Below are 72,089 nucleotides of genomic sequence, written 5' to 3' on the forward strand. Positions count from 1 at the left end.
TTGGTGATCGAATGTTTCGTTTACTGATAGGGAGGTGATGCTCGCTTTATGTTGTTTCACCTATGGATGGTTTCTTGTTTTTCTGTAGATTCGGTTCTGGCTCCTCATAAGTATATCCTCGGCATGACAGAGTATTTGCCCACCTTCATACGGTTAGCTTGCAGACGAGACGGCGGCGTCAATCGGTCGCGTCTATATCTTTTCCCACGAACTCTCTTTGTAAGGGTGTGCAACGCACGTCGAAGTTGTATCTTTCTTTTTAAAGGTGCGAGTACGCGTTCGCTTGCTTGCACTTTCGATAGTGCCTAACCGCACGTGCGCCCACCTAATGACACATGCTTTCGCGGAACCACGTCGCCGATCTTCGTCAATCCCAGTTTCGGTTCGCGATCGCATCGCTTTTATACACTCCGATCCGGCATCACTTATCTTCACTTCCGGTCGCCTCACTTCATCCATACGATGCATCACTAAACACCGTTAAAGGAGCAGCGTAAGGGTATTCGTCTGGAATGTTTCTCGTATTACGAAGCCTCACGGGCACAAAACTCCGTTCACCCGCTAAGCTGCAGAGGCTGCAGTGGAAGCTATTCGCGTCTCCAGCTCGACGCTCGCCCTCCCGCGGCGGAAACGGGAAGCGCTCTGGTGAGGGTCCCCCGATTCTTCTGCTCAGCGGGCACGGCGGAACTGCTCGCGATCATGGCTCGCGAAATGTCATTTCCGAATGCAAACAACGCTCTTCACTGTCCCGATGTAGTGCTGCAGCCAGGATCAGATTGTACAGTGCGCTGCAATATGAAAGACCCACTGGCAGCGCGTGGCCGAGGGGGGGCCTAGGCGGTGGCTGGCGGGGGCTGGCGGGGGCGCTGCGAGCGCTCCGGGCAAATCCATTCTGCTTCGAGGGAAGGACGCTCACTAGGGGCTGAGCACCAAGGTTACTCAGCCCAAACTGATAAGTGCGTTGCGCATTAGCTGAGCCCCGAATGAGCGTCCTCCCCTCGAAGCAGAATGGAATTGCCCGGAGCGGCTCGCAGCGCACCCCGCCAGCCATCGCCTCGGCCACGCGCTCTTATTGGGTCTTTCATACTGCAGCGCACTGTACCTTACTGGAGAGTTTTAGTATTGCGCATAGAAGCAAACGCAAGCGGTGTTTGTTTCCGTTAGAGTTGCGTGCCCCACGTTGTGCGTGGGCCTCATCGCCATGCGCCATCCAAGACCGCGATTTCGGGCTCCGCGCACGCGCAGTGTGGAACACGCAAAGCTTACGCAAACGCACAGCGCTTGCGTTCGCTCGTATACGCAATACTAGAACTCACTACTGTTTCACCGGCTTCCAACGCCAACGAAACGTGCTGCAGTGAGCAGACGTGCAAGCAGGTAAACTTTTCTTCCAACTGGAAAGGCTGAGATTGGCAAAACGACGCAGCGTAAAAATGAAAGTAACTAAATGTTATAGAAAGATTAATAATTAAAAAAATGAAAGCCGCTTACAACTCCCTGTAACGCCGAATTAGAGCGCAGCTCTTGAGGAGGAGGAGGGAAGGGCACGCGGGGGTTCAACTAACCAGGGGGGTCACGTGACCTTGGGGGTCACGTGACCCCCAAATACCGATGATGTCATCACTGACGTCACTGATGACGTCATCAGTGACGATGACGATGCGGATACCGATGACGTCATTAGTGACGTCACTGATGACTTCACCAGTGATGATGACGATGCGAATGTCGGCAACGTCATCAGTGACGTCACTGATGACGTAATCAGTGACGATGCGGATGCCGGTGACGACATCAGTGACGTCACTGATGACGTCATCAGTGATGATGTCGATGACGATTCGGATGTCGGTAACGTCATCAGTGATGATTACGATGACGATGCGGATGCCCGTGACGTCATCAGTGATGATGATGACGATGTGGATGCCGGTGACGACATCAGCGATGATGACGATGACGATGCGGATGCCAGTGACGTCATCAGTGATGATGACGATGCGGATGCCGGTGACGTCATCAGTGATGATGACGATGTGAATGCCGGTGACGTCATCAGTGATGACGATGACGATGCGGCTGCCGGTGACGTCATCAGTGATGATGACGATGTGGATGCCGGTGACGTCCTCAGTGATGACGATGCGGATGCCGGTGACGTCATCAGTGATGATGACGATTACGATGTGGATGCCGGTGACGTCATCAGTGATGATGACGGTGACGATGCGGATGCCGGTGACGTCATCAGTGATGATGACGATGACGATGCGGATGCCCGTGACGACATCAGTGACGTCACTGATGACGTCATCAGTGATGATGACGATGACGATGCGGATGTCGGTAACGTCATCAGTGATGATGACGATGACAATGCGGATGCCGGTGGCGTCATCAGTGATGATGACGATGTGGATGCCGGTGACGTCATCAGTGACGATGACGATGCGGATGCCGGTGACGTCATCAGTGATGATGACGATGACGATGCGGATGCCGGTGACGACATCAGTGACGTCACTGATGACGTCATCAGTGATGATGGCGATGACGATGCGGATGTCGGTAACGTCATCAGTGATGATGACGATGTGGATGCCGGTGACGTCATCAGTGATGATGACGATGTGGATGCCGGTGACGTCATCAGTGACGATGACGTCATCGGGGGTCACGCGACATCGGCGGGGGTCACGTGACCCCCTCCCCGAGGTCACGTGACCTCGAGGAGGGGGTCACGTGACCTCGGGGGGGATCACGTGTCCCCCACGAGGTCACGTGACCCCGGTGGGGGGCTCGCGCGGTGCATTATGGGAGATGTCCCATGATGCACCGCGCGGTTACGCCGACGGCGACGCCGACGCCGCTCAAGCCGGAAACGGGCCCCTAAGAGCTGCGCTCTAAAAAAAGAAAGTGCTTTTTTCTTTTTTTTTTTTTGGGGGGGGGGGCATTTGGTCTAGAGGGATATTGGCGGCGATTTTGGACGTTTTGCCGATTGTCAAAAGTCGCGACTTTGATAGCAAAATATACTTTACCCAAAATTAATCTGTTTTTACGTGGATTTCTCTTATAGCTAGAATGTTTTAATTGATTTTAGACTATTTTTATTTTATTACTTAATAATAAAAAAGGCTGCAATTGGCAGCAGTGATGATAATTAACACACTTTTGATTGTCATATTTGTTCGCGCGCTTGAAATTAGATCATAGGCAACAAATTATATTAGAGCTTGAAAAATTACGTATTAAAATATCTGAATTTTAATATTATTATTGATACAAATCGCGGCAATGCATGCCCCCAATTAACGCCAAGATCACGAAATTACGTAATTTTACCATAATAGTCTTTCCAGAAAAGTATAAATAAATAATAATAAATAAATTGTTTTATTTTTCTCTTGCCCACAAACAACCTCTCAGTTTACAGTGTGTTGCACTAAACATACATGGAGTGAAACCTAAAAATACAGGAAACAAGAAAGTTGTATCAATAAAAGTCATGCAACATTATCGTAATGCAAAAAATGTTCCTTTTAGCGTATGAAAAACTCTGGCATCGTTAGCAAGATAGACAAACAGTGAAACACTGTATGTAATCTTAAGACCTATGCGTCACGCGTTGCCATAAACACACACACACACTTCAGCTGTCTGACTCGGATTCTGTCTTTGTGTTATTGCAGTGAGAAGAGCGTTTATTAATTCATACGTTTTGTGGACATATTGTAAAAATTGGAATTCTCTTATCCTTGTGCTGGGAATAATGTTAAACCAGTTAATCATCTAAACACCCCTCTAAAGGCCCGCAGTTCATTATTTCCCATAAGAATTGTCTGAGCGAGAAAAGGCAGCGAGAACGCACAAATATCAGCACTGATTTTTTCAACAACTACAACAACTACAACAACTACAAATATCAACCTGGATCGAACATCTGTGTCACAAAATAAAGTTTCCGCGAACCACTTTTCTAAGTAAATAATTACGACGTGACACACATCTTGAGGTATGAAAGAATCCGAAATGAAGACCTATATCGAGAAATTAGATCCAAACTAGTGGTTAGTTTCGGTTTCGCTCCAGACTTAAAACGTGCCTCCTGGAGTAAGTATTACGCTAAACACCGTTTTGTTTTCAGGATAAAGAGCTGACCTGCGCTCATAACACCCTAGCTTCCTCGTATTGCCAGAAATAGTTTGTGTCGCTCTGTGAAGCCAGCACACTAGACAGGCTCAGCAGCCGGCACGCATCTCCGACCCTCACTATAACTGCCATTTTGGAAAATGAGTGGCGCCGCCTATAGTTAGTTGGAGTCGCGAATACGTCAGTGGTCTCCAACTCATTTGAGTGTAGGGGCCACATAGCCCACGCTGTTTGTTTCAAATACCCTGCTTAGGGGGCTATTTTTACAGCCCGACATTTGGCTATTCTTGGGCTATATCTGGCAAATATTTGGCGGGTTAATCTGCGAGCACCTGGCCACGCCAACTACGATCAGACAAAAAAAAAATCGGTGGGAACGATGACTATGACGTTTTACTTGCCCACTGTCACTGCGCACGATGCTTTATTTTTTTTTTTCAGGCGTACTTACATTTTTTTAGACGTTAGCATATTTTGAGCTTGATCATTCGCTGGGATTCTTCAGGATTGAATGTCTCCGTACTCTGCAGGGAAAAGGAACTCGCGGTCGTTTTGTAGAGTGGGAGTCGCCTTGGCCTATACACTTTGTCGCTATATGGCGCCTCACTTTCCTCCGCATATGAAGCGCAGCCTCCACTCGGCAGTCTCCCGAGTTGGTCGTTGTGACCCCTCACTGCGAAGCGAACGTAAGTGACGCAAAGACCTTCACTATGGTGTCGCTCCACTTCATCCCCGACTTCGGTATAAAACGACCGGAGGTCAAGCGACCTTCACCTTTTGGCCATTCTCACTCTATCGTTACGATTACACGGGGGGTTCTTAATTGTCCTCGTAGCCCGTGCCCTCGGTATTACTAATCCGGGACTTGTGTGCCATGGCTTCGTCACCACGAAGTCGTGGTCGCGCAGCTCGTGCGTCATACGAAGAGACACGGTGTCCCCCGCGGACCTTTATGACAAATTTATCCGCGGAGACGTGTCAAGCAGTTTTGAAGCACGCTTGCTTCGTACAGTGTGTATACTTCAATTCAATTCATTCCTTTTATTTTTCGAACACGTCTGCAGACAGTGTTTGTTTGGTCAATGTGACAGTAACGCCATACAAGGAAAGAAACAGTCCTCACACATTTTATGTAGACTAACTTTTGTGTGATACATTGTGGCCGGGGCTTTTGTTTGCTGCCTGACTTGGCACGTCGGCGCGCGGCCTATGTGAAGGTCAGTGATGGCGCGGCTTCAATTTGGCGTGGCGGTTTCGCGCCCAAAGGTTTTCTACGTGACTCGCTCGCGTGACGTCATTTGACAGTGCTGCTGATGGCATATAGCTGCTTGCCTCCGACGACGACTTCCGGGGTACAGAATTTACGCACCGGCGTTAGGACGGGGCACAAACCGAATGGTAAAGAAACCGTTAAGCTCACAATGGGCGTGTTAGTAACGATATTCACCACGAGGAAGGTATAACGCAAAGATGGGGTCGGACAACAATGGCTTGGTTGTTGTCCATCCCTTTTCTCTGCGTTACTTTGCTCGTGGTGTCTTCACACGGCGGAGATTTTTTCCCCGGAGAGGAGCCAACGTCATCGCTCTTCGAGGTCACGTGCGCCACGTCACGGAGGCTTGCTATACACCTTTCCATAAAATCGTATGGGGGCGCGTTCATTGCTGCGTTTCTGTTCGTCCGTATGGCGCGTGATTTGTTCGCTTTTCAAAGCGACGAACATGCTCGTGCTGGGCTGAGGGGATCGCGTGCTGGGCTGAGGAGGTCGCACGCTGGGCTGAGGAGTTCGCACGCTAGGCTGAGGAGATTGCACGCTGGGCTGAGGAGATCGCACGCTGGGCTGAGGAGATTGCACGCTGGGCTGAGGGGATCGCGTGCTGGGCTGAGGAGATCGCACGCCGGGCTGAGGAGGTTGCACGCTGGGCTGAGGACTTCTACATATTGGAATGGTGTGTAAGCAATCATTCGTGACGTGGCGCACGTGACCTCGAAGCGCGATGACGCTTGCTCCTCCCTGTGGAAGAAATGTTCGTCGTGTGAATGCACCATACGTGTGGGTCAATAAATCCTTGCGCTCTTTCTTTATATTTTATCTTGTCTTATCTTAAACTGGAGCTACGAGAACTCTTGAGGAGTGCCAAATAATCATCCTTCATTCCAGTCTTGTACACGTTACTAAAAAAAAGTAATCGATTACAATTACTATTACTCGGCTAAAAAGTATTCGATTAGATTACTTGATTACTCGACAGCAAAAGCAATTGGACATTACTTCAAGAAGTAACCGTTACTTTTCCGATTACTTTATTGTGTGAAGACTTACATCTTTATGAATAAAACTTAGAGTGCCTCTTGGAATCTCTGGTTCCAAATAAAAGGTATTTTATTTTCTTGCTTTATACATTTTCTTGTACTGGCAACCAAGAGGCCCTTACTCTCTTTCGCACACACAAGCGCTTCTCCAGCTATTCACATGTGGATGAACTCGCATGTTATACAAAAGAGGAGCCAGCAGCTCCAGGGTTTGAAACGGCCGGATCATCTGTAGCATCCATTTGTTTCGACCACTTCTCAACTCAAAACCTTGCTTATCACAAAGACCATGTTGGGGAAATAGGGAAATATTTGAACTGGCTTTGTTATATTTTGCATCCGCTTTAGGTATTCTTCGGTTCTGGTTCTCCTACGGGCTGCGAGTAGGTACAATAAGCAGGATTGTTTTTGTTTATTTCTGTGTGTGTGTGCGTGAGGGGGCTAGTTTGAACGAAGAACTTACAAAGTTACATTCTGTTCTCTCAAACTTCGCCCTGAATGGCCTTTGTGACGCACTGGGGCTTCCCTGGTCCTTCCCACACCCAGTTCAAGCTCGAAAAAAAGAAAAAAAGACGGACATTCCACAGAAACTGTACATACAAAGGGGTTGACCTCGTTTCCTACAGCTCCGCAAGAATCTTGCTTCTTCCGTTCGAAAAAAGTATCAAATTTAATCTTTGACATTTCATAAAAAAAGTGGGTGCGTGGGGAGGGGGGGGGGGGGGGCGTGGAAGAATAGTAACGGTTAGAAGTAATTTTTATTACTTCAGAAAGTAATCAAATTACTCCTGTGATTACTGCCTAATAAAAGTAATCAACTGATTACAAAATTACTCTAAAAAGTAATTGATTACCAGTAATTTGATTACTTGTAACGCGTGCGGTACAAGTCTGCTTCATACACAGTCTGCTCCCGTTGTCAGGCGGCGGTGTCGCGAAATATCCTTTTCTGGTTCGCTGTCACTGCATGCCGGACAAGGAAAGGAGGCTCGAACTCGTAGAGACGTACGCGAGTTCCTTTTAGGACAGCAACACTGAGGGAACCCTTGGCTGTGTGCTGTTGAATGAATAAATGCGTAAATTAATATCTGTCACATAAAAAAATTGAGTTCTTTTTTTTTTTTTTTTTACTGCAAAAATTCACTAGGCATCGCCGGACGCTCATTCTCCGCCCGAAGGTAGCTCTACAGGTCACAACCAGATGCCAAAGTTTCAGCCCGATCCGATTTATCTTAATCAAAAGTTACAAGTTATTTTTTAAAAATTTCAATGCGAAAATGGAGCGCATTTTTGCCCGTTTTCGGTTTCTGGTGCCATAGAGCCCCATGTATTTGAAAACTCCGTCGGCCGCTATTTTTCCATTGAAATTTTAAAGAAAATCACGCATAACTTTTGAATAAGGTATCGGATCGGGCTGAAACTTTGGCATCTGGTTGTGACCTCTAGCGCTACCTCTCGGCGGAGAATGAGCGTTCGGCGACGCCTAGCGTAATTTTGCGGTAGAAAAAAACAAACCAAAAAAAACTTGTAAATTTTCTTTTGTAAAAACCTGTGTACATAAAAGATGTTGAGACGAACAAGAAAAGTTACAGACAGGAACGCTTCTTTACACGAAACGAGAGGCAAATTCAAATATTAACGATAAAGTGTATTCATAAAAAAAAAAACAGTAGGTTTAATGCTAAAAAAAAAACAAAAAAACAGAACAATACAAGATCGACCGAATAGGCGGTTGCGATGCCGGGTGCGAGATTTCGACCTGGAATTTTCAATTTCGAAAACGTCCTCTTTTTTTTTTTTCTCTCTCAGGGCGACTTTCTTTGCTTACATTTCTCTTTCCAAAGCCTTCCCCCTTTCCCCGAAAGAGATGCGGTATAATAAATAAAAATAAAACTATGCAAAAATGGGAATTTTATTATGATTTTGTTCTCAAGCAAGAAAAAAAATAGGAAGTATGAAATTTTTTTCCATTGATGGGGCAGTGGCCCGCGGCACAATGGGTGGAATGGAAAAACGTAACCTTTCTTTTGCCGTTTTTTTTCCTCCCATTTTTCCTCATTTCCCATACATTCGCAGAACTGCGCGAGCTCTGCTTGTTATTATTGAACTTTGTCGTTTTTATTTATTTAGCTGTATTGTTATGCCTGAGGTGGGGTGGGAGAAACGGGACGAATCGGCGAAAAGATGGCGGGTGAGGGTGAAGAGAAAATGGCAGACTTGGATGGCAAGACGCTACTGGATTTTCCTTTTCACTTGCACATATATTCTGCAACGCCCAAATTTATATTGAAAAAAAAAAATCGGAAAGAAGGTGGGTGTTGCGCGGGTGAACCGCAGGAGTTGAAACTCCGGCTCTGCGAGAGAGTTTCGCGTGTGCCCATTCGTCAGGGTTAGGGACGCCGCGATCCCACCGTAGTTCCGGTTCGGCCAAGTTCGACTTTTTGGCGAACTTTTAACTAAAAAGTTTGACCAAAAAGGTCGGCGATAGTTGGTCTGTCACGCGCATGCGTGTAATCTACGAAAAGAGCTGGGACCGCCTGGGCGGACGAGGGGTGCAGCATTTTAATAAACTTAATTATTAAAAAAAAAAAAAAACTATGGTTTTTGTGTTGTTTTCTATCGCGAGATATTGTTGATTATTTTCTAAAATTTAAAACGGGCCATTTGATACTTTTTTTTTCTCTGTTTTTGCCTGAACTTTTGTATGTTAAGTCACGTTTTCAGACGCCGAACTTCGGCGAATTTCGTCGAAACCTCGGGAAGGTTTGCTGCACCGATCCAATATCAGGTTCGACCAAAGGGCGCGACATCCCGGACATGCAGGGTGGTAGAAATTACGAGGCCGCCCGTTCAATGTGCCGCGAAATTCGGCATCTGCATGTACCCAGCTCAAAGTTGTCTGAATGTTCTATAGTTTCGTAGTGGATGTCGCCTCGGCGAAGTTTCAAGGCGCGGCTCGGTTCTTACGAAAAAAATGAGGACGACATCTTTGAAGATTTGTAACGACGTACAACGACGCAGCCGACCACGAGTCGCGTCGCGAGTGTCGCGTTTGACCTCGTCAAGAGCCACATGCCGCAATCGGGAAGCGCCAGGACGACGGTAGTCGACCGGATTAAAACTAATCTTTGTGTCATCAAATATCTGTCAAAGTATTCCTATAAGCTTTATTAGACAGCAGCCAGACTAAGTTTGAAGGAGCGCGATAAGCTAGAAAGATGCAATTAAGGGATCCTCTCGGGTAATTAATTTAAAGCGAAAAATTAAGCTTCTAGTCCGCTCTTAAGTAACCCTAATGGACGAAAAGGGAACACGTCAAGATTCTTATTAGGGGTAAAAAGAAATGAAGTAGCCCACGGAGACGAAAGTTGTACGAGGCGTTTAAGCACTGCGGGTAGTGGGAATGATATAAATAAAGCGAACAAAGATTAGAAAAAAAAACTTTTATATAATATTAAGAATAACGATGAGAGCTAAGTACGCGGGGTGGTCTTGTTTTTCCGACCGCAAATTATATGTAGTTTTTCTAGTGTTTTTGTTTTTTTTTTGGAGGGGGGGGGGGTTTGTGGGCGTGACCATGTTTTGTGCCCCCTGATCGCTAATTGTAGCGTCTGTTGCCAGACGCCGTGGAAGTGGCCGTTGTTGTATTTCCTTTCTAGGGCACCCCATATGCAACATATATATATATATATGCATGCATACATCGGCCCTTCTGCGCATGCGTCGAGACGGTAATGATGACGTAATAATGGGTGCTGCTTCCATGCCCGCCTTAAGTGGTGCGCCGGCCGCTAATATTTTTTTATTAATTGTGCACGACGCTCGTCTTAGTTTGTTTCGTTATTTATTATTTGTATTGTTTGGTGCATCAGTTGTTTCGGTAAGTGCGCAATGAAACGCTTTAAAGGGTGTGACCCGGACTATTGCGGCCGAAATAATGGGTGTAATTCGTCCGCGCCATCTGTCCGCTCCAAACATCACCTAGCATTCCATTTCTCCTTTAAGTAGCACAACCTTTTTTTTTTTTTTTTTTTTTTTTCGTTATAGTTTTAGCTTTGTATGTTTTTTGTGTCTAAAATTGTAGCGATATTTTTTTTAAAGCTTGGGTTGCTTTTGAATGGGACCATCCAATCCTACAAATTTTGTCTGTCCGGCACATTTCCCCGCTAATTTTAGCGGGAAAATTGACGTCACGTTACTTTATGATATCGCGCGATACCGCGACGTCACATTCCGTGATCATGTAGAGTGACGTCGATTTCTCCCCTGAATTTAGCGAGGAAACTTTCGCGAAGGGATTGACGTGTCGCCACTTGATGACGTCAATGGACGCCAGACCACGTGACTCAATTTTCCCGCTAAATTTAGTGGAAAATTAATAATATGTTCTTCTTTACTCCTCGAAACGGCAGTTTGATGTCTTTTAAAGAAATTGAAGAGTGAACGCTGCCTGAACATTAAAAGAAAGACAGAGGAATTTGTTTTGTTACGAATTTAGTTTCTTCAGACAGTTCTTTAAGTATTTCGTCAAAACGCGCATTGGGGGGGGGGGGGGGGGGGAGGAGGAGGAGGAGGAGAGGGAGGGGAGGGGAGGGGGGGGGAGGGGAGGAGGTGGAGGAGAGAGGAGTGGAGAGGAGAGGAACAGGCACAGCACTGTTCCGTCGCTTCTGCCGCATTTTTTATGAGGAAATTAAGTGTATTGTTCGTTATTTCCGTAGAAATTCATCTTGCCGCGCAATTGTAGTTCTAATGTGTTTTTTTTTTATCGTTACTTCGAATTCAATGCGTTTTGTGTTTGCGAGAGGATATGGAAACGGTTTGGTTTACGCTCTTCGTGTAGTAGACGGATGATACGTGATCTCATGTTTTTGCATAATGGTGTTCTTGATTGCACAGCCGTACTGTACTGTGTTTTTTATCTACGTGTTCCTCAAAGGTGTAGTCATGCACGCTCGTTGTTTCACCCTGACGCTTTACGCAGCACTGATCCCTCCCGTTTATTACCCGTCTGTGCTTTTTTTAATTCGAATTAAATTTAGAAGAATTTTATGTTGATTTTTTTTCATGCGAACACAGATTTAGAAAGTGTATTGACGTCTTCCTTTTATGGTGATCACCGTCTCAAGATTTGTCAATCAGAAGTGGTTTCTTATTTTTACGACTTAGTGCACCACAAACATAAATTGTTGGGAGATCCATTGGTGAATTTTTATGGGAATGCTTTAGCATGACCCTTGGAAACGCGACAAACGTCCTCCTTTGGGAAACACTAACGCTGACTCCTAACTTGTTTTCTTTTGGCTTTCTCTTTTTGCTTTCTCTATTTTTTGCTGCATCTATTTGTTCTCGTTACGGGGTCGGTGTTAGCGTTTCCCAAAAGGAGACCTGTGTTGCGTCTCCCAAGGGTCATGGTAACGGATTCCCCAAGAATCCTCCAATGGAACTCCCGGTATTTTTTTTTTCACCCTTTTTTGTACTCTGCCTGTCAGAGTAGATGTCGACGCCCTTGGATACGGTCATCCATATCACTCGTGCAAAGAACCACATTTATACCACTTGTGGAAGGAATCGCATCCATCGTTTTAACTACACACAGACACACATCACAGCCCACGGACCGGTATTACGGAAACCCGTAGTGAAGAACAACCGGCGACGGCGGAGCGGCCACTGAGCACGCCCGCATTCCGCCGCGCCGCAGCGCAACACCTCCTAGATAACGAAGCCGTAGTGCTGAATTAGATGGCGTCATCAGAGAGGGCCAACGCTGGCCACAGACTGGACACGAGGATGTGACACCTCGTACAAGGATGTGACAAGCCTCAAATAATATTTGCAGACTCTCTATCGTACGGTGTATCGACAGTCTGACCAAGGGTTTAGCTTTTTCTTGTGTGTATGTGTGTGTTCTCTCATCTGTTCAGTGTTCTAGATTTATTCATTTTTCTCCCAACTTCATGGTGGCCTCTTATTCCGGTTTATCCGCACGCCCGTTTCTTCTATTCATTTGACGACTAAAAACATCTGTCTCTCGAGCGACCTGCTGCTGCTGCAATTTTCATCTTTTCGCGCGATGAAATGACAGTCATCCGCGTGCCTCCGTGCTGTTCCTACTCATTTTGCTTTTAATGATAACAGGTGCTCATCCGTGAAGAATTTTATTTATTTATTTTTATATTTTCTTTTATTTAACGTAACCACTAAGCCGCTGTTGTTCCTACAGAAAACAAAAGAAACACAGCCTAATGTTCGTGAACGTGCGCATCTTGCCGTGCCTTCATTTTGTGGTAAACGAGAAGATAGGGAAAGGAGGGAGGGGGTCCCCGAGTCTCGTCTAATGGACGTGGTTTCGCGAGATTTAACGACTCGTGCGTTGAGAGAGAATTCTTTCTCTTCTCTAATGTGTGGCTCGCTCCCGATCTGTCTCTTCTTTGAGCTATAATTAGGTGCCGCGTAATTATGGTCCTTAGTTCCACTCTGTCTTCGCGCTTTGCCGGGGCCTCTGCTTAACGCGCCATTTTGTAACTTGAAGAGACAGAAATCTGCGTTTAAGAAACGACCGTTTTTTTTTTTTCTCGACATTTAGGGACGCATTTCCATGAGTGGAGAATACTGGAAATATTGGCAGTAAAATGCATTATCCCGACGGAATTGAGCCGTAACAGCAGGAGGTACCGCGTGCCGTGCGTGCGAGGGCTACTGTCAGCGCCATCTTGTGGATAGTCCTTACAATTCGGCGCGCGCTGTTCCGCTCTCCTTGTGTCGCCTGCTAGTGATCACCGTCTGCTAGAGAACGTCGTTCTGCGAGCGGTCTACGGCGAAAATGCGAAATTCCCCTTTTTTGATAGTTTCAAACTGTATTCGGCCTACAAAATCATATACAGGTCACGTGGCCTGACGTCACGCTACCTGGTCACGTGGATGACGTCACGGTATCCACTCGCGGTGTCACGTGATAACATCACGTCGCATGACATCAGTTTCACCGCTAAATGTAGCGTAGAAATGCGCGGACGGACGGGGACAGACGCTTGGGATTAAGGAGGGTTCCGCTAAAAAAGATGAAAAAGCGCTCCGTGTGTTTAGACGATGCGAATCTTTGTGAGGCGGTCTTCAGGCCTCGGTCGATGATTGGCGTACATAGGCCGCCATCTTGAAACCATTTCGGCGGCCGTTCGTAAAGTTGTCATCTAAACATTTTTTTTTTTCTTCTCCGTTTTCAGTTTTTGTTGAAGGAGACACGACAAGAACACAAAAGCAACATAGTCTGGATTCTCGGTCCTTGCGCGCGCATTTCTTACCCGTCGTGCAATAACCCCGGGGCGTTCCTTCGGGTGCTTCTTCTTCTTCTTCTGAAGTCTGATAAATTAAACGACACGGGAAAGAAAAAGAAAATGAAAGAAAAAGGTTTTAAACGGGGCGATCGATAGGCGGTATACTCTTTTCCTCTTTCTCCGATCGTTAGCTCAAGGAGATACGCGAATTTGTGGCCCGAGGCGTTTGGACTGCTGCGCTCGGTGCTTGCTGGAGCCGCGCAGTTGTGCTGCGTTCCGTCCTGTCTCCGCCGTGCATGGTGCCGGGAGAGACTGTGCCACCCGCTGATCGACTGGTTTCTTCGAGCCAGCCCGTTCCACCACTCAGAAGACGAGACACGCTCATTACGTCATCGTTTCTTAATCCTCGACCTGACACCAAGCGGTAGAAACTCTAAGTTCGAAAAGGGTAGCTAGCAAAAAAAGAAAAATGGCGCGGGCGTCTGGCAGTTATTACTACCTAATGAAAGTAATGAAATGGTTACAGAATTAGTCGTCGTCAGTACCTTAAATTCGCAAACATATGTTTAGAGCGCCAGCTTGATGTGGGAACCCTAAACAGACCTTGCTTGCTCGTGTTGGTGTTGGCAGCAAACGGAGCGAAGCTATTGGTTTGACGTCATAGCGTGCGCTACCAATGGCGTTGCGCCACGCGAGCTGTGCTGCAGGCTAGGAACTGCGTATTGGTATATAATCTCGTAGGCGACGAGGAATTTCAAAATGGCGCTCGTCTAAAATTCAGGCTGCACTGACGGGGTGTATTGTTTTCGTTCGGTGATTGTTTTTTAGACGTTTCAAAGATTGGCAACAACAGAAACATGCTCTGGCACGTTTTGCATGTCTGTCAACAGTGTCTGTTAATAGGTAGCCTAGTGGGAACTGTCTCTGAATTCCTCGCATTTTAACAAACGCCATAGCGCACCGTCTTAAACCACGCTGCCAATATCTTCTCTTATCGACCCCTCTGAAACGCTTTCTCTCTTTCTCATTTTCTTTTTAATACCTCGCATGAATAAAGAGACAGAGCAAGCCACTTTCCACTGGCAGATGTCGGCTCGCGATATCCCCAATATATAATGCAAGCGGAGCTCGGGAGGTCGCGGAGGTACGAAAAGTATAGCTTTATAAACTGCGCGAGCCGGCAAGAACTGTTCCCGACGCTTGCGCAAGTCACGATCTGTCTCGCGAGATTCGGCGAGAACGGAGGGAGGGCTTAGCCCCCACGCGCTCCCCCCTCATTCTAAAGTCGGCGCTTAGAACGATCATATCCACCCCTGCTTCAATTTGGGTTTCAGTTTGTATAGTGCTAGCTCTTTGTTTGGATCCGCGCGCGGGCGGCCGTTAGTGGCGCGAGCTTTGCAGACGGACTTCCTAAGGAGTTGATGGTTTTGGCCTGACGGTGGCGCTGCCCGCGCGCGCGCTGATGATGGCGATTGGGCTGTCGCGCCCCTGCCGAATGGCGAAATGCTATTTTTTTTTTTTTTTTCTTTTAAAGGGAGGATGGACGGACGACGGGGGCAACTCCCTGAGAAAGAAGGAAGAAAAGAAAATAGCCGTGATCGTTCTGAGGTATATACGACGAAGCTTGTAATCTCAGGGTCCCCTTTATTCTCTTTTTTTTTTTTTGCTTTTGCTTTTGGTTTCTTTTTTAAAGTGTCGATTCTTGTGGGTTTCGTTATATTTCCTTTGCGTATTTTTCTGGTACTCGCAAAAGCGGTCGTCGTAGTCGTTTGTGACTGCGGTGGAAGACTCCGCGTTTTTGCGGGGAAGGACTGACCGCGCCCGCCTCCCTCCCGCTTTTGAAAGCTCGGTCTTTTTATATTCCGTTTTCGGTTTGTCATATTTATATGTGTGTGTTGGAGTGGAGTTTCGTTTTTAGTTTTCGGCGCGGTCGTTTCTCAGGCTCAAGTTCGCCGAGTCGGGTTCACGGTCCCGGCCGCCATTTTTGTGCCTTTGTATGCGTGCCTCTTTTGTGCGTCTGAGGAAACCCGGAATTGAAGGAATGGAGGGTGGGACTGATTTTTTTTTTTTTTGAATCTTTCCTTTCTTTCTTTTATTATTATTATTATTCGGTCCTAGTTGCTTTGCCTTGCTCGGTCTGTCGCCTTTTGATTTGTTGTGTGGGGAGAGTCTCAAGTTTTGTGGGTGATAGTCTTCGCGTTTTGTCTTTTACCCTTTGTTACGCGATATTTTTAATGTTGTTAATTTAGTGTTAATGACAGTGATGGAAGTGCTGCGCCATGGACGGAAGTCTGCTACATCTTGCGCCAAAATGCCATTTTTGATAAGAATTGCGCAACACATGTGCCAAAATAGGCGCAGCAAGAAAAAAAAAAGGATTGGTTGGTTGGTTTTAATATTTAAAGAAGTAGGAGGAAAGGAAAATGGTACGCATATGTATTTCAAAGCGTCTAAGCTCACCGTTTATAGTTTGTTTTATCTCAGGTCAGAGTACAGTCGATGGCTCTAAAACATACAACCACAACCACATACTAAGAACGCAAGTCACGGGACTTTCGCTGGTTGGTTGGTTGGTGCGCTGGCGGCTGGCGGATCGATCGCAGACATCGTCAACATGTTCAGACGGCGTAGGCGACGTGAGGAGCTCGAAGCTGCGAGAAAATATTGCCAAATTGTAGGATGGCGGCCATCTGTGATAAGACAAAATCAGGGTCTTGTACTCCCGATGAAATCACGTAAATTATCACGTACCTGCCGCATGCCTCCGTGCCGCATGTCACGAACGCGGGTGTGTGACGAACTTCACCGCTTTGCAACGGGGTGTTAGGTGCAGCGGCCGACATGAGTGAGTGTGCCTGGGTTAGCGCGATAGGCTCCATACTAGTTAGGCTTAGTACTATTTCAGGTCTACTTTGTTGTCTTTTTTTTTTTTTTCAGTGGTAGGTTGATATTTAGTTTTAAAAATATGCGCCGAGAGAAAGAAGGAAGAATTGTGGGTCTTTATTTGAATATGTGGTTTTTCCCTTGCAGCTGTCGATCGAAAGAACGGCGCACTTTGACTTCGCTCTGGTTCCATCGCCGCCAAGGAGCTGTGTTACTTGCAGTAGTTTCGGTTTTAATAATATTTGGGGTGGTAGTTTTGACAGTTCATAACGTTAAGGTCTCGATGTTGGTAGGTGCATAAAATTTGGGGGACACATTTTCGTTGATAGACAAGCTGGTTTTGGCAGGCATTTTTACGGAACCTATTTATACAGGCTGAATAGACTACCGACTGTGAAAGTGCGAGGGGAGAGAAACTTCACCCAAACTGAAGTGTTGCGGTACTATGCATTTTTCATGCATTTGTTTTTTGTACGGATTATCTGACATATCTGAAAAGAATGCTGTGTATTCCTTTGGCGTTCTATCTATTCTCATTTCTAAGGGCACTAAGGAATATGCTCTAGTATCAAAGAGGAACCGTCAGTCATAAATGAGTTCATAACGGTGAACTTATTTATGTATGCAATCTTTTTTTTTTTTTTTTTTTACTTTTTAAGTGATGTTTTAACGGATATTGGCATCTGCTCCAAAAAGGATCAGTGCCTGCTCGAAACCCATGTTTTGCCTGCTAGAGAAGTTGCTACAAAAGGTCAAACGCCGCTTCCATCACTATGGTATTAATGTTCTAGTTTGCTTCAGAACTCACTCTTCCGTTACTATGGACGTCGCGAGCCTAAGAAGTACGAGGTCGACCAAGTTCGATTTCTTTTTTCTCGCACTTGGTTGAGAAAAATAAGTTCGACAAAAACTTGATGGCAGAAGTTCGTTCATCCTGGGGTCTCGTTGATGCGAGTAATGCAAGGGAAGTGATGCACCCCGGGCTCTTGCACACTTCGCCTAGAACAATAGTAATTATACATATTACCTGAAACAACTACTGGCCGACCTTGTACACTAATTGTAGAGTCACCCGATACTGCGGTCCTGACAGAAAAATTACAGGACGGAGGAAAGATGTCTCAAACACCGGTCACTCAATTGGAACACCGGTCATGATTAATGGTCATTCATTGTACCGATGTGTCGGAGGGATCATCAAACTTAATTTCGAAGCTTTTGTTTTTTAATCTTTCATGATTTTTTTTTGTAGAAATGAAAAATGAACAATTTAATTAAATTCAAATTAAGGTTACATAGTCGTTTGCTCCTATTTTTAAGAAACTTTTTCTCGAAACCACTTCTTTGGGTATGACGCTTTCGTCGTCTGCTCAGAATGTCTAGCAGACAGCGAAAGTGTCATCCCCACGAATGTTATTCAGAAAACAGTGTTCCAATGAGTCTAGACGTCTATAACGATAATAATCCCTGGAGAAGGGTAACAAGGGGGGAAAAGGGCAAACACATTACATTGTATTTTATATATATATATATATATATATATATATATATATATATATATATATTATCGAGGCGGTGCACGTTTCAAACGCCAAAGGTGTCGCTTCTTCCTCCAACAACTACATCTTGTAAGGTCCGTACCCCGCGTGGCGTATGAACAATGAGCAACACTTGCTCTTTTCTTGATGGGACAACGAGTATAAGGGGCAACAACTTGGTAACTCGTTTGTAATGAGGCAGTCTTCTTTATCAGTTACTTACCATAGTGAGTATTGCACGTAAGCAGACGGAATCGTCGTCTGCTAGAACGTCCATTCTTGGCAGACGACGACAGCGTCACCCCCACAAAAGAGGTTTTCCAAGGAAGCTAAGACTAGTAGCGAATGTTTTCTTTTTTTCTTCGTAGTTAGTCATTACAACTACTATTCCACACAAACAGACGCTTTCATCGTCTGCTAAAGTGTCAGTTTTGGCAGACAACGAAAGCGCCGTATCTCGAACCCCGACTGCAGCCAAGACGCAAGTTGTTGAGGAATGGCGCGTTGGTGGTAGAACGCGGCGGTGGGGACTGTTGTTGCCAGGCAACGCGATTTGTCGGTGAGAGAGAGAGAGAGAGAATGAAGGAAAGAAAGAGAGACAGATAAAGGAAAAGCAGCGGGCCATAGGGAAGTAAGGAGGCAAGAAGTAGCGGGCCGTCTTGTCAGCGTTAACGACCGTTGGAAAAATGTGCTGCGGACAAAACTCTCCTCGTCCGCCCCGTAGCCTAGCTTCTTCGTCGGTTGCAGCGGCGGCGTTCCGAAAGGCTGGCCACACGATGGGTCTCCCCTCCAGTTAGCCGAGTAGTTTCACGGACTGCGGCGGCCACTCCCGTACTCGTCCGTGCGTGAATCAGGTGTACTCTAGCGCCCTCTCTTGGCGGGGGAGAGAAGTCCCCATTTGACCGATGGTGGAGTCGTATAGTTTTCTGTTCCGTTAGTACGTCGTATTCTTACTCGAGTGTTTTTGTCTCTTTCTGTGAGGTAGCTGGTGCTTGAATGGGCAACCGAGTGTAGCTCATCTCCCGCGGGCTTTCTACGAAGACGGAAGTTGGTTAGATCGTCAGGATCGATTCGTTTAATGTCGCTCAAGGATCTCTCAAACTTGTTCTCTAGTTTTGGGAAAACACAGAGCCGGAAACCTGAAGACGCTAGAAACCGAAATCTGGCGTGCTTGTGCATGTCTGTTTTTGTCCCTCTGTTTGTTTTGTGCTTACTTACTGTTTCACTATCTTCCCTGCAAATATTATCAATCACGTCTTATTCATCGATCCTTGCGCACGCACGCACACACGCACGCACGCACGCACGCACGCACACACACACACACACACACAAAATCACATAGAGACGCAGACAGACACACAGACGAGCCCATACACACACCTATTCACAAACATATTCACGCACAAACGCATTCACATACATACAGGCACTCGCACACATGCACAGACGGACACGGACGAAAACTTACGCGCACACACAGGCGCAAATGCATACACGCACTCGCACACATACACATACGGACGCGGGCGTCAACTTACGCGCGTATACACACAGAAATTTGATATTTCCGTTGCTACACGGTGAAACATATTGGGCGTTTTTTCTAGGATACTACTTCGGGAAATTTGAATGTCCAGAACTCGTCGGCTCGACACGGCTGTTTGTGTCGACTTGCATCTCAAGCTGTTGAAATCTTTTTTTTTTTTAATTTGTAATTTGCATGTCAAATAAAACAGGCTGTGTCGTCCGCGAACTTCGGGCGCCGGCGACACCGTGCGCCGGATTAATTTAAAACCTGCCGGAGGGGTTGTCGGGATATGCAAATGGGACGAACCGTAACTTTGTGCGCTCGTCTTCGGTTTTAATTTCGCGTGGCCAGCCCCGAGTATCTTATTATCGTTCGGAGGTCAATAAGTGTATAGCAGTCGTTAAAAAGAAAAAAAAAACGATTTAGAGGTGAAGTTTAGAATATTTTTATCCCGTAAAGCTGAATATCACGTTCGTTTTCCGCGAATATGTAACTAAACGCGAAAAAAGCGCAAAAAAAAAAAAAAGAAATCTCCGGCCAGTCGTTATGTCATTGTAAGATCTTTCGGTTGGCAAAGTGCGTGTCGCTCGTGTGGGCAAGCGCGTGCAATCGCGAGCTTGTCAGGTCATAGCCTCCTCTATGCTCACAAAGCCTGGCAGTTGGACGACGAAGTCATTGAGTGCCCGGTCGCAGATTTGGAGCGGGAGGATCTGGTAGCACAGAGCATCAAAAGAGCCATTTCTTGGGAGAAACTAGAGTGCCTTCATACACACGCGCGCTTTTGCTTGAGTGGTGACATCTCGGCCATTTTTCCGCCCAATCGTTCTTTCTATGCATTTTGAAGTGCGCGCAATCCGGTGTCACTCAGCACGAGCGCGTAGCTTTGGCTAATGCATAGACGCCATTTTACCGCCCAAGTCAAGCACCAAGTGCGCGAGAGCGTCACGCGCTGGCACATTCAGGGTAACAATGGATGTCTTCACCCTGAGACAGACAGACATGTAGGCACCCTAGGAGAAACTTGACATCAGCGCACAGCTTTTGCAGCGGCGAGGACGCGAAACACACTTGTTCGCTCTGGAGAAGTGTGTTTGTGCGTCTCGCCGCAGCGGGGCGCCATTCACGTGGCTCTCCTCTGATCCCTTGTCGTCTGCCGCTCCACGTTTTCTATTTCGGCGACCGCTTGTCGTGGCGAACTGCCAGGCTTTGTCAGTATATAGACCTTTGCATCGCTTATCACCCGAGCAAAAAATGCTGAGTCACTGAGCTGTGGACGCATGCGCAGCGCCCGATATACCGCACAGCAGATCAATAGCGCATGCTCAGCAGGCGTTCCACAGCCCAGCAAACAAAGATGGCAGCGCGCACAAGGCAATTTTTGCAAAGGTCTATAGGAGCATGTGGTTCAAGTATATTCCCCCGCACTCACACCAATCGTAACATCGTTTTCTGATTTTTTTTTTTTTTTTTTTTAATAGCAAGATTGCGCGTGTAACTAACCCTTTGACAGGCGCTGAAGATGCGCGGAAGCCGAGATTCCGAAAACTCTGGGTATAAAGTCACGCTCCGGGAAGGAAGAGGCTTCAGCGGTACTTTGAAAACGATTTTCTGAAACCTCCGTGCCCCAAATTTAATTTTTTCTTAATGATTTTGAAGGTTATCAGGATTTCTACTCAAATACTGAACCGCCTCGGCTTCTTTTTAAGCCGCTACCACACTCCTCGTACTTCATACAAAAGACACGGAGTTTCTCCGCGGACATAACGACAGAGTTATATCCTCGGACACGCGCCTCAAGCGAGTTCGGAGCGTGTTTGCTGCGAACGTATGTCCGCAGACAGTTATTCGTACGACTATATACTATATACAAGGCCGATCCGGGAGGCGACTATATACAAGGCCGAGCCGGGAGGCGTGTATGATAAATACCAGCTCCGTGACGTCATCGTTCGTGGCTCTCCGAGCCGCCCCCGAACGGCCTTACTGCTATGACTTTACTCGCCCCATTCTTGCTCTGTGTAACTATATATGCTACTTTTGTATCGGAACAAATTTTCGTAAACGAATTGGCCTACTGCGCAAACAACTAAAAATAAGAAAACAAATTACAATAATACACCGAGGAAAGAAAAAAAAGCACTTGGGCACGGTTAATTTGGCTACGCGATGGCGTATTGGATATGGCGTGCCGTAGAGCGATATGTTTCCGCCGTCTTGGCAGAACCTGCGTGCACGTCTCCCGAAGGATGGAAAAGGGTGTGAGGTTCCCACGCCGATCTCGCGCCCGGAACACCGACATCCCTGGTCCGAAAACCCCGGGACTTTTCCCCCGCTTGGACGCGAGACTCGCGATCGGCAGGGAGCTCCGAGACCGATGGCGATCGGACACGCGAACCCCGCGCGCGGTGCTCGTTCCTCTTGTATCTCTCTAGGTCTTTCTGGACACCGAGGAGTCGGCTGCATTTTAATCAACTACGATGATGCGGCTCTTATACGGTCGCTGAGAGTTTTCGAAACGCAGAACGCGTCGAGGCTGGTGGACGTGCAGTTTCGTTAGATGGCGTTTGAGTGGGGGTGACCAGAATAATAGGGAGTTTTCGTAGACCGCGCTCCCCCCTCCGCTAAGCGTTCCGCAACGAAGAAGTCGCTACTGCGCCTGCGCGCCGATAGCCTTGACTGTGGAGTTCCCGCTATCGTAGCGGATTGCGGAGGGCCTTGCGGGACGGCGAAAACGATCTACGAAAACTCCCTAATAGGGAGTTTTAGGGGAGCGTTTTTACGCATCCGATACGGTACAGGATGGGCCGTCCGGTACGAACTGCGCATGCGCAGTTCGAGCGGATGACCTAAAGCCCCTTGATGCGTTCGTGCCAACGTCATTAGATGAACTCAGTTACGGAACCGTTAGGCACGTCGGTAAAGTCCGTCACGGTAAGACGTGCGCCCCTTCAAACAAAGCGGAACTTGTAACGGGAACTTGTTCCAGAAACGAGGAGTGGGAGGGGGTAGCGGTTACGGACTTTACCGACAAAGTTAACTTAATGGAGAGTTTTAGTAGATTGTCCCTGTGACTCCGATAACGATATTCGTTTCGTTATGGGTATTGGAACCATCTGCTAAAACTCCCTAATGGTAACCGTTTACTGTAACAGTAGTGCACCGCCACGGTAACGGCTAACTTCGACGGTAGACTTTTACGGTAAAGGGAACAATAGTTTTCAGTTACCGTAAAGGCCCGTTCAGTTGTAACCGAGTAGGACCGGCTGAGACGAGACCTGTTTAAAAAAAAAAAAGCCTCTTGCGACGGCTTAGGGCCTGCTCCTCAGCAGTCCTACGCCGTCGCAACAGCCTCGAGCACCCGTCTTGTCTCGGTCGATCCTACTCGGTTGCAAGTATGTGGAGTTTGAACGGACTTTAAGGGTCATTGACCGCCACAGGACGCCGGAAGAGCCAAACGGCGACGACCCGCATACTCAGTGCGTGCTCGGTGGACGACTTTGATCCTCCAAAGATCCCTGAACTCCATTCTTCCGAAATCGCGCTAATCGCTACCAGCTTTTCTCCCGGGTACGCGCTCTGATCGATAGGGAAACACATCCTCTCCCAGTTAATATCACTAATACACTCGCCGCTCGCTACACACAGACACACACATACGAACACCGCGCCAACTTGGCCCTTTTGAGTGAATGCGCAGCTGCGGCGCCGCCGCGCATGGTGCCGCCATCTGGTGGCGGAATCTGGAACTAACGGACCGTTCCATTTCCGGGGGTGGAGGGTAGGTCGTCCAGTGAGCGACTTCGACTTCGCCTACTCGCAGTAGCGGCGGTGGGGTCCCTTCTGTTTGTAGGAGTGTGCTCGCTCTAAGCCAGTCTCCTAAAGAGACAGGTCATGCGAAAGCTTTTATGGCCGTCTTTACTTTAAACATTGCAGAAAAGAACAAATTGTGTGAGGTCACACCTTGATAAAAGAGTGATATTTTTTATAGTACCTTTTCAAGTGTGTGCTGTTCTTGTCATTGTTGTTTTCTTTGTACACTTGTATACCCACCCTACCATAGTCTCAATAGAGACTGATAGTATTTTAAAATAAAATAAAATAAAACAAAAAAAATAATAAAAAAAGAAACTGACAAGACAACACAAGTTTTTGAACACAGCTGAGTTTATTGACATGGAAACACCAATAAACGCGTCTCTACTCAGTATACGTATATGTGTTTGTATGCGTTGGGTTTGTTACTCTTAATTGTGTCTTGGATGATTCGCACATGCACACGCATGTGCAAAGTACGTTAAATTCCCACTAAATATGGTCGTTTGCGTTTTTGTTACGAACACGACGCTCAAGAGGCCGAAACGAGTCCTATAACAAATTTGAATTTCTCTTTCTATGTAGTCAATGAAGGGCGAATGCGTGACTTGACATATTTTGTTCGCATCTAGTTAGTTTTCTTCCTGACTCCTATATGAAGTAACTGATCTTTCAGTGCATGGACCCTGGCGTTTTCGCGGGCAAACATAAATAGTTTAATTTAGTTGAGTGGCGGTCGGAAATTAGCATGGCTATACGCCATTACAATATGCGCGCATTCGCTTTCCATCCCTGTCCTCGTTCAATCACGCTTCCGCCTATACAACGGATTTACCTCGACACGATATCAAGCCTCATATAAGTATATATATACATGTAAGTTTGCATGTACGCACATATACATGTGGGCACATATACATGTATGTTTGCTTCATACATCCAAGTGTGCGCTTCGAACATGCCTCCAGAGAGTTGTTTTGTATTATGTATAAACGGCGTGACCGCAACTTTGCTCAACGTATGTTGCTAACATGTGGAAACACCTTGCCGTCATTATATATTGTTACATTTGGAACTCCCTCTGTAATCACATCTTTTGTTCGAAGCAAATTGTTTTTTTTTTTTTTTTTTTTTTTTTTTGGCAAGCCGATTTTTGTTTGTTTTTATAGCTGTGTCCAAATTCAAACTGTCGGTCGATTTTTTTTTTTTTTTGCCATTTTGTAAAGAAACAAGTAGTAAACGCGGGACTGTATCGACCATTTTTTGATCCCTCGTATTAGGGCGTCTCAAAGGGCATCCATCCTCCGCGGTTGGTTATTGAACACTAGCCGTCTTTCCGGGTGATGAATGAAGTCAGCACGACAGACACATTAAAAACGTTATATTTTTTTTAGTTTTTTAGTCTTTTTTTATATACCTTTTGTAGTTTGCTTTCAATAGGTTTTCTTCTTTTTTATATTTTTTAACAGTTTTTGTTTGATTTGTTTTTATCCATTTCCGCACATTGATTTTAATTTTGTACTGTTTAATGCCCGCCTTGGTTTGGGTCTCTCTCGTATTTAAAGTAACTTTGCGGCAGACTAGAAAAAAAATATATATATAGTTTCGCTAAACTGGAAGGAGGCTCCGTTTAATTTCGCTTCCGCATGTATCGCGTGTCTAGGAATCTATATGCAGTTTGTTTCCTGTGCGTAAGACAAGTGGTTCCTCCGTACGTTGTACACGCTTGCTTTGGATGTGTTTTTTATTCTTCGGGGGAAACATCTTTGGATTGCCACGTGATGACTTTTCTACTGTTGTTTTAGTTTCTGTTTTTTTTTTTTTTTCGAACTTTTGGCTTTGAAAGCTGTGTGTACTTGTGTATGATCTAATTGCGTAAATGACTTTACCGACGCACACCTTCTCTCGCGTTTGAACTATATGGCTCGAAAGGTGATATGCTGTCGCAAGATTTTGCCGTCCATAAGGCTGCACCTTACTATATGTAGGAGGTGTGGTGAGGCTGGCGAGCAGCTGCAAATATGAATCAAATTAGACGTAGATGTTTTGGCAGCGTAAGGGGTTGGTCGGCTGGCATGGTGGGGTGCGGCGACCCTGATTTCTATGCACTAGATAAAAAAATATTTATATATATATATATATATGTATATATAGTTGACAGCGCAGTATACCGCTGCCACAGCCAGTGGTCTTTATTGGTACGCTTCAGTGCAAAGGTTATTGCACGAACCCGAAACGTTTCTCAATACTGAGAATGACTCAAGTTGTTTTCTTTCTGCCACCCATCGCCATGACGGCTTTTTGCACCGCCCCTTCTGATTGGACGGTGGCTGTCACGTGTCGTGTCCGTGCCGTCCAATGACGGCCGGCCCACATTCGCGAAGAGTTGACAGTTTAGTTTAATGACGGGGGCGCGATGGGGGCATGCTCGCGCCCGGTCTCGAAATAATTGTCCGTTTGACACCCCGTGGTGCTTATGCGAAGGGATGCCGGGTGGTCCTTTTTTTTTTTTTTTTCGCCCTTTTTTTCCAATTATGCCACCTTTCGTCTCGACGTAAAAAAAAATAATAATAAAAAAAATAAATAATTAACGAAGGCATTTCTTAATTGAACTTGTCGGAGTCTTCGTTTCTTCGCTTTTATTTTTTAATTGAACGCAACGTTTTGTGGATTGTTGGTGTCTTTTTTTGTGTCTGTGTTTGTTAGAGAAAAGAAACATAAAATTCGAAAGAAAATCAGTTAAAATCGCGTTTCAAATTGTTCGGGCATTTGTTTTTTTTTCGTTTGGTGTGTTTTTGTATTGCAGCACAGAGGCAGAACAACTTGCAGTTCTCTCGAAACACCCTTCTTTTTTATTTTTATTTTCATTTTTTATGTGATAGGCGACGGGAACATAATTAAAGAAATCGGTTAGTTTCCTTTATCAATTGTTGGGGTACTTCTTTTCTTGTGTGTTTTGTTTTTTGTTTTTAGCGACTCGAAAACCTGCAATTCCCTGGAAGCAGGGAGAAGCGAGTGTGAGTGTATACGGGGAGAAACTGAAGGAGAGAATGAAACGAAAGCGTCGTCTGCTCTCTGCGCTGTATCCTGCGTTCGAACGTCGAAGGAAATCGTTCGGGGTTCGAACGCAAGACGCTTCGGGAGGAGCAGACGACGATATTGTTTGCTCCGACGGAAACAAACAGGTTTTGCGTCTGCCCGCTAATCCTTCCAATGAGAGCTCGCGGTGCTCTGACGTCATCAAACGCTCCCATCTCCGCCTCTCTGTTTATCTCCGTATTGCCTCTCTGCGCAGAAAGCTGCGCATTACAAAATTGCGCCAGACACACGACGAAGTTCGGACTGCGCAGCGTGTGTTCGAATCTGACCGCCGACGAGAAGGTGATTATATATAGAGAGAGGTACTATAGTTACAGACATCTTAAGAAAGTTTTGTGGCTCAAGTTCACGCTTCTTGCTTCCTGATTGGTTCTTCGACGTTCTCATCGGCTAATACTGCACTCTGGATTGGCTGCGGAGCGATAATGAGATTTTTGAGACTGCAATCTGATTGATTATGAAGCGATGATGATATGCTCGGGCCTGTAATTTAATTGGATGTGGAGCGATGATGAGATGCTTTGGACTGCAGTCTGATTGGGTGTGGAGCGATAATGAGATAGTGAGATGCTCGAGACTGCAGTCTGATTGGTTGTGCAGCGATAATGAGATGATCAGACGCTCGGGTCTGCATCTGATTGGCTATGGAGCAATAATGAGATTCTCGAGTCTGTAATTTAAATGGCTGTGGAGCGATAATGAAATGCTGGGGTCTGCAATCTGATTAGTTGTGGAGTGATGCCCCGCCCTGCGTTTGTTAAGTTGTCGGAAACTTTAGCACCCACGTGGCACCTTGCACCGTGACTATGCACTTGCTTTTCGACACGATACTCTAGTATTATTCAGGTAAATGTCTAGATTATAAAATTAAAAAAAAAAAAAAACACGGCGGTCGCTTGTTTACGTTATCAGTGTTAGGTATACTCCATTCATACCTGCATCTTTACCTGTCTTATATAGCCACGCATCCGCTCTCTTATTATGCCATTAATTGTAAGCTGGTAATGCTGTCCCTTCCTTAGACGCTCAATTCTGCGAGCCACCATTTCGCAGCGCGTGTTTTTTAAAGTACAAAAAGAAAAAAAAAAAGAGAGAAAGGAAAATGTTTGTCATCAAGAAATGGAAGTAAAGACCCTAATTTTCGTAACGAGCTTGTTGGTTTAAGTATTCAGCGTAAAGAAGAACACAAAAAGAGGACGAAACAGGAAAAGAATGTTCCTGTCTGTGTTTAGTTTTTTTTTTTTTGTTTTTCTATTTTCTACGTTAGACGAAAACCGTAATAGATTCCCCGTTGATGAGAGTAATACTTTCGTACAGGCTCAGTGACGAGGACTATTGCTGCGTTTTCTAAACCTTTTTCTTTCCGTTTTTTTGTTCTTTTCCCGCTTCCGAGCAGCAAAGATTCTTTCTGCGATCTACACCTCACAACGTGTAGTTGCACAATTTTAAAACGCACCGGACTCTGAGGAAGAGAGACACCACCGCCGACGTTCCCCCTACACACACTCCGTTACCATTCATTTCATAACGTTCCTATCAGACTCGATTTCGGTTAAGCATCGCAGCGAACGCCCACCTCGCAAGAGCAAGCGTGCCATTTCGAAACGATGTAGTGGACGTGCACACCGGGAGTCATGAATAACGAAGCAGTTAAGCAACCTCCTCCCCCCCCCCCCCCTCTTTTTTCTCTACTAAAAAGAAAAAGAAATTACAAAAAAAAAAAAGAGTTGACCGAGAGAGGGTAAGGGGGGGGGGGGGGTGTTGCGCATGCAACATTGCGAACATCTTAAGGCGCCGAGCCATCCCTTCACGCGCAGTGTTCGCCGGTTGCCTCACCGTCAAACAAGTGTTTCCGCCTCTTCGGTTTGCGCCCTTGCGATGAAGCGCGGCGAAACGCTACGCGCCGCCGGAAACGATGAACCGCCGAGAAGCGTACCACGTGACCTTGCGGTAAAACGGTTCCCTCAAACTCCCTAAAATTGGATTAGAACCACCGAACCATAAACTACTCATCTTCTCAATCCACCAGTGTCGCTAAACCCTCCTCCTTTCGGAGAATCGGTTGGCGGATTCCTTAGTATATAGGAAACTTGAACGAAGAAAGGGAAGGGGAAAAGGGCACAGCGTCTGCTGTGGTTCAAGTTAGTGGGTGGAGCGGGACTACGAGTTGCATACTCCAGGAGAAGAACGCGCGTGGCCCATAAAATTTCGTTAGCGCGTTATGGAGTGCATTAGTGGATGGCGAGGGGGAGAAAGATGGAGCGAAGTCTTTCTCTTTGCGCTTGTAGCGCCGCCGTCAGCATTAAGCGGCAACTGGAGGAAGGCGGCGTCGTCCCGTGCACCTAATTGGTTAAATTTGAACAGAGCAGACGACGGAGCCGTTGCGAAACGAGCGCAACGGCGACGCTGTAGCTAGGCCTAACTTGCTTCCCGCTCTATAAGCGTCCGTTTGCTACGAATTCGAGGTTGACACAGACCGCGTGGCGCCGATTCGCTCGGTCGAGGTGGGAGCGACGCCGACATCTTGTTGGCCGACAACGTAAAGTCGGCTCCTTTTCGAGGAGTCTTCTCGTATATAGTATCTGCTTGTTGTCGAACGTGTTTCTTCGTGGAGGGAGCTCTTGATGGCGCTAAAGCGTAAGAGTAGGTTGCTTGGTGACGCAGGCCTTGTGGAGCCCATACTGTTGTTCGGGGCGGGAAGGACGCCGACATTCTGTTGGCCGACAACGCGAAGTCGGCTTTTTTTTGTCCGTCCTACCAAGTCTTTTCGCAGTACTGCTTGTTCGCGAACATGTTGTTTCTTTGCCTCGTCGCGCTTATACCGTCGCTCGGGCCGGGAAAGACGTCGACATTTTGTTGGCCGACAACTAGAAGTCGGCGTTTTTGACCGCCCCACCGCGGCTTTTCGCATATCTGCTCGTTCGCGAAAATGTCGCTTCGTGGCCTTTGGTGGCGCTCGAACGCTCTGGTTGCTCACATAATCACATTATGTATTTGACGTGTTTCTGAGTTTTCTTTGTCGCTCATTGCTCTAGTGGGGACTAGGACATGGCGAACAGATACGCAATAGCGAAACGTCTGCACAATAAAGTTGCGTACATATTTAGACAGCCGGAAGTTAGTCAGCTTCAGTGGGCTTGTGGTGTCTCAGCTGTAGATGAGAAATTCAGCAAAGTGCGGTACCACTGCCAGCCCGGAGTCTTTAACCTGTATCGCGCATTAGTAATACACGACCACATGCCGGTACGACTACTCATCCAAAACTTCTGCATGAAAGAAACGAGAAATGTTGGCGGGCGAAGTGAGGCCGGTAGGAGGGGCTTTGCTGGCGGGCACCGGAGCCGTGCGTGTCAAGAAAGCTTTACAGGGGCGCGCCTAACGTGCTAAGTTCTAAAGCTCGAAACACATGTACGACGAAACCGTCCGATCCAACGTGCGGACTGCCGGAATGACCTTGGGGGGAGAGGGTTTTCGTAGCATCGGGGAGCGTTGAAAACCCTCGCCTCCGACCGTCGTATTGCGCGGTCGGACGTCGGATCGGACGGTTTCGTCGCACATGTGTTTCGCGCTTAAGTGTCCAGTCGAAATACAGCAACGCTTCTTGGAAGTTCGATAACGCAAAGTGGTGGATGGGGGCGTTTTATTACACGGTTGTCAGACTCCCAACCACGCTACTGGTGCTCGTGAAAGAAGCAATAGATTAAAAGTATTATAATTTCGTGTCTTTATGGCGTATACTTCAGAAAAATAAACCTAAGTTATGTTTTGCGTCTATCAGTAGAATATCGCAACTGTATTTTGAGTGTGTACACCCGAAGGCGACGAACTCGGTCGGGACGCAATGGCAGCAACAGTTCGTACACGATTGCGGCGCGTTCATGACGCAAGAAAGTTCGCTTGAAATAGTTTATACGTCTATTTGGCACTTGTAAGCATGTTCAAGCTCGGCATGTTGTTCAAGTGTTCTTCTGTGTTTCATAAAGGCGCGCATGTGTAGTGTATATACTTTTAGTATAATTGTCTGCCAAAAGCCTGGGGCATTTTTTTTTTCTATCCTGGCGACATCTAATTTCAAATCCCCGCGCTAAGAAAAAAAAAATCTAAGTGGTTTGCAACGAGTTAAAAGATTCTCGGAGTGAAAGGATCCAATATGGGCCGAGAGGTCCAGCGAGCCAAGAGGTTCATCGAGTCAAGACGTTCAACAAAGGAATGAAGGGGGCAATTAAAGTATATTAGTTTAGTAAATTCCGACTTTATATTTACAAATAGCTCTTTATGGTTTACCGCGTCCCCCGTTTCCCGTCTTATTGCCGTCATTTTCCGAACGTGTACCTCTTTCCCGCGGATAAGTGAGTTCTCTCGAGTACTCCCCATTTGAAGAAAACAAAATCAACAGACCCTTGATTGGGTTTGTAAAACTACAATGACCACTTTGGAGAAGTGCTTCCACCCTTGAACGAGAGGCGGCGCCACCGCCGCGAACAATTGCAACCAGCGCGAAACGACTACGCGTCGTTCTTCGAGGACCGCCTAATTGAATATATCCCAAACGCCGTGATGTTTTTTTTTGTTTTGTTTTGTTTTTTCCTTTTGGGTGAAGCAAGATGGCGGCCCGCGGGGAGGCGCACGCGTTGCGCTCGACTCTATATACCAAACGAGCGCTCCATTGCGGTATATGCGTACAAGTCGCTCGGCCGCCCCCAAGTTGCTATTTGATTAAATGTGGCACCATTTGGGAAGAGCGAGTGCGGGAGAGGTCCTTTGTTCGTGTCGGCCATCCAGGCTTTCGGCTTCGTTGTTTTCTTTTGGTTCGGAGTTCTCCGACTCGGGTTCTGCTGACTGGATGCGCTCTGCGGTTGTAATTACTGGACGTTTGAATGAGTCGACGAGGATGTACATATGTGCTGGATGTAGACCCGACTCTTTATTAGGTTGGTAAAAGGACCCGCGCTTCCGCGCGCGGCCGTGCGGTGGCGCTGGCGGCAGTCTTGGCTTCTATTGCGCGCGCGCGCGCGCGCTCTGCCGAATGAGATTCTTTACCGAGGAAGGAAGCCACGTGAGAATTTGTGAGGACTCTCACGCGGCGGGGGCGTCTCCCAACTCGTGGGTTCTTGGGGTGTACACGCCTGAGGGCTGTTGGGGACTTTGAGAGAACGATAACTCGCGGCTGTATCACGAGCAGTAACTCACTTAATGAGGCTCGCACTGTCCGGGTTTTAGCGAGTGAGTTGCGAATGTCGAACTTTAACGGCTTTATCTGCGGCGATATATCCGAGGGGTGGCACATTGTTGCACACAGAATAGACACAGTCGTGCTGCAGTCTAAACACGTCGTCACGTGACATGTAATGGCGTCACGTGCCGCCGTACACATCCGGAGGCCACGTCACGGTGTCGGATGACGCCATGGTTTGATGTGACGCCACGTGACAGTTTACGGGGGGAGGGGGGGATTTTCAGCTCAGTCTAGCAGATACATTTTCTAGCCACAAAACGGTACTGCGGAAGACAATTTTGGAGATCCGTTGCGAAAGCTCGACAAAAACAGCTTTCTACGGGGAAAAAATATCTGTGGTGTAAATAAGTATACAGCGGGTGGAATTGTGCGGATCATGTAACAACTTTTAATTGTTAGGTGACACCCATGTAGCACGCTCGACGTGCTGGTACTTATATAGGTGCCCGAGTAGGCTGCCTAATTCGGGCAGCCCTCTCAGCGACTTCTCAATAGCTTTTACCCTGGATTGCCCATTTACAGGGTGGTATCGATCGCGGGGCCGGCTCTCCGATGAGCCGGAATTCGCGGTGTCTTCTCGGAGCGGACTCAACGAATTCGCCAAAGTAGTATTCTAGTGGTTGGTTTTATCTCGCGAAATTTTAACGTGTAACTCGATTTCTGCGAAAAATGAGAACAATACGTTTTGCAGATTTCAGCGCGGCGTACGCTGACGCAGACTGCCGAGTCGGGCCGACGGTCAAGTTTTGCACTTGCGCCGAGGGGTGGCGCAACGTGTCACAATTGTAAAAAGGCCGCTATGGCCGTCAAGTCAATATCCTCGTTATCCAACTTCAATTTCAATCCAACTATGCGCGGTGAGGTTAACGCCGAAAGGGAAAGAAGTAAAGGAAAGCGTGATTGCACAAACCTGCCGCAGGAAGGTCTCTTGCTCTTGCTTGTCTCGTCCGCTTTCAAAGCTTCCAATGACGTATTGCGCCATCTCTCGGTCGGGGCACCAAATCTGACTGTCGGCCCCACTCAATCGTTTTACGTCAACGTCTGTCGCCCAAATTTTCAACGCTGCTTTTTTTTTCTTCTTTTTTTCCTTTTCACCTGACTGGTGAAAAGAGGCGCTACCATACGACTTTGAGCTCGGATTTACAGATCACAAATTTCATACGGTTGTTGCGATTTTTTTATGGAGTTTTTAGTTTCAGGTGTTTCTTTTTAACATGATTCTTGTAACTTTGCGAATTCTCCTCGGTTAACGCAATTTCTTCGCACAAGTTGCGCAAGCACAGGGTAGTTGACGCTGGTTCAGACATCTGCGTTTGACCGCGACATCGACCGTGTTACGAATCCTTGCGTTCCACTACGACACGTTGCGCGGAGTTGGAACAAGGTGGCGCCACTGTGCATGCAAATATCACTCGGAAGGCTTCCGGTTCGAAACTAGACCGAAAGTTTCGCATTATGTTGCGAGATTAAATCCACGCACTATATCAATTAAGATAGGTCGCTTATGGTAACATTGTCACAATTATTTTAAGCCCACAGTAGCAAAACGGCGCGTGAAAGAAAATATATATATTAGAGATGTGCGCAGATTGGACGCGGGCCAGAGTTACCCATTAGATGACGCCAGTGTGTTACCTCGTCGTAAGCGGTCGCAACGTAGTCGCGGTTACACCAAAACGCAAAAATCTCAACTATACTCCGTCTCACCTAATGTTGTACCTTAGCGAAGGCTAGAAGTCCGAGCTCATAGCGTTGGCAGCTCCTTTTAGTGTGTGAGAGCTTGTGCCGCCGAGATGTGCCATAGAGCAAGAAGTTCGCGCTTCTAGCCTTTCCTGCGGTACATCCTAAGGTGAAATAGAGTATAGCCCATACTAATATATGATACAAAAGACAGTCTTTGAGGCATGTTTCTTCTTTGAATGACGGCCACATTGGTCGCACAAAATCTGTCTTGCAGACATGCTCGAAGCAGACGAATGTATGAGGGGGGAAGTCTGCATGGCGCGTTTGACGAGACTTCTGTCATCGTGTCTGCCGCGAGCACGGGGTCTTTCTTGTATTGAGCAGGGCGTCTGCGGCTCTGGCGAACAAAATAAGCTTCGAGTCCTTCCCTATTCTTGGTCTCTAAACCTTCTTTCAATTCAGTTCTCGTTCATGCATCGCGGCAACCCTATGAACTCATCAGAACGCAGCGCGAATGAAATGTTTTCAGCGAAAGAAACCAAGTATGCGTACACTTTTTTTAGACGTAACAAAAAAAAAAATGAAGTCACATAGACTAACCCCGAGGACGGCGCTCATAGAGATGCGTACGTCCACGCGTATTTCGCTAAATGAATTCACCCGCCGCGAGCATTTTCATTCCGCGATCCGACCTATACGTTCGCTCGGAAATGCATCGGCGACATTACATATCCCCCGCCCCCTCCCACCTTTCCCCGAATGTGGCTCAAATCCTCATGGGAACCGAGAAAGACCCTATATATACCGGGAGGGATTATCACCGACGGGGGTTTTTCGAAATGGAGGATAATCTTTTACCAATCGGCGCGGATCACGTAAGCCGCATGGCTGCGTCGCAATCAGGATCGCACAATGGGGGAAAGGGAAAAGAGAAAGGAGGAAAGGGGAAATCCGGAGAGAGAGAGAGAGACACTAAAAGAAAGAGCTTTCCTTCTTTCCCCATTTTTTCCCTCTGGTTGGTGGGATCGTCCCAAAATTGGCGCCCAACGTGGGGTCTCGGTTGGGTTTTATCTGGGCATATTGCTGGTTTGGATGTGACGTCATGCGTGCCGCTATACTTCGTTTCGCCTGGTGGTGGACCGCAGCGGACTCTTACAAGCCCTCCCAGCCAATCCAGTACTTGGAATGTATCACGTGACTCTTCCCATCGCCGCGTCTCTCCCGAAGATAGCGTGACACTGAAACAGCCTTGGACTGACTCCGCAAACTCGTAGCGTTTGCTGCGGCCCATCGTAAGGTGAAACGGGTTATAGGGAGGAATAAGAGTGTGAGGGGGAGGGGCTTCCCTACATATCGAGATATCAGGGAGTTTTCGTGTTACTTTGATTCTAACGTGGGGGTTTGGAATTGGAGCCAACTTTGTGTGAATGTCAGATGGGATGCGGCCGGTCACGAAGTGACGTCAGCTTAAAGGAGGGGGAGAACAGGGAAAGGTGGAAAAACTTTTCTTCCTTTCCGATTGGGGAATCGGTGCTTGTATGCAACCTGGCGGGTATTGGGGTGCGTATAGAGGGAATGTGTATTGCTGTTGTAGGACGTGACGTCATCCGTATGCAGGTCCAATGATTTCGTGTGTGTACGTTGTTCTTTTCGTTTTTTTTTCGCCGTATTTTGGGCGGGCTGAAATGCATGCAGACAGTAGCGTGGGGTATACAGGAAGGGAGGGATGAAATGTGCGTGCCTTTCGAAAGCGGTCGAAGCGGAAGAACAATTAGATCGTTTCAACTTTGTATACTTTCTCTTTGGGGGCGGGGGATTCTCACTGTGTTTTGTATTTTTATCATTAATTCATTGTTGCTTAGATTCAGAGTGGGGTGTGTACTAGGGGTGGAGCGCAGATTGTTGCCAAATGTGTACACATGGGTATATTTCTTTCTTTCTTTTTAGTTTTTGTGGTTTAAGTTGTACAGCTGGAGGTACGGTGGAAAAGAGGGGATTTGGTGAGCTGAAAGTTTGTTTACTTTGGCTTTGGAACTCAGCTTTGCTTGGGGACAGGCTTTTGATGGCGACCAGAAATCCGGGAAAAGGGGGGGGGGGGGGGGGAGGGAGGGAGGGATGTCTGTGTCACGTTCTTTGTATTGTTTGTGCATAAAGCACAAACAGAGGCTTGATAATGAGCAGTACCACTCATCATCAAACCTCTTTACGCTTCGCGCGTTGGTGATTTTAACCGCCATCAAAATTAATATGGGATTCCATTTACATTCACACACACACTGAGGCACACCCTCCCACTCATTCTCATTCACAACAAACACGGATACTGACTCCTCACACACGAACTTACTCTAATATACACACAAATACACACTCATAAACGCAAAGAAAACACACACGTCGACACACACATAAAAGACAGACGCTGTGGCACTCTCTCGAACTCGGAGCGAATGAGGGAGGAGCCGTGGCCACTACTTTCATACATGCACACACACACACACACGCACACTTATTCACACACTCACTTATTCCCACACACTCAATTACTCAACATACGCACACACTGGACACTAGTGTCCAGTGTGTGCGTACTCAACATACTCACACACTGTACACTAGTGTCCAGTGTGTGCGTACTCAACATACGCACCCACTGTACACTATAGTGTCCAGTGTGTGCGTATGTTGAGTAATTGAGTGTGTGGGAATAAGTGAGTGTGTGAATAAGTGTGTGTGTGTGTGTGTGTGTGCATGTATGAAAGTAGTGGCCACGGCTCCTCCCTCATTCGCTCCGAGTTCGAGAGAGTGCCACAGCGTCTGTCTTTTATGTGTGTGTCGACGTGTGTGTTTTCTTACTCACCCACGCTCACTCATTCAGAACACACGCACGCACACACACTCACACTGACTTAAGGCGCGTTCACACCGGCGATTTCAAATACTCGCGCGACGCTACTATATCGCATTGCAAAAAAAAAAAAGTAAATGGTCACACCGGCGTGCGCGATGAGTGAGTCGCTCCTCGAAAACTCTCGCTCCGACCGCCGCTGATTGGCTCAGGCTAGATCGCATCGCAAAAAGTCCGGTCAGCTAGCGCCTGCTTGAAACGCGTCGGTTTTTTTTCCGCGATAGTCGCTTTTGTAATGAAAGTTATCACGCGACTGTTGCACATCGCCGGTGTGAACATGACATTGCTGTCACACGCGCGCTCACACGCACAGTGACTCTCTCTCAGACTCTGAGCGTATCACGCAGAAGCTGGCCACTGCTTTCTCAGAAACACACACACACGCACTCAAAATACAGATTGGCACTCACTACTCACCCGCTCACACACACACACATAAACACACACACACACACACACACTCTCTCTCTGTCTGACTCACGCACACAGACACACAATGGGAGCGTTAAGTCGGCGCTCCTTTACTCCTACTCCGACGCTCCGAGTTTCGTACTCCGAGCGCAGCCACTAAACGACGCATAGTGTACAGGAGCGTAACACACCGAAGCTGCCTTCAAACCTACACAAATGGATCCGAGTTACCCTGGCGGATTATGTCACGTGACAACAAAAATAGAGAAACGCTGGACGCGGGTAGGTTTTCGATAACCACCTTTACCCTAGAGTTAGATCGAGTAAGTTCTGGAACACGGCCAGAAACTATCGGCGGGCCACACGAGTTTGTTCCGACCATGGATACGGGTGGCAGAAGCCTAAATTATGTCGAAGATAAATAATTAGGCCCGTGTGGAGCCGCTGAGTCTAAAGCAAAAGAGACGGCGACGTTATGAAGCTTGTACGAACGTTTTAATATTCCTGAAAGGTTTGAAGACTCGCTTCGTTCATATATGTGGAAGGTTACCTCGGCCGACTTGTTTATTGACCATGCATGCTGTCCCGATTTAAATCAAAGACAACATTGAACCCGCTCGTCGACGCAAGAAACCCTCGAATTTGTCAGAGATTCCGAGGTTCCGTCGGTTCCGTCTCGCAGCGAGACGGAAGCTACGCTGATACCGGCACACCGTCGTTCGATAGCACGTCAATTCGTTGTTAGGCGATATGCACGAACAAATCTTTCCCGCAACGCTAACTGGTGTTTCGGCTTTCCAATCTAAGTATCTTTATTCGCTGCGGCTGGGCTAAGCATTCTAAGCAGGGCAGCGGTCTGACGGTCTTTTCATCGCAACTTTTCTGTCGCTGAATTATCGGCACGCTCGTTCGATAGATCAATTCGTTTTCAGGCAAGACGCACGAACAAACCTTTTCCTCACCGCTCACTAATGTTTCGGCTTTCAAATCGAAGTATCTTTATTCGCTGTGCTAAGCGTTAAAAGGGACAGAGCGGTCAGAATGTCTCCTCATCTCGACAACTTTTCTGTCGCTGTGCTATCGGCACGCCACCGTTTGATAGATGCATTTCTTTTTCAGGCGAGATGCACGAACAAACCTTTTTCGGAACGCTAACTGCTCTCTTGGCTTTCAAATCAAATCGTTTTTTCCTGCTGGATTAAGTATAATCAACTGAAAAGGAGCAGCGGTCCGGCTACGCCTTTCGTCTCGAAGGTCTCAACAGCAGCGCAGCCATCTTGTTTGTTTACGTGACGTCACGGAGCGCGGAGAAGCCACTCGCGCTCCGAGAAATTCTCGGTGCACAAAGAGCGCCCTCGAGTGTCTAGTCTCCGGCGGCACTCCTGTGCGTTTAGTGAAAGTCTCGCGTTTAGTAAAAACTCTCGCGCTCCTTCATGCTATGGCAACTGCTATCACACAGGCACACATACTCAACACACAAACACAATTAGACACTACTCACTCTCATACACAATACAGACACACTCGTTCACTTACTCTCATGCCCACGCTCACCCGCCAACACAGATACGCGCGGCAACACACTCACGCACACAAAACACACGCACACAAAACACACGCACACACTCACTCGCACTCGAAGCGTATTAGGGAAGAGAAGCAACCGAACAAGTCGGCATCGGCTCCAATAACGCCGTTCCCCCAAACGGCAAGACAGACGTCTTCGGCGTCTTCGTGGCCACGAGAAATCGATGTTTTTTCGTTGTTTTTTTCTTCCCCCGCCAGAACACGAGGGGGGGAGGCGTGGGGAAGTGCAACTCGAGATGAAGGCCGCCTGTTGTTTCCTCAATGAGGCCACTCGCTCCGCGGGAAGTTATTGGCACCGAGCGAGCACTCAAGTCCCGAAGCTCACTCACTCGTCTGTTGGCGGCCGCCACATTGTCCATTCTTTCGTTTCACCGTGGTGGCGTTCTCTCATCCTTTTGTATCGTGTTTGGCTTCTCTCTGGTTTTCGACTTTTTCGGCGAGTAGAAGACTTGTCTGTTTGCCGGTACTGGTGGGTTTTTGTTGTTCTTTTTTTTTTTTTTGTTCGCTGTTGTTGACGCTGTATTTTGTTTTTTCAAATTTCGTATCTATTTTTAGCTATCACTCGATGGATGCTAACCCCGTGGGCGGTTGAGGTATTCGCGGGGATCGGCTGGGTACGGAACCTTCCTTATTTCTATGAGGGGTGGGTTGCCGTTTTGGGGTTCCTGGATTCGATATACACCTACGACCATCCCAAGGTATATAAAAAGAGGGGTCGTTTTCATTTTTATTTTTATTTATTTAATGTTATCTGGCGTGGATATATTGATACTGTTGGAGGGTGGTCGGAGGTATTTGCGGCTGTTTCATTACTCTATAAATTGCTTTCCAGATTTTTTTTTGGCCTTCGTGGTTATTCTGGGAGAGGAGGCGGGATATGATGTTTTTCTTGTTTGTTTCGTCGATTTTACGCTGTCGGCAGAAGGCACACAAGCTAGCGTAATGCCTCTTTGTGTGTGTGTGTGTGTGTGCGTGTGTTTGCGTTCTGTAGTGAGTCAATGCGTAACAGTCTTTTCGTGTTGGAACGCGCGTATAGGTGCGCCTGTTAGGTATTTTTTCTTTACTTTTTTTTTTCTTTTTTACCTTACATTTTAGCGAGTATGTAGGGTTTATGTTTACACACGTCGGTCTGTACCATAGCCTCCTCTATACTCACAGAGCCTGGCAGTTCGACTGCGGAGCCATAGAGTGCCCGGTCGCAGATATGGAGCGCGAGGATCTGGTATAGCAAAGAGCATTTCTCGGGGAGCCTGTAGTCAGCGCACAGCTTTTGCAGCGGCGAGGACCTGAAACGCTTCGGGGATCTCGGAGGCCATGTTCGAACCCGACGAAAAAAAGAGGCGGTAGCCAGAGGAACGCAAGGAGCACGAGCGGATATTCCATCGCTCGGGACAAGTGTGTTTCGGCGTCTCGCCGCAGCGGGGCGCCCGCTACATGTCTGCCGCTGTACCATTTCACTTTCGGCGGCCGCGTCTCGTGGCGATCTGCCAGGCTTTGTCAGTATAGAGGAGGCTATATGTCTATAGACCTTTTCTGCAAGTGCGCCGCCATCTTGAATTGACGTCACTTCCAGTATGGGCGAAAACATTTTTTCGCCTTTGCCACGCCAATAGAAGGCATTTAGGATATAAGCGTAACCGTCACACTTTCTCGTTTTGCCTCCCCTTTATTTTTTTACTATTTGCAGGTTGAAACGTTGGATTATTTTTTCGTCGCCCATACCGGATATGTCTATTAGGTGGCTGGGGACGAGAGTGCACAGAAAAGGTTTATAGGCGTGCACGATCGCGTGCTTTGGCGAAGTATATATACGCAAGGGGATTTTCCTCCTTTCTGTGTCCGCGTTGTTTGTGGTACGGTGCAGTCTCGTTCCTCGAGTGACGTATGGATGCGTGTTCCCCCTACTTCTCGTGTCCGTAAAGGCCCATTCACACAGTTGCGTTTGGAGCGACCACTACGCTTAAGAACGAATGCAACCGGTTGGAACGACGAGTTACCATAGCAACGAAGCGCCAAACGGTCGTTTCGTTCGTGTTCGTTCGCAACGCAAGGAGTTGAGCCGGGCTGAACTTTTTCGTTACGTTCGGGAACGACGGGAGCGACAGACCAATCACAGTTCGAAAAGAGCTCGGTCGCGCGCGTTGCATGCCGGTCGTGCCAGGCTCCTTCTGTCTGCAAACATGGCGTCGGTGGTGATCGTCGCTGTGGACGGCGTGGTGGAAGCTCATCGTTCCACGTAAAAGCGCTATCCTTGACTGTGAATTTTCGTCGTGTGTCGTTATGATAACCCAGCACGTACTAAAAGGGAAGATCCACCTACTCGTGCGGCCATGTCGTGGCTGCACCCTCAAGACAGCAGAAACGCCCGTGCCGTCGTGTTTGTTTACTTCGACTACAGTGGTACTTTCTTAGCATTTGTGTCCTCGAACATCTTCCGGATTTCTTATTTGACGCATTTCATGCGTGTGCTCAAGTTCAAGGTATTACTGGTGCGTACCGTATAAATGTAGCGAATTTTCACGCGTTTTCATCACCCGAGAAAGGTGATTAGTGTTAGCAATCCTGAACGTTTCTAACGTCTCGCTCGTAACGTCTATCTGATCACAAAATTATATTTCTACGTTTCTATATCGCTGCCAAGATTACATCGTCTTTTATAACCGTGATTTTTACTGTTGGCAAAGTCGTGTATTAAAAGTCGTGATCGTGCAAGACGGCGCGTTGAATCCCGGACAAAAGCTCACCGGACAAAAGCTCACCGGACAGAAGCTCACCGGACAAAAGCTCACCCATTCTTTCACAGACCCGGACAAAAGCTCACCCATATTTTCACAGACCCGGACAAAAGCTCACCACGAGAAAATTTCATGTTGGTCTTAACACGAGTGCGGACAACTTAGGTGCATGCGTGCGACACAAAAAGGCAACGATAAATTAAATCTGACAGGCGCATGGTTTGTTGATTTTAATAGAAACAAGTTTATTTATCGATTGGTTAGAAGCGAATGCAGTGCCCCACTAGCTCCAGCAGTCTTGGTAGATCTCGATGTACATCAAGCCCTCGCAAATATTTCTAAGACGATTCTGCAGGTGCAGAGTAATTTTTCGCACCCGCTTTACGGTGGGCTCACCTCTCCGGGCTTTTGTCAATGCCGTGGCAACGAGCGCCTGATTATGCTGTAGGCATTCAATCAGCCTCAAGACGTTTGGATGGGCGTGGCCGACGGGCTTCTGGAACCCGGTACTCTATCTTTCGCAGGTGTTGCTCATCCGGTCTTTATCTTGAAGAGTGGTGTCGTACATATTCGTCCGTGCCGGGTGAAACTCCGGTCGCCGTCGGCGCAGAGGCAGGCGAAGGGAAGAATTCGCTCTGGGTGCCGCCGCAGATGGAACAGAAGCATAACGGAAGCGGCCGTTGAAATACGTGCAATCAAAATAGTCCAGTAGGTAGCGATGTCACCGGTAGACTTTTCCCTGGTGGTCAGTTCTTGAGGAACAAGCTGTGGTGGAAGGAACCCGAGCCTATCTAAAATACCGCACAATTTTTTTTTAAATTGGTCATCTGTCTTGTACTTTTCCAAAAGGCCGAACTCCCGTTCTTTCAAATTATTAAAAAAAAATTTCCAACTCAATGGTGGATGAGGTACAAGTTCTCCTAAAAATAGTCCAATGTCCATTGCGTCCGCACTTTATTTCAGCCCGTGTTTCGCCCGGGTAGTAAAAAAAGAGAAATCGAGGTGAGCTTTTGTCCGGGTCTGTCAAAAAACGGGTGAGCTTTTGTCCGGGTCTGTCAAAAAACCGGTGAGCTTTTGTCCGGTTACCCAAGACGGCATACTGCATTTTCTTTTTTTTCTTTTTTTTAATGCACTACCCTGCAAGCGTATCCTGAGAAATAAAAAAAAAACAATAAAGTTTGTGGTCATAGAAGACGGTCTGTCTGTTTTCTTTTACACAAGTAAGTGGCAGCGCGTCCCCTTCTTTTTAGGGGCACCGCTGAAACAGCTGACGGCGGCGAAGATGCAATCGCCGTGCTGCCGACGCACTGCGCTTCTCGCAGGCTGCAGAATTGCAGGAGTGTACGCTCGGCGCAGGGCGGTCATTCCGGTCACAACGGGCGCAGTCGTGGACAACGGGTTCGTGTCAGATTTCTGAACCAGCCTTCACACAGCTATTGTAGGTGCACAGCAGATCTTCGTGACTGTACGCCGTAGCCAAAACCTCCGGCTGCTCCGGTGGACCTCCCGTCGGGCAGGAAACCGTCCGCCATGTTTGTAAGCGTAGCTGGGTTGGTTACTATTGGCTAGGAGCAAGAGCTGAAGCTCGTTTCTCATTGGCTGTTGATTCGTGTGGTTGCATGCGGGTGCATGTGTGTGTACACGTCGCGCACAGTTGTCGTTGAAGTCGCAGCGGTTGCATTCGTTCGTAAGCATAGTGGTCGCTCCGAACGCAAGTGTGTGAACGGGCCTTAATGCGTCAGATTTAGAAAATATATAGGAACAGCTGAGACGCACCTTGCGAAGTTTGCTCAAGTCACACTGCTCTTAATTGCGTCGTACAAAAAAAAAAGAAGATACACTGTGCTTCTCGCTGCTGACAGGACTGAGAGAATTATCGGGGGACATGCTTAAAAAACATGTTTCGACCATGTTTACTTTATACTAATGCGTATGCTTAAAACGCATATGCAGGCAGTTTTTTTTTTTTTTTTTTTGCATGACCGTGTTTGACGGGGACCGATATACGAGGAAAAGGTATACGCCTCAAACAGTGTTTGCAGACTGTCTTTTGTACGATGGATTAGCAGAGTATGACGGGTGCTCTACATGACGTGTCTGTGACATCGCTTTGCCCCGTATGCTTAACGCGGGTAGGCGCGTGTGTATAAGTTGTCTGCTATTCTACGCGTCCGCAGCAACGAAAATGCCGGCGCTCGAGGCAGCACTTCCTGAATATACGTATATAATAAAAGCTCCTGTTGTACCAACCAGATTAAAAACAAACCTCTGCTTAAAAAATAAATAAATTAGAACTCGCATTTCCAAATGCAACGCCGAGATGAGACCGACTGGAACTGCGCTTCGAAAGACGCATATTTCTCTGTCAGGGACCTGACGCTAGCGCCATCTATCGTCTAGTCAGCGCAGTAAACAACGCGCTACGCGCCTTTCCTTTTATAAGGGAACGAAAAAAAAAAAGGGGGGAAAAAGTTGAGGCGTCATTAAAAAGCAATGGTCATAATAGCAGCAGCAGCCTGGTTGCCAGACCTCGTCCCGCTCGCTTCGATAGCATCGTAGCAAGCCGCGGGTCGGCGGACTGGGCGCTCAACGCGTTTCTGCTTGAACAATTTAAGACCGTTTCTTATTTTCTTTGTCTTTTTTTTATTTTTACTTTACTTTTTTTTTAGTAAAGTCTGTAAATGAAGCTCACTTTAATGGAGTGCGGAACGCTGACGCGATGGCTGTTGGAGCCTCGGACCCGGAACCGCAATAAAATATGTAAAAAGAAGAAAGACTTGGAGGAATGAATGCGCATGCGAATGAATAAGTTGAAGAAGTAGAAACCAGCACGGAAAAAAAAGGAGGGGAAAAGAGGGGGGGGGGGGGGGGGGGGGGGACAAATTGAAGATGAGAGAACCTTTTTCTTTTCTTTTTTTTTTTTTTTGAGGATTGGTTAGTAGCAGGAACACATTAAAAAATCGCTTTCTTTTTTTTTTTCTTTTTTTTCTTTTGCAATTACCGTTTTTGTTTTCCAAAACGAAACAAACAAAAGAGGCGAGAACATTGTGGGAGTCTCGAATCATTTCTAGAAGGACGAGTCACACCTCGTTAAGCTTCTCGCGTATGGCACATCGAGCCGGGCGTTTTGTCTCGCCGAAGCTTTTTTTTTTTTTTTTCCTCCTTTCCTTTTATTTACTTTCCGGTGTTTCTCGGAATTAGGACCAGCTCGTCGTGTCATGCGACTCGGTCGGGTGCAGAAGTGCGGAACGGGACCTGCTTCCAGTTGTTTCATTTATTTATTTATATTTTCTTTTTTTTTTTCCCTGCACGCATTGTCGCGCGCAAGCATCTGGAGACTGTATGTCGGCGCCTCTCGTGAGAACGAGAGTGGAGTGCGGTAGATGGGTTCTTCGGGAGAAGTATTTGCTTCACAAATTGTATCTTCGTTATATCGCTGTGTTTGTTTAGTGTGTTTGCCCTGCTGTTCGATAGGTGAGCGAATTAACTATATCTGTAGGTTAGCTTAATAGTATATATCAATACTGGGAAAATGTTAAAGAGCGCAAAAGAAGCGAGGAAAATTTAAAAAAATACAAACAGCATGGACAGCGCTTTTCCATGCGTCGTTCGTGTTTTCTACTAGTCCCCGTCTCTTCTGAGCGTTTCAGCATTTTCCCATTGGACCAACAATCCCAAACCAGTTTTAATTATATTAGTAATTCTTCGATATCAGATATTTTCGCTATATGAGTATATTTGAAAAATGAGTAGTATAGTTGTTATTTCACTGTTTTCTCTAAATAAGTGCTTCACTATATCAGCACACATTTGCTATATGAATGTCTTCGCTATATCATTGTACCTGCAACATCAAGTCTATACGAGTACATCTTCTTTATATCGTCGTTATATGATATCAATATGTCTGCCACATCAGTATACTCGTTATATTCGCTGTATCTCTACCTGTTTCATCTCCGCAGCGAGCGGACGGCGCCCTCTGTCGTTTGCTCGCGGTGCCTATCCAGAGATGGCGCCACGAGTGACGAGCGTCGCTAACTCGGTCGTCTGCGAACACATCCGCCACTGACCCTGGCGAGTTTGTTGCTCTCATTTTTCGCGGGAAGGGCTCTACGCCGTAAAAATTCGCGGGGTAAAATGCAGCAGCTCAACGCGCTTTCGGTGATAGTTTCAGCTGCCTGCGTTCATTCGCCGATTTTTCCGGCTCGTTTTACAAGGGAGACCCATTGACGCCGCGAAGGTGAGCAGACCTCTGAGGGAGGAACTCCATCTCCATGCTGATATAACGAGGAAGAAGTGCCGATGTAAAGGGGCGCCATCTATTCGCGTTCAAGAGAAGCGCCTGCAGCGACGGATGTTACTTGGACGCTCCGTCGGATCGAGCGGCATCACCTAAATGAGTTTCTTGTACCGTGGTGCAAAAGCGATTATATGTAATAAAAAGAAACATTAAGACTGCTCAATAATTAGACGGATGTGTGATCCCTCTTTCATTAAAACGATTAGAAACAGGGTAGTGCGCGCGCAGGAATTCCTTTCCAACCGATACTAAAGCAATAGTTCAGCATTTGACGATTTTTTTAAATGGTCGCATGATTATAATTTTTTTCTAGCACACTCGTCTTTGTTTCTTTTTTTTTTTTTTTTTTTGACTGGACTAATGAACATTCTTAAGTTTTGTGCTCAGTCGCTGGCTGCTTTTGGCTCCGTTATGATATTAGGAACGACCTCGTGTGCGGAATCGGGAAGATTAAGTTTTCGGAACTCGTCAAAACTGTATCTTTGTTTGTTTGTTTTTTAATATTACTGGAAGACGGATTTTATAGTGGAAGTTGAGCCTGCAAGCGAGAGATAGTCCGCGTCGATTAATCTCGCGGACAATTACTTTCAAATCTTCTCATGCTTAAAATTCCTCACAAAAAAAAAAAATCAAAAACAAACGAAGCGTAAGCCGACAAAGAAATTATTTCTTAGACGGGGGCCGTGCTTGTACCCCGATCGCCGATAGCTAATCCTTTGGTGAGCTGACTTCTTTTCGTTCTAATTCCACTTTGTGTCCGACCTGATTGAAAAATCGGGGATATTCAACCGTGAGCTACTTTTTGAGTGGTTACTAAACACAAACACACACACGCGCACGCACGCACACATTGTATGTGTGTGCGTGTGTGTGTACACATTGTACTTAATCCTATTTTACGACAGATTCTTTTTAGCAGTGAACAAGTTTGCGAAATTTCGGTCGTGTTCCAGAAATTTCACGCGATGACATAGATGCACGCACACACAAGCACGCGCGCATATGCAAACTTAGGAAGTACTCGTTCGTACACTTTTTTCCACAAAACACCCGACGAGCCGATCACCGCACTCTGCCTAAAAAAAAAAAGACAAACCAATAACAAAAAAAAACAAAAAAACGCGACGCGACGTGGACCGTGACGTCAAGGTCGATATAACATCTCATTCCGCGTCCATTTTTTTTTTTTTTGTAGTTGGTGTACAGCATAGCCTTGTGATTGGCTTCGCAGATCGGTTTGTGACTGGCTCTAGTTTCGGCTTCGTGATTGGCTCCGCACTCTCTCCCTCTCTGTATGCTAAAAGGAAAAAAAAAGAAAAAAAAACGTATGGGCATTTGTTTTTTTGTTTATCTGTGAGTACGCGTTTCCGCTCAGCTGATTGCGACAGTTTCCAATAAATATCAGTTTCGCCGGACGTGGTTTTAAAACCGCCAAAGATAACGGTCTACATAAATTGCCCAACCGATCTTTGAACTACTCGGGGAAAAGAAAAACAACAACGAAAAAAAAAAAACTCAAGGGTGCACACTCGCGATATAGCGAGAGTCAAACGTTTCGACCGCTAGTTCCGACTCTCTCTCTCTCTCTCTCTCTCTCTAAAGATACAACAAAAAGATGACCGTTTCGGAAAGCAATTTTCGTCGCCCATTTGCCCGAAACGACTCCCCATCTATGCCTCTACAAAGATCACATTTGATCGAAAGACTGTTTATATATATATATATATAATATATATATATATATATATATATATATATATATATATATATATATATATATATATATATATATAAAAAAAAGAAAATAAATCAAGAAACCGAACGGACGAAGAGCTCGCATTTCTGTTTTTGTGTCAGATGCTTGATTTCTGCTAGGCCTAAATGTCGTTTCTCTAAAAGGTACCGAGCAAATTCAGTTTTACAACTTCCGCAGGGTATATATGTGCGCTGGTCGGTACTCGGGTTTTCTGCGTTTCTTCTCCAGCGATGTGCGTGCGCGTGTGTGCGTGTGCGTCCGTGTGCATGTGCATGCGTGCGTGTTCAGAACTTCGCTTTTGCCGTGTCCTGATTCGGCACAGGAAACATGTATACTATATGAAGCCCCCTTTACTTGAAGGTTTAACTTCAAAACCCTCGTAATTGTATTATTGTAGCTGCTTCTTTTTTTTTTTTTTTTTTTTGAAGAGGACATTTGCGAATTGCAAGTGGTGGGTTGCAGTATATTGTGGCAATATACCGAAAAGGTAGAGCCGCGTGGTGGCTGTTTGTATCTTATGTATTATTATTCTAGCGGTCGCTTTATTGCCGCGACTGGTTCTATGATCGCTGTACGACCAATCCCGTTAAGTGGAAGAAGGTTTAAAAAAAAAATGTTTATTCGTAATAAGGTTGCAGAATGCGTTCTACGATTACGAGAAATGCGTGCGGGAAGCTGGAGTAATAAAAGTTTAACATCGACCCGAGCGATTTTGGTTAGGGCAGGCACTCCTGATTGCAAAATACGGGCATATATGTGGTTTACAGTCAAATTCACGTTAAGTTTTTTTTTTATTATTATTTGACTTTACTTGTTATGAGATTTCGGGAGCGCAGAGGAAAATTAAAAAAAGGAAGCAAGAAAGTAAAGCGGTTTGATGGAGTTTGGACAGTTTATGGATTACCATTTTTTTCCATGTTTTTTTTTTTTTTTTTTGGCGGTTAATAATCATATTTGATTATGCATTTATTTCATTTTTCTCGCGCAGAACTTTGTTTCCTCGCAACATATTTTGGGTTGCAGCACCTGTGCAAGCTTTCGTGTGTTTTACAATTACGTTAAAATTTATGCGCCTGACAACAGGCGCACCCTTCCATAGCCACACGCGCTGAATAAACGAATAAATTAATAGGTTGTATATGTGGTTATACCGATAATACGATTATGAAGATCTTTCGGGATATTGTAAAATAGCAGACGGGTAATACATTCAAGCGTGTAGAATTTGACATACAGTAAATGGACAATGCAGACGGGTAATACATTCAAGCGTGTAGAATTTGCCATACAGTAAATGAACAGCGCGCATAAACAAAAATGCGAAGCGAATGCCGAACACAAATCTGCATTGATAACGAGGGTGGATTGGGGGGCGAGTCGGGGATTCATAATGGTCTATTTTTCTTAACTGGGTTTTGTCTGCACCGGTATATATATATATTGAGAGACAACGAAATTAAATTTCACTTGTAAATAGCGCTGTGTCTGTGTCTTCCTTTTCTGTCCGTTGTTCTGTTCCGCTTTTTAACCATTCTGAATTGATGGTCTAATAACTACCAAGCGATTTCTTTCAATGTTTCGCCCGTTCGTATATAGAATGTACCACGTTTCACTGCGACGTGCGTCATATAGACCTTACTGTTTCTCGTTACCGTATATGATAATTACTATGTATAGTCCTTGTGTCCCTTGACCTGCATAATACCGCGTGAGCAGTGTCGTTAATATTATTATTCGCCGAAGAGGCTGGCCTAAAATAGCCGCGGCCATTCGAGAAAAACAAAAATATTAATGCGTCTCGTTGTATGTTTTTGTTTAAACAATAGGGTACATCTTCGCAACATCGATAACGTATTGTAATTGAACGATAGTTTGACATTTCCCGACTTTCCTTAATTGATCCCTTTACCGTGTAGCGTCCGCTGCGTCTGGATTTAAACTGAGACGAAGTACACGTACACAAATAGCCGTTACGAAATTGTAATAAGCGGAAGCCACAAACACGGAAGACGAATGAAAAAAAAAATCAAATGCCGGGAGTCAAGGAACATGTTGACATCTACGACTATATTTAAGGGTCTCCGAGCGAAAACACGTAAACGCTTTACGAGATTACGGAATTGCTTCGTGTAAACACTGGAGCGTCTCACGGAAGAGTTTGCAACCGACCCCTAGATTACTAAAAGAAACGGACCACCAACGCATCCCGTCATGAACGCCACGTTCCCCGTTCTTATCCGGAATCCCGAAGTTCCCCCCTACGGCGCGGTCCGTTGATGCGTTCTGTCTGCCTTTCCTATCTTCTATGCATGCATACTCGTCTGGGGGCAATGGACGGACTTCGAATCGCCTCTAAGAATTTTCGAGAAACCATTACCTCTCTTTCCCCGAGAAAGAAAAGAAAAAGGTGTTTCCCCTCAAAAATAGGGAAGAAAACGCATCCCCAATTTTTCACTCAGCAAGTCCAGCTTTCCCATCTAGGGAAGGCGTACGAGGGAAAACGGAAGGAGGGGGAGGGGAGTACGTTCTCAGCGTTGCCAACAGCTGCGCGTGTTGCGGCATCGTCCAGCGTTGCCGGAACCATTTATGGTAATTCGTGCAGACGTCTGGTTCAATGATGATGATGCCGCCGGGCCTGCCAGCGCGCTTCCCACTTTCGGCGGCGATTTTTTTTTTGGCGGGGTGGGGGAGGGGGGTTCTGGTTATCAGGGGAAGATAAGGGGTTCGGTAATAATGGTCCCTCGCAAAAGGGTAATCGCCTTTCGATTTCGCAGCGCGCGCGTGCGGAAGCTTCCCGTCATAGCCGCTAGATGGCGCTGAAGCGCGCGTGGTAACAGACAGCAACGCAGCGTCGGGCGTTCGCTTCTAGCGGTTGCACACACACACACACACACACACACACACACACACACAATAATCGCAGAAATATAGAGATGAATATATAACAGACGCTTATGTATTCCGCTGGCGTCGTTTAAATCGCGAAGGAGGAACGGGCCGCTTGGTGGAGTCTCTTAACCCTAGTTGAGCTTGCGTTTTTTTGGAGAGCGGGAGAGTCGATAATTGTCTGCGTGCCTCTTGGACGATGCGTGTGCTTGCTATGTTCGTGTGTGCTGTGTGATTGTCTGGCGAAAGGCGGGGGGTTCGGGAAGGGGGGGGGGGGGGGGGGGTGTGCTGATCGATATCTCCTTTCGTGGCAGCTACCAAGGACTGGCAATTTAATTTCGGGTTTTGTAACGGCGTACGAATGCCTCCCTCTGACACGGGGCGGCGGCGATGGGAGCGATGTATGCGTGCGGGGGAAAGGCTGGCTTTAGATGACTTTCGGAAACACCGGGCTTTGTCTCGCTGTGTTTCTTTTCTCGTCCGATAATGTCGCGAAGTGCGGCTCGAGAGATTCGATGGCACCACCCCTCGCATTAAGTTACTGTGCCCACCGTATTGAGTTATTTATTTTACGAAATCTATGTACTGTACCATGCGTGCGTGGTTAGAGTAGGAAGCGAGCTTCCAAGCCGGTTGGTTTCTGGTGATTAACTAATGTTAAAAACTACGCAGCCATTTTTTTTTTTTTTTTTTGTAAACGTGCGGCTTTCAAGCAAACGTTCTGGTACTTGTTGGACTTTTTTTTTTTATAACGGGCCAGAACATTTATTGACCCGTGCTTTTATTTTCTTTTTGTAGAGTGACTCCCCCCCCCCCCCCCCCCCTCCCCTTTTTTTTTTTTGCGAACTATTTGTTTCCGGTTTACCTGCTGCAAAATGAAGAGGGCGTTTTTGACGCTGGCACGCTGTCGTCGACGTCATCATTAGCATTAAAGGGCTACTCCACACAATTCTGAAATATTCGAAATAATGAGTGATTTCACATTATACAAATAATAAAAGAGAATACGTCATTTGCTTCGTTAGAAATATAGAATATATATATTTTAAATCTTATTTTCAACACGAGCCGAAATCGAAACGGACATTTTAGCTCCGTCTGACAACATTCGCCTCGGACCGCCAAAAACATGTCTATCATCACGTGGTACGAGATGTCACGTGATCTCCTGCACAACGACGGACGGGCCACCGTTGGAGGCGGGGGTGTGCCAGGTGTCGTCTGCACCGCACTCTTTACCACGTATATGTGTCTATTCGACGACGTCTGCACAACTGCGGCATCAGTCTGCGTAGGTGGTGTGCACCAAACTCCGAGTTGCAATAATCGCAAACGGTAGGATGACGACGGCGTTAACGGCGGTAACGGCCGGACGGCTCCCAAGGAGCGCGCGGCGCGTTACGCCTGTCACGTGGACACCGCTGAGCGCCGAGAGGATACGTTGCTGACGTCACCCGTTACGTTTACCCGGAGAAGTAAGAAGAAACAAAAAGGGGCAGTGGTGATGGCTTTTAGTTCAGTGTTGGCTACGCCAACGCCGAAGCCCTGACCGCGCTGTTGGTTGCGCCCGCTTGGAGTCAGCCGATTTTGGTAGCTTAATTGGCGTGTTGCGAAGTTTGCTGAACCGTTAAACTAGGTCGTAATATTTGACGTGTGGTGTTCCTATGTTATACTAAAAAAAACTGGATCTTTTTTTTTTTTTTTTTAATAAAAAGCGGAGTTGCGTTTTAAAGGGATGCTGAATGAAACATTTCAGTGTCTCTAATTAAGTGGCGCACGATCGTTCCATGAGGCAGCAGCCGCGAGCATACGCAACGAATTTTACGTCATATCTCCATTCACGCTTAAGATGACAATGAAATGTGTCCGCACCGGTGAAAAAGGAGAAGACAGGCTTTTCATCTCCGCTGTGGGGTCTAGCAAGTATGTAGCTTTCACTTGTGGAGATGGAAAGCTCGTATTTGTTCTCCTTTTGCCCAGAGACCATACATCGCCCTGAAGAGGTTTCTGAGATCGCCTAAATACGGCGCTAACTTAATCTGGAGGCTCTAAGCATCTTAGAAATTCATAAATCACAGATCGGGAATGATACGGAGTATGGGCGTAGTTTTCCTATTTGCGTACCTATAGACGTTTGCAAGTACGGCCACCGTAGACGCCGCCATCTTGTCACCGGTGTGGGTACATCGTCTGATAGTCGAGCATCGCTGAGGACGTGGGCACGCCTCAGCAATGCTTGTCTATCAGACGATCTACCCACACCGGTGGCAAGATGGCGGTGCCTGCGGTGGCCGTACTTGCTAGCGTCTGCCGACGGAAGCACCACCCGAGTGGCGCAGCGTCAGAAAAAAAAAGAGCAGTGTACTCGAACGTCTTTTTTTCCTTTTGTTTCTCAAAGCCCGCCTTTCTTTTCCTCAGGCACAAGAAGAAGGTGCAGAACTTCCTGCCGTGCAAGAGTCAGCACCAGGGGGCGTGCGACCTGAGCTCGGCCAACGGGGGCGCGTACAGCGACATCCTGCTCAACCACCACCACCCGACCCGGCTGCCCAACCACCTGGGCCACGGGCCGGACACCCACACCCTCACACCCATCGAGGTGGGTGCCATATTGTTTCGACGGGGCTGGCTCTCTGCGAGCCCGACTCGGAGCGGCCAACGCACTGTTTTGCAATCCAAGCCGAGCCGAGCCGAGCCGAGCAAAGTCAAACCGGGTGTGGGCACTGCGCGTGCGCAGTAACCGTACTCGCCTCCGGAGCTCAGTCGTCTGCACATGCGCCGTGCCGACAGCAGCCGCATCGGTCATACAAAGACCGGCTGCACACATGTATATTGGTACGAAGGAAGCGTGCCTTCTAACGAGCTTGAGAAACGTCTCCGCGGAGAATTCTGCCGTCATGTCCGCGGAGAAACTCCGTGTCTCTTTGTATACAATGTAGATGAGCATTGCGAGTGCGATTTCGGCGTATGGTCCCGTAATCCCTAAACGCTGATACATAGACGACACACGCAATCGTAGCGACTTGTATATGTACGCAGCGAGTCTATATGAAGCTTCGGCGAGGCTCGCGCGCGCGGCCATGCCGCTTTTAATGGAGCCAGCGTTCATTTATCAACGACTTGCCGGAGGAGATTTTGGTTGTGCGTGCGTGTCAGCGTTCGCGTTAATCTTTTAGACTTTCTTGCTTTGTTTTCTTTCTTAGATTATCGCGATGTTTTTGTTTAGTTCGGATTCCCGTCTCCACCTCCGTGTAGGAAGTGTTGTAGCGTGTAATATATAACTGTTCTTGGCGGTTTCGTTTTATTTTTTTCTTTCGTGCCTCATTATTAATATTGTTATTATTGCCGTTGTTTGATATCCTATTATTGCGCTTATGACTTTTTGTTTTGTTTGTGAGCTGTAGTAATACGTCGTCTTAGGGTGATGGCGGCCGAATGGCCACCACTTCCTGAATCTGCAAGAGAGCTCGCGCGTATGTGAGCTGAATGGCAAATGAAAACGCCATGGGATTAAAAGTTGGAAGGGAACGCTGCTGTTGGTTCCACTTATATGCTTCTACTCCTAATGCCGTTTCTTTTTGTTGTTGTTTTTGTTAGTTTTCTTTCTCTTCGTCTATCTCCTTCTTATTGCGTTTAGGGATACCCGGATATTATACCCCCCGAAAACGCGCGAACGTGCTTCCTTAGGCTAATGGTTCTCTTCTTGATACTCCACATCGTTGGAAAAACGTTTTTTTTTTTTGTGTGTGTGTTATGTTATTCGCTTAATCTCGTGTCATGCACATGTCCTTCTGCAGTATTGGCTCATGCATTGCTCTGGGGAGGCGGGGGATTTATTATCAGGAAGGTTATTCACATTTGGGTTTTTCGGTGATAGGAGCAAACTCCGATCTGTTTGTTTAAATAAATAACCTAAACACAACGACCGTTTTTGTTGCTGTATTTTATGAAGCGGTTATTTACGCTTGCTTTTATAGCCGTACTAAAATAGGGTTAAAACAGAGATTTGTGTTCGTTCTTTGCCCCCTGGTTCCCCTTCTCCAGGGTCTTTTATCCTTATTCTTGTCCAGCTCGCTTGTACCTTTCTATTAATCGCATCATCATCGTAAAATAGGGTTACTGGCTATTGTGCAACTTAAGTTCTTTTTCTCAAGATGTATTTATTCAATTAACTGCGATGGATTAGCCGGCACTCACCAAAATTATGTCAACATCAGAAACAAATACTTTCATCTTTTCCACTCTGGTGAAAAAGGAAGACCAGCGAAGCTGTACTATGGCGGTAATGAAGTAATGGCCGGCCGCAAGTCGGCAAGCCAGAATGGAAAGGCTTGAAAGGTTGCGCCATCTATGAGCGACGGCGGCAAGCCGGTTGTCTGGTTTTTGCGGTCGCTCATAGATGGCGGTAGCTGTCCGGAGTGTTGTGTCGACGTTTATTTGCTGGCGGACACTATCCTGGGGAAACTATAGTCCTTAACAGCTCCGCTGTAAAAATATCATTTATTGAAAAGAAGGTCACATTGCCGCTGTGTAAAGTACCTGTGTTGCGTGCATATTTAGACAGGGGAATTGGTTAGTTAGCCCCAATGAGCTACTCGTGTATCCGCTGTGTAGATGAGACACTTAGCCAGTGCAATGCGACTCCTGGGGTCTTCCCAAGTTCGTCGTCATAAGTTAAACCACCGCGTTCTTGCGCATTGTATTTAGTGTCTTCTCATGCGCCATGCATGATGACAACAGGTTTTCATCGTGTGATTCTTTATTTCGGTGGTCGCATGGCCTTAGTTCTCTGACCGCATATCCGCGCAAATAACTCCTATACTCATCCCTACCGCCATAACCATCATCGTGACCATCGTATCTATTTCTGTGTCCGTAAACAACCAAGGAACTATAAACGTGGCACGAACTGCCAAATCCGAACATTATATTAACAACAATGGACGCAGAGTGTACAAATTCCAACTACCGGGCGTTAGGAACAAAATAAGAACTTTTTTTTCTTTCTCACCACAGTATATAGAGCAATAAGGTGTCTGGAACGCGTCTCCGACCGGTTTGTTTAGCGTCTTAGGCTTAGCGCAAGTTCGTCTGCTTCTTTTGCGGGGGTTGTGGTGACGTCAGGACGACGCCGAGCTCTGATTGGCTCTGATTGGAGGATGGTGGGAAGGCCTCGAAGTAAGCTGCCTCGAGGCCTACCCACTATCCTTCCATTCGGAGCCAATCAGAGCCCGGCATCTTTCTGACGTCCCCACAAACCCCCCCCCCCCCCCCCCCCTGTAAAAGAAGCAGACGAACTAACGCTCGGTATCCCTGTACAAATGGAGCGCTATTATAGTTTGGACCAGACGCTAGAGTTTCAGAACTTGCTATACTACGTTATGCGATACCAAAGTAATGAGTGGTTTTGGGAGAGTTTTCAAAGAGGAAATAAGGGCCCGTTCCCGCGGTTATACAGAGGCCGTTCATCTCCGTTTATCCGCGGGCTCCCTGAAGGCCGCCGTTTCCGCGTTGAAAATTTCCCAAAATCGATTAGAACTTTTGAATAGGATGACGGCAAGCTCTAAAGCTTTGCCATGTGGTCGTGAAAATCGTTAGAGTAAGCTTATAGTTTATTTTTGTGGTGAGAAAGACGCGTGTTCTTTTCTTCCAACCACCCGGTAATTAAAAATACGAAGAAAACAAAAAATCGCGAACGACGATTTACAAATATTTCACACTCCTGCGCGCCATGGGAGTAATGAAGGCGATATAAATGTTCGGCGATTGACGAAAATCTATCGGCCATCCCCACCACTGCAAAAAGTGGTGTGCACACAAACACCTGTGAATGTGCGTTGTCTGTCCACTTTTGGTTCTTAAATCTCGGCTTTTCAAGACTATGTCAATTTGTTAGTCGTCCGCGTCGCTGGCGTTCGTTCGGGTGCGTGTGTTTGTTCGATTCTTTGTGTGTGATCGTGTGTGCGTGAGCGTTTGTGTTCGTGTGTGCACGCTCGTGTTTATGTGCGTGTGTTTGCGTGTGGCGTGTGTGCATCCCCAACCGTTCTGGACATCGACGTCTTGCGGATGTCCAACAACGAGAGAACAACAACGGTTAACATCGGGGATATTTCAGATGGCAATCATAAAATATGAAAAAAAGCAGTAAATAACTTTTTGGGTACGCCCAGGGTTTTGATTCCACGGCTCTACAGTTTCTTCGCATTGAATCATTCACAAAATGCTTTCCTTGGCAAAAGATCGTGACGTTCTCGACGACTGTAATTGCCTGGGTGTCATAGATCGCACATCAATTAGAATATTTATACTTCATCGAAAACCTTCTTATTTCACGGAATATCCCAGAAAGTTGGCCATGTGTTTGTGTGCATACTAGTGCGTGTGTGCGTTCGTTCCTATGTGTGTGTGTGTCTTGCTTTTCTCCGTCTGCGCAGTGAGTTTGTTTCTTGAGTGTTTGCGCCAGTTTGAGCGTGCCTTGATTTTCGAGCGCGCACTTTTCTTACAAGTAAGAACTCACAGGCGTACAACGCGAACCTCAAACAACTAGTACGAAGTTTGTTCGCAGCACGCTTGCTTCTTCGAGCTTCGCATGATGTCGCGCGCCGGTTTCGTGCATTGTAATGAGCGGGGAAGATATTTTGCCCGTTCTGTGCTCGCTGCCCTCGAGCAGAAACTGGTTATGGAGAGGGGGGGGGGGGGGGGGGGGTTGTTTCGGTAGACAGGGCTCGCATTCAATTTTCGCCGATCCCCAAAGTGACCGGACCGAGAAGAAAACGAAACCCGCGAAGGAGTGCCGACCGCGCTATATCCTATATGGAGTCCCGATAATGGAACAGCCTCGTTTATTGTGGACAGGAAGCAACAGGGTGCTGCAATGGACTTGTCTTGAAAACAGAAACAAAATATGTTTTTGTTAAAAACAAACACGAATAGCGTTTTTTTTTGTTTTTTTTCGTGATAGAGGAAGGAAGTAGTTTGATAGAAATTACGGAGAAGATGCAAGCGAGCTGGTGAAATTTCAACATTGTTGAGACCTGTGTTTGTGTTGTCCCCTTTTTTCTTCTCCTTTTGTCCCACGTCTCGGGTTTTACAATGTTGAAGTAGTTTGATTTCCTAAGTTTGTTGCGGTGGTTGCGAACTTCCAGAATAGACGCGACGCGACCGACCTTTTCTTGTTTGGACGCTTGTTTCTAAAGGTCAGAACAAGGAGCCCTCTTTTCGCGATATAATCGCACGAGACTCTGTAAACAACAACTACCACGCAAAAAGGAAAATAACAATAAGTAAGAAGCACAAGGCAGCACACGCCGAGACGTTAGCTGGAGTTAGTATCTAAAGCCGAAAGAAACTGTCTTTTTTTTTTTTTTTTTTTCGGATATAGTCGCAGGAGTACTTGCTCCAATCACACTGCGCTTTAATGAAGTAAAATAGACGGCATCGCACGCCGAAAGTGACGCATTAAATGGAGACGCATACATGTAGCCGAAAGAAGCAGATCCGCGTGGTTTTCCGGATACAATCACACGAGACTTTGCTTTAAACACTTGTTTTGATTACACCGAGTACAAAACAAGATAGCAAGGAGCAACTCGGCGCTTCCTTAAACTGGACCGCTTTCCTTTTTCCGACGCTTAAAACGACTCGTTCTAAAACGTTTCGCCACGAGGGCTCTCATTTTCTTCCAGTTACCGAAAGCGGTCTGCTTCGAATATTTTCTCCGTACAATACTCGAAGATTTTTTTTTTGTCCGAAGTTACAATAACCGGAGACACGTGTAACCCACACGTGGCGGTCTGCTTCGATCTCGGCGCACCTCATCCAGGATATTCGCACGAACCCCTTTTTCGAGCCAGCGGGGAGCCGATGCGTAGTTCTTCCCACGGCTAAGTTCGCCCGCTGAATATGGGTACACGGAATCCAGTTTTCGAGACGTCTTGCGTTTATCGTCTTTTCTAACTTTGTTTTTTTGTATTTTTTTGTTTTCGCTTTCCCCACTCGTGTATACGGTTTCACGTCACCTAAGGACGCAAACAACGAGCCATGCCAGTATAACTATAACACTGGCAACGCATTAAGGCGGTTTCACGACTTTGCGTTTGACATGCGTCAGGGCGCGTTGACCGCTTGCGACGAAAGAGCACACCGCAGACCAGTGGAAGGCACTGGGCACACTGGCACCATACCTGTCATGTAACCCTGGAACTGCGTAGAGCTAGACTGAAGGTTTTGCTTCGTTTACGAGATCAAATGTGGGCGCTGTCCATAAAAAAAAACCGGTCGCTTATAACATTGCCAAACTTACGAGCCGCAAAAGAAAAAAAAGAAACTTTAAAAAAGTGTGTGTGTGTGTGTGGGGGGGGGGGGGGGGGGGGAGGGGAGGGGGGGCAGACGCTGATTGTAAGTGTCCAGGGCTCTACCCGATCGATAACGCTGGTGTTTCTCTTCGTGATCAAGGGATATATAGATAGAGAGGTTAAATTAGCGTCACATTGTTTAATCTGAAGCTAGGTGGCGCGAGTCACCGCCCGATTTCAAAGTGAATCGGCGTATTCGCCGCAAGCGGTCGCGAAGGATCACTGACCTCTATGACGATTGCTAGATCGCGTTTGCCCCTCTCCGCGAATGCGGCCACTGGCGGCCATCTTTTCGGTAGAGTTAAGGCGCGTTCACACTCTTGCAACCGAGTACGACCGAGAAAGACTTCTTGAGACCGGATGCGCTGAGCGGAGCTGGTCCTAAGAGATCGCAAGAGGCTTAAAAACCGGTTTGGTCTCTCTCGGTCGTACTCGGTTGCAAGAGTGTGAACGCGCCTTTATATTACCTCTAGCCAAGGTATACGGCTGCTGCAGCCACTATCATCCATCCATGGCAGACAGCGTTGTGGCAGGTGTGGTGGCAGGCTGCCATCAAAATAGCGTGGGTGATATTTCGTGCTTGATTGAAATTGGTTGACGAAACATATTTTTGAAACCCGGCGTGAACGGTGGCCCGATCTTTGAGGACCCGGTGAAAGTTTCACGAAATCGCAGCACCGGGGAAAACCAGCACAGCACGCGTCGAAAGTCGCATCGAAAGCAGACGCCGAAACGGAGTCTGCTTTCCATGCGAGCTGCGCTGCTTTTCCCCCGGTGCTGCGCTTTCGTAGAACTTTCGCCGGGTCTTTAAAGATGAGGCTACCGTTCACGCCGGGTTTCAAGAATCTGCGTCGTCGAACAACTTCAATCAAGCACGATATTTCACCCACGCTACAGTGTACTAGATCTACGGCTATTTTGAGGCAGCCCGCCGCCATTGCGCTGTCCGCCATAATAGTACATGATGGCTAGAGATGATATAACTCTACCAAAAAGATGGCCGACCGTGGTCGCATTCCCGTCCATAGGCGGAGCTGGTCAAACGCGATCCAGCAAAGAGACATAAAGATCAGTGCGAAAGATCCCCAACGAACTCGGACTGTCACAGTCGAACGCAAATGTGGGAACACAGCTTTTACGTGTCCTGCTTGACTCGCGCATCGCAGCGGCCCCCCTTTTGAAGGACACGTGACACTTACGTGGCACCGGATTGGCTCGGAGGATATATAGCGTTCGCTGCGGTGAAACGGAGCAGACGTAGTCGTTGCCCGTTTTCGTGCCTTTTTTTTTCTTTTGGACAAAAGTGGAAAAGGACGTAGCGGTAATGCCATACATGGGGGTCTATGGGCGTGCTGCACGCGCCGTGCTCATCAGTCACGCCGGGACGCCGACCCCCTCGAAGAGGGCAGTGTTTTTCTCTCCTCTAGACGCACGGTTTATCTACGTTCAACGTATTCAGATCGTCGCAAATTGCGTCGCGTGGGTGACTGAGATGGAGTTCGTGGTTAATACGGAAACTATAGTCTCACTACACGGAACTATAGGCCCCGTATCTGCGTATTTCTTTTTATCTTTTTTATAGGTTGCCTATTTTCGGATTATCTTAGAAGGAAAAAAAAAAAACGAAACGAACGCGTGGGTAAGATAGGGGTTAAATAGGCGATAACTCGGCTGAGAAACGACCACTACGCTGCATCTGAGAATCAGGTTTTTGCGATTGCCGGTGGGGTATTTATAAACTCTGTTTTGGCTAGAGTCATGACATCGTTTCGTGGTCCCTGTTAAGCCGCGCGGTCAACGCTTGCGAATGCGTCATACGAGGGACAGTAAGCAGAAAGCGCGCTTCTTCCTCGTATGACGGATCCTGTCACGTTGGCCGTACAAAAACTGTCTCGAGTTCGAAGCGTATACATGCGTACGAAGCAAACGCGTGCTTCGGAGATGGCTGAGGCGTGTCCGCGAACAAGTTCGTCATAAATGTCCGCGGAGAAACTCCGCGTGTCTTTGGGTATGGTGTGACTGTGGTTCGAAGGAAGTTGACGCCACGGCTATAGTGTGAATCTGGCATCAAACTTCCTTGTCTGTTGTGGTACGACTTGCTACATTTTTTTAATGGAGTTTAAAAAGAAAAAAAAAACATTGGGTGTGTATGAACAATAATGAAACCTCTACTTGCAGCGCCCACTTGAAACGGCCTGGCACGCTACACTTACTTCGGCGGAGGCGACCCGCCCTATATATATAGCAGAAACAAGGTGAAGCAGAAAAAGCGGGGAGTTGTGTCGCTTACCCAAAGGCGTGCAGTGGGAACTAGCTCGGCCTCGCGGAGGAAAAAGCATTCAATGCGTCAAACTTAAAAGACCAGCTTCTTTTTTCTTTTTGGTTTCATTCCTACGTTTTGTTTGCCGTTTGTGACGTCGTAACAAAGCGGCGACGCTGGCTGTCCAACGGAGCGTGCGCAATTCCATTCGGCTCCTGTGAGTACACGTAATTAAGACGAAACAATGACTCGCTATCGACCAACGCACTGTTTACAAACAAGCCCGCGTCACCTGGTGGGGGGCCATTGCCCGTGCGCAGAAAGCAGATTCGCCCGAGGGGAAGTATCTGCGCATGCGCAGTGCCGATAGCAGCGCCACACCGCGGTGGCGTGACGTCAGTAGTCGACAAATGAAATGACTACTTTCTCCGCTGAGGATCCTTCCGCGGCATGCTTCAAGTTAACTAATTTTTTATTTTATTTTTATTTATTACGGTATGCGAGGTCTATACACGGAAGTTGCCAGGGGAATTACTGTCTTCAGAGACAAAGGGGCGCTGTTGTTGTCCATCTAGAGCGGGCTGTCATTTCGATTAATTTACTTATTTAAAGCGAAGTTCGTTTTAAACAAGTCTGAGCAGCCGAAACTGGTCCAGTGAGAAGAGATATAGTCGAACTTAGGTCGAACTTCGCAAGCGAAGTTCGACTGAAGTTCGACTTTTCTGCCCGTACGCAGAAATCGGAAACTTTTTTTTTTTCTCCTGCATCCGATGGAGGAAAAGTGCAGCGTTCGTTGGGTATATTGTTTTACTGTTTCATCACATTCGCGAATTAAATCGAGCATTCGAAGTACGCTTTGATTGAGCTGCCCCGAGTACTATACTTGTACGGTAAAATGACGTGTAAATCAGTTCCTTCTAATTGATTACTCCCTCTAGTAGCTTTTAATTCTATTATTCTTCTTGTTGACTTGCAATCAGTAGGCTAACGACAGGTGGAAGATTTACCAAGATCGGTGGATTGAGAAAGCGAGTAGTTGTAATTCGGCTACTCCAATCGAAAAGCAGACAGTGCGAACGGCCCGTTTTCAAACCGGCAGAAAAATCGGTCCTTGTGAAAATTAAGTAATGTAATTGAATACTTTTTTTCTAAACGATAGTAATTGTAATTGTAATCGATTCCTTTCTTGCTTTTCGAGTGACGTGACCAAGACTGAGTCTACAACTCTAGCGGCATTCAGACTAGAATGTCAACGAGACATACACGATTGCGCTTATTTGTGTATGTCGCGTCCTCTTTCTAGTCTCGGTGTTTGTAATCCTTTAAGGCGCAGTTTAATCGCAGCATCGTAAACGAACTGGCCCTTTCCCAAGCTCCGTTAAGCATTGAAAGTACACATCGCGACACTGTTAGCGCGAACACGACATCGGCGCATTTTCGCAGTTTACTTCTAAATAGTCTTAGCGAGCACGAAATTTTATTACTTGCATTATAGAACTAAATGAGCTCTTTCCGTAGCAATAATAACTTGGATGACATCTCTTGGTTTCAACGAGAAAAACTGGAAAAACCGGCGATCGCTTGTTCGCGCTAATAGTGTCGCGCTCTGCACATATCTTCGCTTTTATATTGCGCAAACGTCGGTACTCGTTGTACAAGACGTAGAAATAAACCAGATTTTACATTATCTCTCTCCCGAAATTCGAAAGCTTTTGTGTAGAAGTCGGACAACACTGTGCGTAAGCTACGAACTTCGTCGAACTTCGAAGATTCGCCGAGCCTCGGGTTCGACATCAAGTTCGGATCATCGTAGCTTCCACGGCACTGTCAGCTTGGCGGTGAACGGAGACCAGCGAGCACACCGGCAGACGAGGCAGCGGCAGAAGGGAGCACGTGTTTCTACCCGTCCTCCCAGTATATTTCCGGCCTGCGCTAAGCTGATTACCGAGGAGCGCCAGGCGCCTCGGCCAAACGAAGGGTCTTCTTCCCCTTTATGCCGGGCTCGCCAACACGCTTGACCCCGCGCACGGGTGGGCACCCTTAGCCGCTGAGACCGGGTGCAGATCATTATATCGGAACTGGCTTCGTCTTCTTTCCTTTCCTATTCCCTCCCGTTTCATATCGTTAGGCAGAGGAAGGAAACGTCGATACGGAGTAAGACACGTTCCCGAATTTTCGTTCGCGTCTCTGTTTGTGTAGGTTTTTTTTGTGTTTTTTTTTTTCGGGACGGTCATGCCTCCCAATTTCCTACGCCACTTCCGCCAACAACAAACCACCTCCGACTCCGATTCCTTTGACTCGACGACCTCGGGCCACTAGCTTTTGAGGGACTGACGGAATTTGTTTTCCCGAAAATGCCAGAAAAATGCCTGCGACCGAAAGCGAGCTAAGCCTAACCTCGGTATCCCGCCCAATTTCGTACGCCACTTCCGCCAGCAGCAAACTCGCTCCGTTTTTTTGACTTGGCGATCTGGGGCCACTGCGCTTTGTGGAACTGGAGGAAATTTTTTCCCGAAAACGCGACGGAGGCACGTTTTGTAGACCTGGGGCCGAAGGCGAGTTAAGCCTAACCTCCGTATGCCACCCCATTTCGTACGCCACTTCCGCCAAGATCAAACCACCTTCGTTTCTTTGACTCTGCGTCCTCGGGCCACCACCCTTTGAGGGACTGGCATATTTTATTTCTTCTTATAAATGCAACAGATTTGTTTTCTTAGACGTGCGATTGAGGGTGAGCTAAGCCTAACCTCTGTATACAGCCCAATTTCGTACGCTACTTCCGTCAAGAGCAAGCCTTCGTTTCTTTTACTGGAGGACCTCGTGTCAAATACTTCAAAAAGGTAACTTTTTTTTCAATAACGATGCGGAGTGTCGTTTTCCACGACGCTCCACACGACGGAGCTGGTTTGCTGTTGTTGAAAGTGGTCGTACACCACTTTCAACAACAGCAAACCAGCTCCGTTTCTTTGACTCAACGACCTCGGCGCCACCACCCTTTAAGTGAATGGCGGAAATTTTTTCCCCGAAAACGTGACGGAGCGTCGCTTTCTATACGTACGACCGAAGGCAAGCTAAGCCTAACCTTTCATCTTCAGTAACTTCGTTTCTTTTATTATTTCTTCTGAGACCCGCGTCTAGAAAAAAGAAAAAGAAAAAGGCGGCGGAGGTGCGGCGGAAATGCGGCGTTCGCTTGTACAGTACTATACTCCGTTTCACCTTATGTTGTACCGCAGCGAAGGCTAGAAGCGCGAGCTTACAGCGTTGGCAGCTGCCCTTAATGCGCGAGAGTTTGTGCCGCCGAGATGTGCCCCATAGCAAGGAGCTCGCGCTTGTAGCCTTTCCTGCGGTACATCATATAAGTCGAAACAGAGTGGAACGTTAGAATAATAAGGTTCGAACGAAGGGAAGCAAGCAAAATTGGAGTCGTTTTCTTTGCACTCCTAATCGCGCGCTCGCGGCGGGGGGCAAGAGAAGAGCATAAATAATAAGGCCGGGGATTGTTGCTTCTTGGTGCGCCGAAGCGCGCTTGTTTGCGTGCGTGCACGCGCGTTTGGGTGCGTGCCTGCGTGTGTGCAAGTGTGTGTTGCGTCGATTTTTTTGTATGTAAATTTGGTGCAATGGCGTGTCTGGAAGGATTCGTCGCCTGTTCAATGTAGGACTAGTCCCTTTTTTTCGTCTTGCTCTCATTCGTATTTTTCTTAGGACTGGAGGAAGAGAGAGAGAGGGTAAGGAGGTGCATAACTAGAAAGAGGAGGAGGAGGAGGGAAGGAAAGACCCGGGGAAAAGAAAATGTAATTTCGGAAGTTTCCGTTTGATTCGTGCCGTGCCAGGCGGCGTGCCGCACACGAACCGACCAGGCACCTCCTCTCCCGCCCCCTTCCCCTCTTCAAGTCTGCTACGCTCCTTGCAATCCAGCGATAAATTGAGGCAATTTTTACGAGTAGAGGTAAATTTACTCTTAGACGCTTGGTTGCAGAGCTTATAAAAGCACGCAGCTCCCCCCCCCCCCCCCCCCAAATCCAAAAAAAGAAATAAAACGATCTATATAAAAGAAGATCAAACCGTTACAGTAGAGGAGAGATCGACGAGATAAATAAATAAAATAAGGGAGGGGGGGATACATCGAGTAAGGAGAGTGCGTAAAATAATAAAAACAAAATAGAAATAAAAAAGTTACAGCAAAAATTGTGATAATATTAAACTGGGAAGCGTGTAAGAGGAGGGGGGGGGGGGCGCCACACGGTCGCACGACTGCAGAATTTAATTTCGTCGAAATCAAGAGGATGTCGGAAAAGGGAACGGTTTGCTCAGAAAGTAAATATAGAATATAGATGGAGAGAGGGAAGCAGCTGTATAGATGCTACAAATAAGAGGTTTGGGGAGGGGGACATAAAATAAATTGATAAAAGAGCAAGAGAGGAAAGCAAGCGGGGTATTTCGAACCCACGTTCTCAACGAGATGGCTTGACGATAACTTTGCTGCTACTGAAAGGAGGAAAAATACAAAAAAAAAAGAGGGTAACATAACATAGAGCATCTCGATAAGTAATATTGATAATTAAAAAAAAAAGAAAGAGGAAGAGTGTGCTAACCTGGTTTCGAAATTGGGGAAGGAGTCGAAATAACTCGTTGAACCTTGCGGCAGCGGCATCGGAAAGCATAATATTGCTCCTCCAGCCTACTATCTGGAATAAGCTAATTTCAAGTCCGGAAGTGGTAGTATATGAGGGAAAAAATAAAATGGGAAAGAGGGAGGGACGAAAACAAAATGTGGATAAAGAAAGATGTACGTAAGTGGCTCGGTTCGTGGGAAGACAGGCGGACGTACGCACACACTCACAAAAAAAGGAAAAAAAAAGAAAAGAAAAAAAAGGGATAGCGGTTGGGGTCGTAACGAAGTATAGGGAGTAGGGACACGGCGTAAATTGAAGTTGTGCCCTTCGGCCCCTCCAGGTCTCGATTTTAGGTGTGCCTTTTCTGAAGTAAGAAAAAGAAAGAAGTAAATGTGGGAAAAACAAAAAGATTCCCGTTCTGGCTGTGACGGTCTCTTGTAGGAGATTTTCTTAACATCATGTAGTGTCATTGTTACCCCCCTTTTTTCCCCATTTTTACTGAGGGCTAGATTTGGGGACTTTAGGGTTAAGGAGGCATCCGCGCGGTACTGTCACTTTGTTTCGGACTGCCGCTAAAAGCCTCTATTTTTTAAACGTGTAGTCAGCTTATAGTCCGTAAACAAGATGTGCTTCCCCGCACATTTTGAGGACGTGTTCCGTTGGCGTCAACGATGTTCAGACTAGCTGAACGCGATGTCTGGCCGGTTTGTTTCAGACTTCCACTTTGTTCAAGGGGACCGATGGTTATCTATCGACGAGCTAATGTTGCCCGTTTTCTTTACACCAAAATTAAAAAAAAAAAAAACGCTGTTAGTTTAAAGGGACCGAAAAATTATTGTTGGGCTGGGATAAATGTTTACTGATGACATATCGTTTAGTGCGCCAAAAGAAAAACTAGTACAAGGGTGTAGAAATCCAGAAACCGGCAGCTTTTCGGTACGACATCTCGAAAATACAGCAAACTATTTCGTACTTCTTTTTTTTTTTTTCCAAAAGCTTTATTTTTTATTTATTTTTAACAGTGATATGCGTTTTCGGTGCTTGAGAACGTCAGCCGCGAACCCAGCTCACGGACATGGAAGCGAGCACCGCACGTCGACGATCGATTCGTCGACGAATGTTTAGACTCGCTTTCTTGGCCAGCGACTGCCATGACGGCACTCACCATCACGTGTCCTAACCCGATGTCCTTCCAAGCGTTTCGCCTGCGTGCACTGCGAACAAACGCAAGGAAATGAGACGTCGTTTCCCCATAACTTGGCAAACGGAGAAAGCTAAAGCTCCCGTGAGCCAATGAGACTGTTGTAGCGAGGCTCGTGAAACGTACTGTGGTGGGTACTGTCATAGCCTCCTCTATACTCACAAAGCTTTGCAGTTCGATGACGGAGCCATAGCGTCCCGGTCGCAGATTTGTAGCCCAAGGATCTGGTAGCACAGAGCATTTCTCTGGGAAGCTGGTAGTGAGCGCACAGGCTTTTGCAGCGGCGAGGACGCGCGAGGAACAGGAGCGGACATTCCATCGCTCGGGAGAAGTGTGTTTCGGCGTCTCGCCGCAGCGGGGCGCCCGTCACGTGGCTCTCCTCTCATCCGTTGTCTGCCGCTCTACTTTTTTCACTTCCGGCGGCCGCGTCTCATGGCGGTCTGCCAGGTTTGTGAGTATTCGCAACTCCAGCGCGCCGCTCGCCCTCCCGCGGACGAACGGAGAACCAGAGGACCGGGGACGGCAGCGGCGGCGGCGGCGCGGAAACGGTGGCAGGGACTGTCGGCCTTGATGCGCGAAGCCGTTTTAACGAAAAAAAGTGAGCGCGTTAAAAAAGGAATTCTTGTGCTCCGCCTTGAAACAGCCTTGCACGAAGGACCGGGATGTCTAATTTCATGAGGGACTTTTCGCGTATCGCACACGCTGCGGATTTCTGGTCTTGTGCATGACCGCCAGCTCAATCTGTGCTCAACGTGACGGAAGACGCTCCCGCTAATGATGAACTCTATAGTACGGTCTACATAAAGTCTATTCTTTGCCATAAGTAAGAGAAAACTCGTCGCGCAACGGTATGTCGAGTAACACAAATCGGGAATGGGTTCGTGTTTTAAGGCCGTTACAAGGAACATGACTATTTATTCCAAGCACTTTAAAAAGGCAGAATACCCGTACTTGCTTTCAGGTAATTACAAAGCAAATAAAGAAATGCTCGAAGCATTTTAAGCGCGTCTGTGTTAACCAGCCGTTCGTGACAAGAGCTTAGAACGCTCAATTTTGGCCAGAGGGACCGCAATGTTGCCAATAACACGATAAAAAAAAATGCGCGGTAAATTAAAATATTTATTTTTGATAGAGCAATAAATAAACCCCCTAAACACGCCGATTATGTTTATAGGCAGTATTCGTATAGCGTACGACACCCCTAAACTTCAGTTGGACGTACAGCGCACTGACGTTCAACCGGCGCTACCAAATTTCACGAGCGGCTTCATAGCCGAATTGTGCAACTTATTAAATAGCCTAAATAAGTGTAAATGACCGCAAAAAAAAAAATTAATCGTTTTTTTTTTTTTTGCTTTACTGCAAAATTTCGGTGTTTTTTTTTTTTTTTTTTTTTTCGGCACTTTTTGATGCGTATTTTAGCTGTTTAATATCTTACATTGCGCCGTCGTCAAGCCTCTCGTAAAAGCTGGGGCCGTCAGTTTGACGTCAGTGGGCTGCACGGCGAACTGAAGTTTTGAGGTGTCGAATATGTGACAAGGTGCGTAAAAGCTACAACATTTTTTTTTCTGAGTGATGAGCACGGCAACGCTCCTGGAGCGCACTGAAAATAGTGTTTCAAAGGCGCAGCGCGAGCTTGCGGTTGTAATGGTACACCGCACGGTATACCGTGCGGTGTACCATTTTGTTACCGCAGGCTACAGCCCTGCAGTAACAAACTTTCTATCAATAACCATAGAGCAGCTTGATTACGTGTTGCAATACACTAAAACCGAGACGGTGAGCAGCGAGTTGTGAGGCTGTGACGCGAAGACACCAATACAGTGAACGCTGCTCTTCCGAAGCTTGACGGTCACCGTTCGCGGCTTTCTTTTTAGAGCACTAATGGCCAGGCAAAGCGCAAACATATCTTCATTACCTTCAAAAATATTCTGCCACAAACAGTAACCTGGCCGGCGCCTAAAACACGCTCGCTCACCACAAAGCTTTGCAATTTGAGGTTTCTGCAACTTTTAAATAATAACATGCTCGTTTTCCTAACGTGCATCAGCATCTCCGTCACCTTTAATATGATCCCTCCCTAACCGCTTCGCATTTGTGGACAAATAAAGCATTTTAAGCGCGCTGAACAGCGTCAGCGCGACCAGGCGCACGGGATATCCTTGAGATTCTATCCCCGTCTCTTCCGACATCTTGGAACTACCGCCCCGCCACCTATAGGGCGTTGGAGTTGCGAATAGAGGAGGCTATGGTACTGCTCCTAAAAATAGCTGCCGCGTGCTTTGCTCCGCGACTGTGATTCCCTCACAGCATCTCTGAGCTTTGAAGTTTGTCCAGTTACATTGAAACAGAGTATAGACAAAACGGCCGGGAAACGAGCTGCCAGCATACGCTATTCAAACTTCCACGTAAAAGGATTAGTTCTCCCCCCAAGTTGAACGACATTTATCGTGCATCTTTAGAGCTGAGAGCTCTTAGGAAAGTCACGTGCAGGCCGGAACCACGTTCCGTAACCCCTAGCCCTGTACCTGCTCCATCAAATTAACTGTTGGGCTAGTTGGCCGGAATGCATTAAACACCCAGTCGGAGTAAACGCTCTGTCTTGTCCCCTCTTCTTTTCATTGGTGTTTTGCGCTTTTCATTTTTAACATTGCTCCACGAGTGGTAACTTTAGTGTACTAGTGTACGGCTGTCACGCGCTCGAAGTCTTTCTGAAAATTACTGATTTTGTGGTTTTCGATGATCCCCAGCAAGTTTCTGATTGGAACCATATGTCTATTTCCACTAATAAAAAACTCAATTAACGAATTTTGAATAATTAACCGACTTATCGTAAAGATTAGCCACCCACATAATGTCCCCCTGCAGCCGTATAACTCACCAGCGCAAGCCGCATTAATGTAACTTTCCCGGCTTTTTTAAATCTTGTATATGTGTGTGTAACACGCTTGTTAACGAGGGAAGTTCACAAACCGCTGTCTGCAACTCCTTGAATTTGACGTCGCGGCTTCGAAAACGTGTCATCCTTCGAGGCGAATGCGAGCTTCGCAACTCTGACCGCGGGGGTCGATTTGTTTCCACCGCTGTCGTTCTATTTTTCTCTTTCGTTATCTCGTTGCCAAGGGTCGAAGCGTCGGTTTCCATGATTGGGAAATATATCTGGATATTCTCTATCTCTGGATATTCGTCTCCTCTTGACAGACATTCGCTTTGGTGTTGGCCCTCCAGCATACAGCGACGTCCCTGTTTTTTTTTTTTTTTTTTTTTTTTTTTTTTTGGGTTGCCTTTGTGCAGGTCGCAATAGACGCATACTCATGTTAGAATTAAGAGGGGAGAATACACTTTATTAGGTTAGAATTACAATGAAACTGTTTTAACGGTCTTGTACACGCCGCTCCTTAAAAGTAACGAGATACCGTTGCGCGTTATATGGACTTAAAAGTAACTACACTAACTATGTCACTCGTTACTTTTCTAAAAAAATAGTAACCAAATTGGTTGCTCGTTAACCGAAAAAAGTAACTAGGTAGAAGTAACTCGTTACATTGTGACGCGTTACGTGCTTGTCTTTTCAGAACGCGCAAAGAAAAATAAAATGAACTCAAAAGGGTCGTCATTTCGTAACGGTTTTTCGGACCACACATGTTTAAAAATTGGCATTTTTACCGGGTGCAAACTATATAGAAGGATTAGATTTTTTTTTTCTAAGTCGTTTACTGCGACAAGACGTGAGGTATCTTATGCATACCAAAGTATATTCTTGTCGATTTTTAATCTAGCAGTCGTTTGTCAAGGCGTTCTGCGCATAATAAATGTCTACGTTGGTATTTGGCACTAAGTGTGGATTAGGCACGGCGTGCGGACCATGCACCGGGTGCGGACGATCTAAACAAAAGTTTTTTTTCTTTTTTTTTTTTTTTGACACCGCATTAGGCGTCAGGAAAGTATTGTGCTGTTTTCCTTTCCTTCGCATGCATACTCCATGTCTCAGCATGCAGATGAGCAATTTAGCCAGTGCAGTACAACCGCTAGCCTGGGGTCTTTAACGTGCACCACGCAGTAGTGATACACGACCGCACGCCGGTACGATGCTCATCCATATCGAAACGGGCAGGGGTGAGGTTCTATAGCCCAGGATCCCCGTGGGCTCTGCAGCTCGAACTTTCGCTCTATACACGAGCTGCGGTGCGCAAACACGCTCGGCTACCGATACCGCCCTAAGCTTGCCGCCGGGCACACGTCTCTTGTTATACGGCACTTGTTCTCCTCGGCATGAAAGAGCGGGAAGTGACGACCATCATGATTGCGATGGCGCCACGTGCATGCCATGTATACTATAGTATCACACAATTTCTCTTCGCTAAATCCGCGGGAGCCGCTCAGTTTCCTTCGCTAAAAGCAGACAGAAATGCATTGAAAAAGTGCAAACGAGAATGGGAAATCTTGATTTTTTCGGTGTAGCCGCTGTTTAGTTATAACCGACTTCGTTATAACCGGTCTCGGCAGTATAAATCGTATACGCAGACGAATACCGTCTCTCTTTTCCATTCTCGGGATCAATCGATAGCCATCTCTATCCGTGCGCCTTTTCCTCTTCTCGAAAGTTCCTTTTGTCGGTCTTTTTCCACGCCCTCCTCTCCATTGTTCCTTCTGCTTTATATTTTGTTTTCATTTCGCTTCAATTCTATTCGAACTCGGTCCCCGGTCCCGTTCGCTGTTTGTCTCCTGTCTGAAGTTCTAAACGCACACCTCGATGCCCCATTTCACCTTGCGATATGGATGCCAGCGAACGCTATGCGCGGGCCATCCCGGCCAACCCAGCGCTGCGAAACTTGTCACGTGACTACTTGCCCTCACGCTTCGCTACTCCTCTTCCCGAAGATCACGTGACGCTCGCGTGGCATCGGATCGGTGGGAATGGCGCGCAGCGTCTGCAACGGTTCATCGTAGGGTGAAAGGAAGCGGTTTCGATATTTCCTCGAATCGCGCGCGGGAGACTAAGGAATACAAACGACGGATACAGACCGCGGGTGGGGATAACCTTCCCCAACTTTGCAACCAGCCACGCTCCTCCCCCCCCCTTCCCTCCGCCCCCCCCCCCCCCCCCCCCCCCCCGCCTTCAGGTGGGACGGCGTCCAACTCCGTCTCGAGCCCACTGAACCAATGGGAAGCTAGGAACGAGTCGCGCGGTATTAAGAGGCCTGCGTGTGACGTCATCGTTGGATGGATGGATGGATGGATGAATACGGCTGAGCCCTTTGGATCGGGCGGTAGCTTACGCCACCTAGCCATTTTGTTTTACCATTTAAGCTTAGAATATTTACATGTGAAATCTATATTCGCTCCACAGTGCGAAGGAAGTGAGGCTACGAAACCCCCTTGCCATCAGTGAATAAGAAAATACGTTTTCTGTTTCCCGCCGTTCTTAGTCACGTGGGTTGCGTACTTGGTATGCGATACGAAAAAAAAAAGAAATGGAACATTTCAACCTGGAATATGCGAGAAAATATAGGTGAGGCAAAACAAGAACATGTGAAAACCACACATTTCTTTGTAAAC

Source organism: Ixodes scapularis, unplaced genomic scaffold, assembly GCF_016920785.2.
Source record: "Ixodes scapularis isolate PalLabHiFi unplaced genomic scaffold, ASM1692078v2 PGA_scaffold4__175_contigs__length_147842914, whole genome shotgun sequence".
NCBI lineage: Eukaryota > Metazoa > Arthropoda > Arachnida > Ixodida > Ixodidae > Ixodes > Ixodes scapularis.